At 34.2% G+C, this 72089-nt stretch overlaps 2 protein-coding genes across 2 annotated transcripts; one reads left to right on the top strand and one right to left on the bottom strand.

Annotated features, from left to right (window-relative positions):
* Positions 1 to 27924: 27924 nt before the first annotated feature.
* On the top strand, positions 27925 to 30850 carry LOC137576637 (uncharacterized). The gene is made up of 2 exons (XM_068289870.1): positions 27925 to 28064; positions 29424 to 30850. The coding sequence occupies exons 1-2, from the start codon at positions 28016 to 28018 to the stop codon at positions 30713 to 30715; spliced, it is 1341 nt and encodes a 446-aa protein (XP_068145971.1). The 5' UTR covers positions 27925 to 28015; the 3' UTR covers positions 30716 to 30850.
* A 4565-nt stretch (positions 30851 to 35415) lies between these two features.
* LOC137578213 (dynein regulatory complex protein 8) lies at positions 35416 to 36023 on the bottom strand. The gene is made up of 3 exons (XM_068291879.1): positions 36011 to 36023; positions 35711 to 35942; positions 35416 to 35653 (listed from the first exon to the last, which is right to left on the bottom strand). Exons 1-3 carry the CDS (start codon positions 36021 to 36023, stop codon positions 35416 to 35418), a joined length of 483 nt encoding a protein of 160 aa, XP_068147980.1.
* Positions 36024 to 72089: the final 36066 nt, after the last annotated feature.

Here is a 72089-nt window from a genome sequence, read left to right as displayed (position 1 = left end):
TCATCATCATCATCATTGCCCCGTTAGTATGTGTCTGTGTGGCGCATATTTAGGTATGTTGCAACATGGCATTTACAAGTGCGCCGCATTCAACATACTACAAGGTTAGGTTTCGCCGGCGGCGTGGCCGATTATGTTGTCGCTTTTGGGAGGGTGCGTCAATTTATGAGTTCATTGTGCGTTTCTACAGGAAATGTTTCTTTTTTTTTTTTTGCATTGGTTCCATGAGAGATTTTTCTTTGATAAAACGTGATATATAAAAAATTTTGTTATTAATTATCAAGACCAAAAAAACTGCAAAGATTGTTCATTCTTGGCACTGGCAATGAGGCACTTGTTGCTGCATAGTTTCTCACATCCTTCAAGGTACCTAAAATCGAAGAAAACTTTAGCACAAAACTTTTCAACTACAAGTTGTTCCCCCTACAACGTACTGGGCTAACTATGCACAGTTGCAAAAATAAAAATAACACCTTTAAAGCATAGTATAAAACTAAAAATTGAAAGATAATAAAAGTTGAATGTTTATCAATTTGATTTAAAATATTTCAGATTTCATGGATTTTGATTGAAAGAGTTAATAGATAACGATCTTACGATTTGTTTGGTCAGGATACCCTATTCTGTCCATTCTCTAAAGATTCCTTGTCGTATTCATGGAAGGCCATTCTTCGCAGTACCAAAAATAAATTTCTAACAGTTTGAAGTTAAGGCACACTCTCAAAAACTACGACAACTTGGTGGCCGGAAAAAACATAAGCTGGCAGAATTTTTATTAATTTTCGGCTCTTTATACGTCCATAATCCTTTTTTGGCATATATTAAGCCTATATTATAATAGTGCCGAAGTTCATCATCAATATGACCCTTCTCCTGTTATGGTATTTAATAAAGGAGTCATAGAAATCTATATAATTAGGCTTCGATGACGTAATTAGGCATCAAATGCTGCCCGATTTTAATGTTCCTAAACGAAATTTCAACGTCTGGATACTTTAATGACTGTGTGTACAGTTTTTCAATACTCAAAGTAGGCTTAAATAGTATCTAGACTTGCTTCAAGATTTTTCTTATAAGAAATGTATCCTACTTACCTAAACTTGTTGGGCAAGGTCACATTCATGTCGAGTTGAACTTTCTGGAACCTGAAGTTTTTCGAGTTTTTCGATTAATCGATGATCTTTTAAACACTTTTTTTTTAATGAGATTAGATTTAGCTATTTTTTGTTTTTACTTTAAACGATTAAAATGTTAAATTAGAAAATTCAACCCGAGTGGTGGTATTTTAATTTTCGCAACTGTTTGAAACTACTAGTTTTAGTTTGTGCATCTTTATTCATCATTATTTGAACTTGATGGCCGAAAGTTAAAATAGTTGTGTGTGGCTGGTAGAACTCTATAAAAGATTTGATAATTTCATTCGCTCCGTTCTTTGTTTTTGTGGATGTAACTCTAGTGGCAGCTTTCAGTTAAACTTGTTCTATTTGAGTTTATATGCCAAGGGGCAAATGCAACAGCTGCTTACTGGCTGACTCTTCTTCAAATATAATGTATATGTACATATGTGTGTGTATATGTATCTCTGATGTTTGACTTACGACTTTGTGGTTGGCCAGAAAACGTTTCGACAGTGTTATGATTTTCAACTTTATTACAAACTCTCCTCCCATGAGCATCGAACTTTCCATTGTGGTTAAAAAGTGCTTACATCCTTATGTGAGTGTATAACTGTGTGAGTGTGTGTGTTTCTTAGACCCATCATCCAAGAGGGCAAATGCCACATTGTTGTTGTGGCAGCGGCAAGAACTTGACAAAAAAACATTTCAACAGCAAACGCGATGCGACGCCCGCATGCCAATGCAACTCGATGTTGTTGTTGCCTAATGTTGTTGTTGTTGGTGGTGGCAAGTTTTAGGCTCAGACAACACCCCACACTAAACGAACAACAGCAACAACAATGCGATGCCGCCATGGCAAAGACTTTCCACGATTAATGATGGAAATATTTTTTGAAAGCGCGAAAAATTGTGCATAAATTTACCATGACCATGGACAACAACCCAAAAAAAAAAAAAAAAAAACGAAACAACAACAACATTAGTGGCAGCAGCAACAAGCTGTAACAACAAATATTTTGCTTGTACATACATACATACGTGTTGTAGTAGTTGTTGTTGCGGCAACATTACACTTACAAATGAGTACATGAATATTATCATCAAATTCAAGTCAATGAATGAATAGCCTTCTTTAGGATCTAAGAAACAGTATATTATCAACGAATGTAGGGAAAATTAGGGAGTATATTCAATCGCTCTAATACACTTTTTATTTGTATTCATTACACAGTGTTACTAATTAATAAATACAAATTAGAATATAAAACATCATTCAAAATCTTGTAAATATTTTGTTAAAAGTTTGGTAGAATTTTACAAAATGCACTTTTTGAAGATATAATATTGCAATTCTTTTATGTAAATAATTAATAAGTTCTTGTCCGTGGGCTAGTCTCTGGCACTAGGTCATCTAAATTATAAATATTCTAATTTTATAAGTGAAAGACATTTGTTGCTTTCATTTATTGATTTATTTGATAGTCGATCTTCATAATAATTTTTCGGATTTAAAAATTGGAAAATTTTCTCTGGATAATGGTTCCGTGAATGCTCATCACATTATATTTTATACTTATTATTAAATTGTCTTGTCTTCAATTAAATGGAAAAAAATTAGTTCTCCTTTTGAATTTACTACATAAAGATAATGAAAATCTATAATCAACTAGGAGATAATTTTAATGATTAATTCTACACATATGTTGATAACAGGCCCAATTTGTACAATTGCAATTAAAGAAAAATATTTTAACTTAAAAGAGAGAAGTGAAATTTTTTAGTATTATTTTTGTTCGAATGTTCTTATATAGAAGTTTTTATTAATATTTTAATTATTGCTCAATAAAATTACATTATACTACAATTATTTAAATTATTTTTATGTTATGTTTTCCAAACGTTTTCTTTAAATTTATGATCAGAAAGTTAAGATTTTTAGAAAATTTTTTAGATTGTTTAGGCAAAACAAATGAATATGCCTATTCTTTATATAAAACCACACAGAAAATCGATCATAAAGGGTAAGAGTATTAAAAATTCCACTTATTGAAACTATCAACTGGCCCTCTTCCGCTCTTTGTTGTGGTTGTATTTTAGTCGTTTTCAGCTCATATGCCGGCGCGATGACACTTACCAAATGATCGCATAAGTGCACACAAAACGCACATTGCGCAGACAGGCCGGGAATGAGGCTATAGTTGTTTCACTTTGTGCCCATTGATTGGGTTGTTGCTGAAAATGTGCAGAAAGAAGAGGATCGGAATCGGGATGGGTATGGGTATTGGGGATTGAGGATGCCAGCGTAGATGAGCGGCCTTTTGTGTGGGCAAAAATTCTCAAGTGCTATCAGTGCTCAACCGGCTTATTTTGTATCACAACAAATCGGAGCTGTTTGCCGCTGGTTGAGGGTCACTAGTCGAGTGCCATATGAAATGTTTGCAAAATAAATGCGGCACTTGAATTAGGCAACATTTGTTGAGGTTTGCCCCAAAGTGTTTGTGCTGTGGCAGGTTTCCATTTCCTCTCACCATGGACCTTATTAAAGTCAATCTATTTAATCAAATTAGTAAAAGAAATAGCAATAGGACGATGATGATGGTGATGATGATGGAAGAGAAGCTGGAATCAGGGTGTAGGCGGAGGTGTGTATGTGGTTGGAGGAGTGAAGTCTCACGAGCAGTTAGCAATGTTGGTGCGTTGGCGTTAACCCGCTCCGATCCTCAAAAGTGGCGGCAACGTTGGCAATGGCATTTGGTGCCGCTACACCCACTTTTTTTGTTCATTTTGGAAATAGATGGCGAAAAAAAACCTTTGTATGCCATGAGCTTGAAGCTCTTCTGTCTCTCCTCTATCCCTATTCATAGGTTCAAATCACAGTCGCACATTAAGCCGTGCTCTTAGTCGTTGAATCTGGCTTGGCATTTGAACCTATTGCCACAGTTGGGCGCGCTTTTGTAGAACCTCGTGTGTGTGTGTGTGAAACAGAGAGAGAGAAAGGTTTAAAGAAAAACAAAAGGATCGTTTAAAAGTTACTTAAAACCGACAGTTTTATACTCTTGCAAGGGATATACAAGAGAAGAATAGAAAGTGCTTTCTCCAAAATTTACTATAACTCTATTTGCTTTTTTGTTTTTATTAGGGTAAAGGTGAGGGAAGTTAATTTTTTGTTTTCTAAGTTGGCACTAAACCAAATATCTTTCAGGTATATGGGCAAAACTTCCCGGGTCAGGAGCGTAGTCAAGGAAAACGAAAAAGGTTTCTGAATATATAGGCATAGTTTGGTATTGGCAATCATAAAAACCTAAGCTAGTCGACTCATTAAAGATCTTTATATACATGCATATAGAAATGTTAATATTTTATTATTGTAATCTCCGCCGCTGTCACTCATACAGAACGTTTTTATGGCTCAAAACAACAAGCCACAAAAGCCATGGGACTGACTCTCGGTACCTTGGGTGCCCTTTGGCACTGTTTTTTTTTTTTTTTTTTTTGTTTTGGGTTTTGTCTTCAGCTGCATTGGCACATCGTTCCTGCGGGCTCATGATGTTTTGGTGATGGTGATCCAGGCCCGAACTCTAGCTTTATCTCTAAGCTGAGAGCTTTTTTTTTGTGAATTTTTTTAGGGAGTGGGTGAAACCTTGACTTGACTGTTGAAAATCCTTTAGAGCGTTACTAATTAAAATATCAACATTTTAAGAGGCGTAGTGAATGTGTTAAATTGCCTATTTCTTTGTCATGATGTTGTTGGATTGTGTCAATGTTGTTGCTGCTTGTGAGTGGGTTGCTTGGCATCCAGCCACCAGGTTAAGATCAAATCATTTTGGGGTCGTTTGCTATCAGTTGGCAGCTCCAGCAGGCCATTAACTAATTAAGTTGCAATTAAATGTTTTATAGCTGAGTGCTTGCCGGCCCACTAACCAGTTAACCAACCAACTGATTCGCATGCCGAATAAAAACCGCGTGCGCGGAAAAAAAAGGAAATAACAAAATGCGTGGCTTCCAAATGAGAAGAGCTCCTCATTAAAACGCTTAGGGTCTGTGGGGCTATTACCCAAAATGAGAGAGAAAGAGAAGGAGCGAAAGAAAAGAAACACATACAACAAAAATAATGCAGGAAAAAGGAAAATATTTGAGAAAAAATTCATGTGGGTAAAGTTAAGTAATCTGTTTTGCTGGCAATAATCGCCAATCGAATGCTCTATAAAAAGTACTTAAAAAACTTAATCCTAATCGATTTTGTATAGAAAGGCAAGTTATCTTCATTGTAGTAGGTGTTCTAGGACTCCAAATAGGCTTCATTATATTTTAAAAATTTAGTAACTACAAAAGAATTTCAAATTTGGTAACCTAGTCGAAATGGAATAAAAATGCTCATTGCAGTTTGATGTCTTATTAGGATAGTGAATCTAAAGAATGGCTCTTGCGGGGTTTCCAACAAAAAAATTCCAAATATAATATAACCAAAAAATGCAATTACATTAGTCCTAAATTAAGTCAAATACTAGGACTTATTCAAAGACCGACCCAATGCTGCGAAATTTGGAAACTTTGCCCCTGAAGTATCGGACACTGTTCCAATTCAAAATTAATCTATAGGTTTAAGAACTAATCGGCTTTTAATACTTGTTGAGTGCTGGTACACATCCTTTGACTTGCTTTTACAAAAAATTGATATAACTCCATTAAGGAAAATGTATTTATGTATTCCTTTTAAAATTACTAGCATATTTAAAGAAAAACTAACGTACAAGTTAACAAAGCTAATAAAACTATTAGAGTGGAACTCGTGCCAAGGTTAGGCGTAAAGTACGACCCTTTTCCTTAAATTATCCTATCTGAGCACTACTACCACAGAAACGATAACCGATTATAAGTCCCTTTTATATCTATCAGTACCTCACTACAGGTTCCAAAAATTATTTTATTTTAGTACCTAGTGACTTAAGTAAGCACCTGAAAGTTTATTCCTTTTTGTTTTAAGTAAAGTTAGCTCCTAATTTCAATTTTAACTAAGATACAAATTTTCCATAGAACATTTTTTTGTAATTTAGTTGTTAAACACTTTTACGTAGAAATCGTAGAATTCCTTTTTGTTTCACAAAGCTAAATTAAGTTAAGTTTATATAACGTGTTCATAATAGTAAAATGTTTGTAACATTTTGTACATATGTACATACATACATATATACCTTGCTGTAAGGGTATGGTCGAAATGCATTTTGTTACCTACCTTCCGCTTTCATATATTTTTTTCGTGCCATCCTCGAGACGTCAAGTTGCATGGGCTGCGCATGCGCAGAACACATGCCGCGGGCTTTTGTTGTTGTTGTTGGCTGCTTTTGCTTACCACTGCTGCAATAAACGTCAAAATGCGGCCCATTGCTGTCCATTTCATCAACGTGTGAAATAAATCACTCAAAGTGCTGCAGATCCATTAAGGGCAGCGGCAGCAGCAATGCCAGCCAGAGAGCCAGCTCACTCGACTTCGTCGTCGTCGCCGACTTTGCGTTGCTTTTGTGGTAAATACATTTTTAGCATTTTGTCTGCTGATACCTTTGGGTGTTGTACATGGCAGCGACGACAATGACGAGGATGACGACGATGGCAATGGCAATGAGTTTGGCTGCTACTTTTGCTGCAACAATAAAGACGCAAGCAGGGTGCATGCCACTGGCCACGCTCTTTTTACTTTTGACCATGTCCACATACACACAACTTCTCTACTTGATTCCCCGGTCCCCCCGCCTGCTTACATCTTTCGACAGACATTCGTTGGGCCATTCATTGCATGCTGTTCACCTTTTTCTTTTGTTTTTGCAATTTTATTTTTTATGTTTCTGTTTTTGGTTTCCATTGGGCTTCTCTCTCTTTTCGGGGCTGTGCTTTTCATGATGATATTTCGGCGTGCTACGCTTGGGCACATGCAAAAATCCAAATTACATTTCATTGCTTAAATTCAATTAACGGTAAGGCAAGAAGAAAACTTACGAAATGAATGCTCACTCGGGGTACAAAAATCAAAATTATGAGGGTTTCCTTGCCTGCGCTTTCATTCTCGACACGCAGACCCAGGCTCAGACTGAGAAAAATGTGGGGAAGTGGAAGTGATGCAGCTTGCAATTGATTGCTCCAAGAGCAAAGAAAAAAAAGAAGCAGAGATGCCATTAAGTCAAGGCAAGCAATCAAAACAAGTAGCTTGCATTGGGCCTGAAGTTGCAACTTGGAATCGGTAAACAGAAAGTTGATTGAAAGTTTCGGCAAGTGCAGCTGGCAAATAGTTTCGATCAATAGGACGCGGGGAACAAAAGGAAAAACAGCATAAACGCTAGTAGGCGAGAAAAGGAGAATATTTAGACAGCTTAAATAGCGGTTATATATTTTACTTTTAAACATGTTGAGCTAATCTTAATCATATACAGCTGAAACTAAAACTTTAGTTAAGTAACACTTCTATATATAATACTTAAACTCTATGAATACACTTAAACCAAATTACTTTGTTGGGTACTTTTATTTTAGTGTCTCTGTGTAGGAAGGAGGCAAAAAAAAAAAAAATTTAAATTTTATTGCATGTTTATATTGTTCTTCTTCTTAAAGTTTTGGAATTTCGAAAATATTTCTTCTGGTAAATTAATTAAGTTTAGCCCTTTACATTGATTTTTCCAAAAAAATCTTACACAGTACATTTTGTTTGTCAGATAGTTTTCACAAACTGAAATCAGTTTTCTGTGAAGTAAATCTAATTACAATAATAACCAACACAAATTTGTTTGTGATTCTAATACATAACTTGTCGATTTTAACATCAATCTACATATATCGGTATCGATTTGATTCATGCTTTTTTTCTGTCGTAAACTTTCTAACGACAGAAGATTTTGCAACAAAATATATTAGAACTGTTAGTGCTGTAATTTTGCTAGGAACTGCGCTGAAGTCGATACTCTGAACATACTTACATCCGACATAATGGCACCGGATTCCTAACAGCTGGAAATGATTCAGCTTCAGTTTTCAACCCTTGAGCCTTCAGCCTATAAGCCTGGACAAGAATGTACAGAAAAACCACTGGAAAAACCACTTTTAGAAGATAAAGTGATAAGTTTTAAAATGCGGGAATATCTTCAAAAATTTTTGTAGCAATTTCCTGTGATTGGAAAATTAACACGCTGAAAAACAATGATCGTTTATTTTGTTCCATGTACTCTTCATCATCTATAATAAGAGAACCACCATATGGGTTGGGAATTTTTTTACCCTGACTTGCTCCGCCCATTGTTGTATCATCCGGGCCAATATCGGGTTGACCGCTTCTCTTCCTGCGGTTATCAGTTTCCCATCTGTTGGGGCGAATCGGATACATGGTCACACCTAGCTCACAACGGAATCTCCTGATATCTTCTCCATTTTCTATGACTAATTCACTGTTAAAGAGCAAATTATAAGCAATTTCAGCATCGGAGTCATAAATTTTGTTAAAGGTGCATTCGGGAACTCTGCTAAAGTATTTAAATAAAATATGTTCTTTAAACTCAGAGCGACTATCAAACAGTTTGTAAACATATCCATAATCATCTTTAGGTTTGTGCCATTTCGTCTTCACACTCACTTCAGTATTGTTTAGTGTTATAACAACGCTACGCCAGGAGATGGCGCGACTACTCGTTGACCGAACATCTTTTAACATCAAAATGTTGTTTAGTCCTATTGTTGATATTTCGAGTGTTAATTGATTTTCAACAAATTCGTCGGTTTGCATCCCAGTGAAAGTGACTGATTTTATGGAGGTGTCAACGTAGAGCAATTTTTGAATTTTAGACACTCGAACCGTATAAGCATAATCAAATATGGGTAAACGTTTTTCCAAGTTATCCGATGCAACCAATTGAGAACCCACCTTAGGAGTAATCGGCACATGCTCAAGCTTCACATGTTTGTCTCTAGCAAGCCAATTAGGTGCCAAGTCGCCTTTGGTATTCGGAAAGAATGGCTTATCGGGTAGATTTAACTTAATCTTCAAATTGGGACAGTCGTTTGGTTTCATTATCCAAAATCGCAATTTACTTAAAGGGATAGCCATGTTCATGTTTTTTACACTGATCGTTCACAATGCAAACATTAATTGAAGATTCTTCACTTTGAATAATAACCACATTACACTTTCTTTTATTAACCAATGTAAATTCTTCACTTGGTTGTGCAAGGAGACGGTCCTGGTATATGAATGAGTCGTGTACGGTTATTTTCAGACTTTCACGCGCTTCTGCATATGTTACCTTTTCAGAATCGAAAATCTTAGATAAATTTTGGTTATTTATTGTGAAACAAATCACTGTAGACGCGGCAGTATTGTCAAAAAATGTACTGACAACGAATGCTAATAGCACGAAGGATAGTAAGGACATCTTGTACTTCATCGCAAACAACTAAAGTGTGACTTGATTGGATGATTTGAAAATTGAAACTGCCAACATGATCAAAGTGCTGTATGTATTAATTCAAAGAAACCGATTTGTTTTAATGCCATACGAATTTTCAGAAATTCGCAAAATGTTTACTGCGCATGCCTTGATAAGAAGAACATTTTTTTATAATTGTGAACCGTTTTAACACTTGCTTGCATGTCATCTATATATGTACATGATATTTGAATTATGCATTGTTAATTTAGTAGTTAAGTAACCAACATAACTTTTTAACCAGTCGTTCGTATTATCATTTAGTAGTCTGATCCGAATGGGCGACGATGTAACACAAATTATATTACAACTTTAAAACATTTGCTATTTAATTAATTGTTGTCGAATACCTTGAATTGATAACAAATGTCTCAAAAGTACTTACCAATCACAGATTTCTTGGAATTCACATTTCTTGAGAGATTATAGAAACAGTATTGCCCATGAAATCTTATACCAATAGGATTCAATGGCCGAAAATTCAAGGATTATACTATGTTGATGTCTCCGATACTCAAAAAACAGCTTTCACTGGATCACGTACCAAAGAATTTCAAGAAAATAATTTAATGGTTGCAATAGCACCATATGTTACGTAAAAAACCGTTTGGTTTTGATGTTAAAAGAAAACATAGTTATAATAACAACGAAATTTGGGGTTTTTATAAGTAATTTTTGAGATCGTTTGGTTTGACGCCGTTTTACGATACCAAGCTAAGCTAAAGTCCTTTTTTCTTGATCAACCTAAAGTAAATTAAATTTTCCGTTAAATGATACTTGTTTTATAAAAATCCGACAACAATTAGATATGATTCAACGCCCATCAGAAAGGTACTTATCTAAAAGAGATTGGAGATTTTAGCTCTATTTCTGCCCTTTAAAAAATCTATATACTATTTATTAGGCCTTTGAATATCATATATATATAATATCATATATGAATTATATTTAATTTACAACTTAGCCAACGTGATGGTTCATTTAAAGATTTGAAATATTTGTTATCTTTGGTTCGCAAATTAAAAATATTTAATATTAAAATTATACATATACATATTTCTGATGAAACAATCAAAAGTTTCTGGGAATTTACTTTTCCTAAGAAATAATTATATATAAATATATATTTAGAGCAATATCGAACACAGTGACGTTATCCATAATTTCAGAATTTTCTAATCGATTGTCCAAAAGTAATTTTTATTAATTTGAAATACTTTTTAATGACTTTATCATATTACATCAAGATCTTATGACTATATCAAAAAGCTCTCATATGAACGGTTGAAAAACTTCTGGCTTCTATTGCGACTATCAGCAAAATGTGCCACACAATAATCTGTCAAATTTTATCAAAATAGGATGATTATCTTATAAATATATAAAATGGCAGTTTGTATTTATTATTTATAACATTTTTTCGCTGGTTGATTTTAAAAACAGAGACACATGAAATGGTATTAAAACTTACACACTGCCAAAGATTCCTTAGAAATTATTAAAATGAATCGTTATCAGCTCCATTTATGTTGTCAATTTTTGCTATCTTTGTTCTACTAATTAACTTTGTTGTTATTAAATATAGGAACTTTAAAAATACAAAGCTTATAAATAGAATGTTCTTTGACAAGCACAGCTCATAATCTTTTTGTCAGCCGAATTGAATTGTTTCGACTTATTTTTAAACAACTGCAGCAAAAGAAAAGTTTTATTTAAAATGGTGATGGTGAAATTTTCCATTATAATTGTGGTACTCTTACTATTACGTACGTAATTTAAATGTGTTTTATTTCGATTTTTATTAATCTGACATACAGTTTCGAAATACTTTTGCAAAATACTTTATCAATTTAGAATATCCAAAGTTTATTGTGTCTGAGAGCTAACTTTATATGTGCCATAGGAAAAAATAGATCAAGTTTAATGTGCTGTCCAATCAGACTACTTTAACATGCATATATTACTATGCCAGGTTTATTTATATTGTGATCTACCCTTCCCAAGGACGAGTTCTTTGCCTAACGAAACAGAGTGGACTTTGGAAAGAACCTTAATTGGTGTATGCGATTTCAGGAACACAGAAGATAGATATTTAAAAGTTGTCATCAAAGGTCCAAAACAAATGATTAAGGATTAATTTGTTCAATCAATCTAAACTAGAATTATTGCAAATACATCAACGACAACGAGCAAGCAATACATACAAATATACATAAACTTTAATTCAATTTATAATTTTCGTTATAGATAAAAGTGGGTCTGAAACTCCAGGATCGTGTTCGATCATTAAGTCGCAGCATTTCAGGCTTTCCATTTATGATTTAGAAGACAAGCAAATCAAAAAGACGCTAATATTAAATATCACTGATATTGAGAATAAAAATGTTGGTGAATTTCTGGACTATTTAGTGAATGTGGAAAAAGTGTCTATAAGTTCCCATGTCGTATCTGTCAAGTCATTGAATCCACCTACAGGTGTCTCCCCCTACAGCACAATATCACCATTGACAGCATTGTGTGAAGCAATTGATGTATCGTCTGAAGTACCAACTGCTAGTCCCCAATACACATTATTTGTAGGAGCGGAATTAACAGCTAGACAAAAGTTAGTGAAACGATTCCTAAAAGGTCTTCAACGGGACAATCACATGGATTTCTTTAAATCGGGCAATTTATCGCCAATTATTTTTGACAAGACATATGAACCAGTTGAAACACCTCCAACACCAAGCATAGTGCTCGAAAAGCGCACGATCCATACGACTCGTTCCACGGACTCTACTTCATCCAGTAAGAGTGACGTTTCTGCCGATATTTCAGCATACATTGTGACAGTGAGTGCAAAATATTCGACAGAGGAAAAATCACCATCGAAGCGTTCGAATTCCACAAAAAACGCTGTCGTCTCATTACTGAACAGGAAAACAGATTTGTATGTAGATGAAAGAAGAATGGATTTGGACCCATCAATAGTACAAGAACTGTACGATATCGTAAACAATTTTGATGTAGATGAGTTCACTCGTACGATAAATGTTGTCAAGTTATTAAACAAGTATGGATGGTATGTACCTAATTCCTTTGTCCTTGGTGGACGTTTGGATGTTGTGAAATCAGAAATCGAATCCAGTGGATCGGATGAGAAGACAGAACTGCAAAAGTTGGAAACAAAGCTGTCGGCTGCGTACGGTGCATATAAAGCAGATGTGGTCGCTTCCTCTGAACATGGTTCAGGATCTGTGAACAAAACATCATTCTTTTCCGCTGATGAGCGTGTCACATAAACAGTAGATGGGGCAATGGATATAGAAACATTCATGAAAAACGTTGAGATCGAAAATAATTGGAGGATCATTGAATTGACGAATATTGTGCCAACTTGTAAATTCTTATTGAGAAATGATAGTGGTTTGCTCGCTACAATTCGAAGACTGGTAATACACCACTCACATTATCCAAAAATACGCAAATTGCAACCTAATATTGATATGATACAATATGTTAATGATCTGTGGAGCGAGTACGAGCATTCTTTTTAGACCATTGAGATGGTTTAAAAAATCTACATCAAAATATATGATTTTTCTTATTCTACATTAAAGCAGGTTTAACATATTGTTTATATTATCAGCTCAAAAAGTTTTTCAATTAAACAAAATTGTTAGAGCTATGAAATTGTAATAAAAACGCATACTATTTTTAAAATTGTCTATACTTTCTTCTTTAGCAGTGTTCATAGATAAGAAAACCTGGCTCAGGCAATAGCCAGTGCAGTTATTTTTTATAAGGCCAGTATGGAATGTGTAAGATGTATCACAATGATCTTGAGATTTTGGCCATTCGAATTCAAAGAATTGATGGACAATCCTTGGAATAGTGTGGTGTAAATGTAGAAAATCATGGCTGATGATCATTTATTCTTGTTCCTTTCTCTTTGGAATCAAACTTTTAAGGAGACTCGAACATCTTATTGTTAGCTATATTTTGGTTCTTAAAAATATAAGACAAAAGAGCTAACTTCATCTATGCCAAAGTTTAGATACCCTTGCACTAATTGGCAATAATGTTTTACATGTTCCAAAGTCTTCTTGTTGAACTTAATTCATCAAAGCTCAGACAAAAGCTTTATGGTATCACTCTGTTCCTTTTTCTTTGCTATACCCACAATTTTTACTTCTTATTGACCTTTGCAAACCATTTGTATGTGTAGATGCATATCTTTAGAGTTAAAAACAAATCTTAATAAAAAAGTTAAATAGGACTATTACATGGTTGAAAACTGGTGAGTTGTTAATAAACTCTATTGGTTGATCCTCGTAATCAGACTTTTTAAAAAATATATTATATTATTTGTAATTTAAAGTTACAAACATATGACGATTCAATTTATATTTCGGATGAAACATCTTTATAAACAAAAGAAATGAGAACTGTTATCAATTCGTTTTAGTCTATAATTTTGATTATTTCTCAAGAAAAGTGAATTCCAAGAAATCTGTGATTGGTAAGTACTTTTGAGACAAATGTTATCAATGCACATTATTTTCGTTTTATAAAATATTTCTTAAGAAATATATAATTATTTAGTAAGTAATAAACACATATGTACACAATGGCAACTTTAATAAAAATTGTGTATAGTATCGTTTAAATGATTTATTTCAAAGGGAAATGTAAGCTTTCCTATAGTTTTCACAGATAAAAGCAGATCTTCGATAGAGTTTGGCTTCCTGCTCAGCATTAAACCGATAGACGAATCTTCGTCAGGAGTGAAAGTTTAATGTCCAAGCAGCATGAGCAGCTTCTGATTGCCACTTACGCAAACGACACTGCTTTTGTTTTGTTCCACTTCAGACCTTTCGGTGGTATCGGAATCATCTAGGATAAACTTAACCTTTTGGAATTATGGCTGTGCTGATAGAATGTCTCACGCAACATTGATAAGTCGCTGCATATATGTAACTTTTGCTGCTCGCTGTCAGTCTTAATGGGAAAAAATGAAGCAAGTAAGTCGACTCGTCGACTCGGGTATACCATACACCAGGTGAAACAAATTTTTTTAAATTTCGAAAACCAAATGTACATATGTATGTCTATTAAATTGTTTTTACATGTTTCATACTATGTGCTATCTCGCTCACTCTACGAACACACGAGCACTCTAGCGCCGCTACTAGCCAACGGCCAATTCTGGCCTTGTGGACCGCGTAGCAAAATACGTTCATACGCATATTTTGCATGTTTCTAGTCCGATTTCAATAAAATTTGGTAGTTTTGTAGAAATAGATAAGATTAATTAGTCTGCCAAATTTGAATGCGATAGTCAAAAAACTACAGGAGAAAATCGGTTTTTTCTTAATTATGGAGGCGGAAGTGGGCGTGGCAAAATATGAAAATATATATACTCTGCGCGAATACTAAGCCAGTATACATACTAAATTTGGTGACTTTAGCTTTGTTTGTTTTTGATAAAATCAGTTTTGTTTGATTTGCGGGGCCGGAAGTGGGCGTGGCAAAATTTTTAAATAACCAGTTTCTGCGCGTCTATTAAACTGGTCTGCATACCAAATTTGATGTCGGTAGCTGTCACAGTTTTTAAGAAAATCAGTTTTATGTAAATTCCGGGGGCGGAAGGGGGCGTGGCAAAAAGTTTAAACAATTTGTTTCTGCGCGCCAACTAAACGAGTATATAAACCAAATTTGATGTCTCTAGCTGTTATACTTTTTAAGAAAAACAGTTTTATGTGATTCCTGGGGGCGTAAGGGGGCGTGGCCGAAATTCCAATTAACTCTGAACATGTGCATACTACACGAGTATACATACCAAATTTGGTGGCTCTAGCTCTTATAGTCTCCGAGATCTGCGTGTTCATACGGACGGACGGACGGACGGACGGACGGACGGACGGACGGACAGACGGACATGGCTAGATCGACTCGGCTATTCATCCTGATCAAGAATATATGTATATACTTTATAGGGTCGGAGAAGCTTCCTTCTGCCTGTTACATACATTTTGGCGACTTTAATATACCATTTCACCCTATGGGTGTATGGTATAAAAAGCTCATTTGAACTGAAAACGTAAAACTGTCAAAGATGCAGTGATTACTCAGCAAGAGATCAGAGCTCAGCACCTTCCACAAATTGCTGTTGTATTGGCTTTTGATGTACAATTTTGGGGTGCAGCGGAAATTCAGCACCAATTCCAGGAGCGGAACTGTTGACTTGTTGTTGGTACATCTCCAAGCTTTCTAGACGATGATAATGCACTGGCCCTTAAACAGCATGCAGATTAGACGTCTGAAAAAAGTCACCAACTTGGTGTACATTTATTGTACATTAAGGATAGATTGCAAATAAAATAAATATACATAAATAAAAAAATGTATTTCTTTTGTGACCCAGCATTAATTCGGTCGTGAAATCGTTAACTACGACGTCGCTGTTCACAAATACATACACTGCGCGTCATCAGGTTAGCGCCCCCCTTACACTCACAGTAAATGTTAAATATTATTATTAGTATATACAAAATGTTCTTCTTATCAAGGCATGAGCAGTACACATTTGGCAAATTTCTAAAAACATCTACCACGTATGGCATTAAAACAAATCGGTTTCTTTGAATTAACACATAAAGCACTTTGATCATGTTGGCAGTTTCAATTTTCAAATCATCCAGTCAAGTCACACTTTAGTTGTTTGCGATGAAGTACAAGATGTCCTTACTATCCTTCGTGCTATTAGCATTCGTTGTTAGTACATTTTTTGACAATACTGCAGCGTCTACAGTGATTTGCTTCACAATAAACAACCAAAATGTATCTAAGACTTTCGATTCTGAAAAGGTAACATATGCAGAGGCGCGTGAAAGTCTGAAACTAACCACAGGCGAGTCATTTATGTACCATGACCACCTCATTGAACTATCATACGAAAAATATTGGTTAGTACAAAACGATGAGTGTAATGTGGTTCTTAATCAAAGTGCAAGGTCTACAGTTGATGTCTGCATTGTGAACGATCAGTGTAAAAAAATCAGCATTAAGAACAACGCAAAAGTTAGTGATATGCGTAACGAGTTACTCGCTTCTTTGCCAGGATATTACCGTAACAAGAATTGTGCCGATATTGTTTTCCTTGATGACAGAGGACGAGCAATTTTGCGTCCAGAAGAAGTAAATACGCTATTTCATAATATCGTAGAAAACGGTAAAATTACAGCACACAATACTTTCATCGACAACACAACCGTATTGGATATCACGTGGCGTTTGACAAGTTATCGAGTGCGGGTGAACATGATGATGCCTTTAAGTATTTTGCGACATGGGATAATGAAACCAAACGATTGTCCAAATTTGAAAGATAAATTGAATCTACCCATTGAGCCATTGTTTCCAAATACTAAAGGGGAATTGGCACCAAATTGGCTTGCGAGAAACAGATATACGGAACTCGATAAAGTACCGAGTTTTGGTACTGTGACCAGCCAATTAGTAGCACCGTTCGACAAGGAACATTTATTGCCCGTATCGTCTTACATTTATAAGACAGAATCATCGGAAACTCGAAGACTGTACTATGTAGATATCTCCGAAACACAAAAAGCAGCTTTCACTGGATCACGAACCGAAGAATTTAAAGAAAATAATTTAAGGGTCGCCATATCACCATATTGGAATTCAAGAGACATTACGCTTTTGATGTTGAAAGATGTTCGTTCAACGAATAGGCGTGCCATATCCTGGACCAACGTAGTTATAGCAACAAACAATACTCAAGTCGCTGTGAAGGTGAATTGGGACAATCATAAACATGGTTATGCATATTTGTGTGAATTATTTGATTACCGTGCGGGTCATACGAAGCATAGATTATATAGTTATGTATCCGAAAACGGCAAATGCAACTTAGCCAAAATTTATGATGCAGTATTGAAAACCGGATACGATTTGATCTTCAACCAAGAAAAGCTAATTGAAAATGGAGAAGATCTCTCCAAATATCGTTACGAGTTAGGCGTGGCAATGTATCCCCATCGCCCTGGTTCATGGTCATCAAATAACCGTAGAAAAAGAGACACAAATGTCGATGTCCATCAAGATGAAATAACTATGGGTGGAGCTCAAAAAGGATCTGAAACAGGATACCCATATGGAGGATCAATATCGCTAGACGACAAGGAATACGCCGAAAATAATAAACGATCCTTGTATTTCAACGTTTTCATTTTCAAATCCCAGGAAATTGCTGAAAAAATTATTGAAGATATTCCAGCATTTTAAAAAATTAATCAAGAACTCTTTTGTCTTTCTTCCTTTCATTAAACAAAATAAAAAACCTGAATCTGATTTAGTAATGTTAAATTTATGTTGTTTTTGAACTTCATGGTATTGTATATGATATTTTTTGCATTTCAGTGTAATTCGAAAATGTTGAAATTTGAAAAAGAAACAAAACTATTCAACTTCTATGTCGGAATTGATTTAGCCCACAAATATCCGTGGACCCAATAACTATGTATATATAGCAATCCACTCAATGCTAGCTTCCACCCGATCGCCAAAGTGCGGCCAAACTTGAAGCTGCTAATCTACAAGGTCATTATAAAGCCGGACCAATATTTTAGTTATACAAACAGTGCAACATAAGGTGCAGAAAAAAAATTCTACCGTCCTCCCATTTCACTCCAACAAATTTATGGCATAAATATTTATGCTCAGCTTGGAATCCCAACGGGTCAAAGATGAAATACATAGATTGCTTGGGAATTCAATCCTTTGACAATTAACTTGTTGGAGAACAGCACAGAAATCTGAAGTTCTCGAACGTTCCTGCCACTGAGAAGTGCTACCACTTAACTGATTGCTGTGTTTACCACAATCAATCTTTATCAATCTTAATTATACCATAGGGGTGCAAGGAAGGAAGTTTGTATATGCGACCCCACAAAGTTTAGGTATTCTTGATCAGTATCAACAGCCAAGTCCATCTAGCCTCGTAGGCTCGTGTATTGTGCAAAGTTATCCCTTATTTAAGATTTTTGCCATTCTCCTTTCTTTTTCGTGATATTTTTATGTTTTCTATGTATCCGATCTTGCAAACGTATCTCTTTATTTAGTAAAGATACTCTCACTCCTCCAACGATTTTTTGAATATTTATTAATGATATACTGGTGGGATCCGGACGCATACGCATCTTGGGGCGGACCGACGGGCATACGGACATGGCCATATCTACATAGCCTCTCATGCTGATCAAGAATATACATATGTACTTAAACGATTAATTAATTCCAGTAAAAAGGGTTTATTAATATGATACAACACAGAAAGTTATCTTAACAACACATTCGACTGGATGCGGTCTAGAAATACTTTCTTTCACTCATAACTTACATTTTGGTGGCTTTTATATATACATATATTATAAATCAAAGGAAAAAAGCAATTTACAATTTAAAGGTCAAACTATAAATGTTACATTTTATTAATATTTTTAAAGTAGGAACCGATTAAAGTGGCTATTAGTTTTGCTTTATAAAAAGTTTTGTAAGAAGGGTATTTAATATTTTTTTTTTTTAAAATGCGGGAATATCGTTAAAAATTTTTTCAGCAATCTGTTGGGACTTAAAAATAAAGACGTTAAAACGTGATGATCGTTTATTTTTTTCGCTATTTCGCACATCGTTCATCTTAATGCAACCTTTATATGGGTAGCCATCTTCATCAACCTTTCCCGCTCCGACCATCGTTGTATCTCCATTTGGTCCAGGTTGGTCGACAATGGTATCGGCGGCATCGCTTCTCTTCCTGCGGGCGCAATTGTTTATCGCATTCCGGGGATATGGATATATAGTCACACCTAGTTCGTAACGGAATTTCGAGTGATCTTTTCCAACGAGTTCCTCTCTGTTCAGTAGCAAATCATGTGTGTTCTGAGATTCTTTATCATAAATTTTGTCAAAGAAGCATTCGGGCTCTCTACTCATGTAATCGTATAAAATATGCTCTTCATAGTCTGAACGGAAACTATATAGTGTGCAAAAATATGCATAACCAGGTTCATGATTGTGCCATTTCGCCCTCACAGTCACTCGAGTATTGTTTGATGATAAAACAACGTTATGCCAGGAAACGGCTCGGCGACTAGTTGACCGAATATCTTTTAACATCATAAGTGTATTTGCACTCTCCCGGTCATATGGTGATATGGTGAGGGATAATTGATTTTCATTAAATTCCTCAGTATGCAATCCAGTGAAAGCTATCACATCTACGGAGGTATCCACGTAAAGTAATCTTTGAATTTTAGACTCTCCAACGTTGTAAGCATGCGATTGTATGGGTAAAAACGATTCATTGTCATAGGATGCAACCAGTTGCGTTCCCCTTAATGACGAACTCGGTACTTCATTTAGTCTAACGCGTTTGTCTCTGGCAAGCCAATTTGGTGCCAAATCGCCTTTAGTATTTGGAAAGAATGGCTCAAAGGGTAAAATTAATTTATCTTTCAAATTGGGACAATCGTTCGGTTTCATTATCCAATATCTCAGATTACTTAACGGGATAGCCAGGTTTACTTGGACAACATGACTTTTGAAAGTAGACGTTATATTCAATTCGGTCGTGTTGTAAATGAATCTATTGTATGCTGTTATTTTGCCATTTCTCTCGATATTGTAATATGGAATATTTATCTCATCTGAACGCTGGATCGCTCGTCTTCTGTCATCGAGGAAAACAATATCTGCACAATACTCGCTTCTGTAATGTTCTGGTAACAAAGCGAATAACTTATCGCGCAAATCATTAACGGTTGCATTGTGATCAATGATGATTGTCTTGCACTGATCATTTACAATGCAAACATCAACTGAAGATCCTTCACTTTGATTCATAACCACATTACACTCATCCTTTTGCACTAACCATTTCTTTTCGTACGATCGGGGAACGGAATGTTCAATGTATTTAAATGAATAGCTTCCGATTAGTTTCAGACTTTCACGCGCCTCTGCATATGTTACCTTTTCAAAATCGAAAGTCTTAGATACACTTTGGTTGTTTATTGTGAAACAAATCACTGTAGACGCTGCAGTATTGTCAAAAAATGTACTGACAACGAATGCTAATAGCACGAAGGATAGTAAGGACATCTTGTACTTCATCGCAGACAACTTAAGTGTGACTTGACTGAGTGAATTGGAAATTGAAACTGCTAACTTGATCAGAGGGCTTTTAATATTAATTACAAGCACGCGATTTTCTTTAATGTCATATGTGGTAGGTGTTCTTAGAAATTAATACTTGGTTTACTCAGAAAGCCTTAATAATTGATAAGAAAAATAATACATAATATAATTATATTTTCATATTAATATTTCATTTCTTTTTATACCCTTGCAAAAAGAATATTTTAATTTTGGTCAGAAGTGTGCAACGCATTCTTAATCAGTACATCAAGATCAGGGTTGTATATGCTGCACAGTTTGTATATCTCCGACTGTGTTAATTCTGATTAAGATCGGGTGAGTATATCGTTTATCATGGGAACGATCGGTTGAAAACGGTGACTTTGATCAATAACTTCGATAAATCCTATGCTAAGATTGTACGCCGTTCTGTCACAAACATTAAACTTTTTAAATAAAATGTTTTTTTAAAGTTTTTAAATTAAATGTTTTTTTAAAGTGTAACAAAAAACTAGCAAGGGTATACAAACTTTGACGCCGGAGAAATGCTGCTCCAGATGAATCTTAAAAATTCAGGCCATTTTAGCATTCCCGACAATTCAGAAATAAGGACAAATGATGTATATGTATATATGTTCGGAGATATTTTATTCTGAGCGTTGCGCACTGAATATAACCCTAATAGGAAGTGTATGTAAATAAACAAAAATGATTAGAGCTGATAACAATTGACATAGACTAGTAAAAAAAATCAGCAATATGCAAAACGCATTGGAATATATTTCTAATGAAAAAGCTTTTACACATGAAAATAATGTAAACTGATAAGCGATGACATTGAATCAGTCGAAAGAAATATTACATCACATGAATCATATTTTATTTTTACAATTTCTTATGAAAAGTTAGGTCTGGTAATTGGTCGGGCTTGGTTATACCCCTTAAATTTTAGACGGCTTGTCCAAATGTGCAACTGAACATCTCACTCCATTCAGAAACAAAACTTTTTCAAAATAATATCCATTTTATTAATTACGATTTCGAACTTAATTGAGCGTTTAAGAAATGACCATTGCAATTCTACAGTTCTTTTGTGCTGCTTTTCAAATAGTTTTCTTCAGACTGAATGAGTGGACCACATAGACAACTCAGATACCGGTAGATACCGGGGACTGAATATACATATTTATGTGAATTGTAAATTTTTTCAATAAATTCGAAACATCACTTTTTAAAATGTACAAACTATTTTATTATTATTAAAAAATAAACTTGTATGTAGAAAATAAACGTATGTTTCAATCGTATCGTGACTTAGAATCGATAACGAGCATAGGAAAAATCATTCGCAGTCGGAAATGAGAAAAGCCCTGAATATTTTTTGCTTATCAATTCTCAGTCAACACTGTGCTAATTTCTAAGAACACCTACCACATTTAGCATTAAGGAGAATCGTGTGCTTGTAATTAATATATAAAGCCCTCTGATTATGTTGGCAGTATCAATTTTCAAATCATCCAGTCAAGTCACACTTTAGTTGTTTGCGATGAAGTACAAGATGTCCTTACTATCCTTCGTGCTATTAGCATTCGTTGTTAGTACATTTTTTGACAATACTGCAGCGTCTACAGTGATTTGCTTCACAATAAATAACCAAAATGTATCTAAGACTTTCGATTCTGAAAAGGTAACATATGCAGAAGCGCGTGAAAGTCTGAAACTAACCACAGGCGAGTCATTTAAATACCATGACCACCTCATTGAACTATCATACGAAAAATATTGGTTAGTACAAACCGATGAGTGTAATGTGGTTCTTAATCAAAGTGAAGGGTCTACAGTTGATGTTTGCATTGTGAACGATCAGTGTAAAAAAATCAGCATTAAGAACAACGCAAAAGTTAGTGATTTGCGTAACGAGTTACTCGCTTCTTTGCCAGGATATTACCGTAACGAGAATTGTGCCGATATTGTTTTCCTTGATGACAGAGGACGAGCAATTCTGCGTCCAGAAGAAGTAAATACGCTATTTCATAATATCGTAGAAAACGGTAAAATTACAGCACACAATACTTTCATCGACAACACAACCGTATTGGATATCACGTGGCGTTTGACAAGTTATCGAGTGCGGGTGAACATGATGATGCCTTTAAGTATTTTGCGACATGGGATAATGAAACCAAACGATTGTCCAAATTTGAAAGATAAATTGAATCTACCCATTGAGCCATTGTTTCCAAATAGTAAAGGCGAATTGGCTCCAAATTGGCTTGCGAGAAACAGATATACGGAACTCGATAAAGTACCGAGTTTTGGCACTGTGACCAGCCAATTAGTAGCACCTTTCGACAAGGAACATTTATTGCCCATATCGTCTTACATTTATAAGACAGAATCATCGGAAACTCGAAGACTGTACTATGTAGATATCTCCGAAACACAAAAAGCAGCTTTCACTGGATCACGAACCGAAGAATTTAAAGAAAATAATTTAAGGGTCGCCATATCACCATATTGGAATTCAAGAGACATTACGCTTTTGATGTTGAAAGATGTTCGTTCAACGAATCAGCGTGCCATATCCTGGACCAACGTAGTTGTAGCAACAAACAATACTCAAGTCGCTGTGAAGGTGAATTGGGACAATCATCAACATGGTTATGCATATTTGTGTGAATTATTTGATTACCGTGCAGGTCATACTAAGCATACACTATTCAGATATGTATCCGTAAACGGTGAATGCCGCTTGGACAAAATTTATGATTCAGTATTGAAAACCGGATACGATTTGATCTTCAATCAAGAAAAGCTAATTGAAAATGGAGAAGACCTCTCCAAATATCGTTACGAGTTAGGCGTGGCAATGTATCCCCATCGCCCTGGTTCATGGTCATCAAATAACCGTAGAAAAAGAGACACAAATGTCGATGTCCATCAAGATGAAATAACTATGGGTGGAGCTCAAAAAGGATCTGAAACAGGATACCCATATGGAGGATCAATATCGCTAGACGACAATGAATACGCCGAAAATAATAAACGATCCTTGTATTTCAACGTTTTCATTTTCAAATCCCAGGAAATTGCTCAAAAAATTATTGAAGATATTCCAGCATTTTAAAAAATTAATCAAGAACTCTTTTGTCTTTCCTTTCATTAAGCAAAATAAATAACCTGAATCTAATCCTGAATTTGTATATTTTAAAATACCAATAAAATGTAACTTGTTGAATTTATGTTGTTTATGTTTATTCTGTAACTGAGTTTTTGAACTTCATGGTATTGTATATGATACTTTTTTTGCCTTTCAGTGTGAAAGTTAAAGTTATCCACTTGTTCAGTCTTGACGAGACATGACAATGGTGATGCAAAGGTAGACCAGTCAACTCCATGCCAGTTTGGTTGCATTTTTCCAACAGATAGAACAGAAATGACGTCTTCAAAAAACACTGAGACATCCTCCAAGCAAGAGGCTTTCAACAAAAAGAAAAGCTCCGACTTGCAGCATATAATATATGTATATGTATATATATAATTTTGAAATAAATTGGAGATATAATTTGGGGATCGTTCACAACTTGCTAAAATGTATCAGAAAATTGAACATTAGTTAAATTTTACACAGGAAAATAAGCTGAATGAATTCTGGATATATCTATATCTATACATTTTATGAATTACGTATATTTTAACTAATACAGTTCTTATATGTTATTCTTAATTTAAAAACTATAACTTACTTTGCCTTGCACTGATTGCTGCGATCTGTGGTTAATCTATATTAATTATGGTAGGGTGTCTATAATACTTTTACTTTTCTTAGACTTAGTTTTTATAATATGCACACATAGCTTAAGCCACCAAATTTGGTATACATACTAGTGTAGGATAGAAAATGATCAAGTTTCCACAATTTTTTTCTGATAACCAAGTTACCCATATTAACGTATTTCCAAAATGCCGCAGTTGGCCGCTGGCTGGTGGCGGTGCTAGGGTGCTCCTAACAGCTTATATGAATGGATTTCTAAAAGCCGTGTTTCAAGCGAATTGATATATGTATTCAGTTCCGAAAGGAGCCAAGCCATCGCTCTTTTAAAGGTTCGGAACAAAACCCGAATCCTACAAGGACCTCTCTCCCTTATGCATTAAGTTTTTCTTGTTTGCAGGCATTAATATATTTCTATATCCCATGGAATTTAGACTAACATTTTTATACCCTTGCAAAAAGGGAATATTAATTTTGGTCAGAAGTGTGCAACCCATCGAAGGAAGCATCTCCGACTATATAAAGTATGTATATTCTTGATCAGCACGACGAGATGAGTTCAAATAGCCATGTCCGTCATTCTGTCCGCAACTCTGAATCAGCGCAAACTGAAGAGTCTAGGAAGCTAGACCGTAAGAGCTACAGAGCTGCAAGTGTTGTATATTTCGGACCATGTACAGAGGCGGACACGAATTTAAGACTTTTATATTTTTTTTTTTTCGTTTTTGATTTTTTTGGCTCCTAACAAACTTAATAGAATAATTTTTTCTGTATTTTCTGTATTATTGTGTTCAGATAATGGACCGTAAGAATGGTCTTCATAGTTTAATCCGTTTTTTCACAGGTGCATTTGAACAAAGAGAAGTCCGTTTTTTGGGGGGCATTTATTTAAGACGTTTTTTCCAAAATCTTAAATATTTAAGATAGACGTTTGAAATCTTTGTAGAAGTTATAGATCTAGCAAAACTAATATAAACTGCATACAAAAATTATTGAATTTAGCCCCAACTTTCGATTTGGAGCCAATTGAAAATCTGAATTTTGTATGAAAATTTTTGTTCCTTTGGGCGAGTCCATTTTACGACACTAATTCATACTAAAGTACTTTTTTCCTTGAACTATGAAAGAAAGCGAATTGAATTTCCCGTAGAATGACGAAAAGAAAGAGATGGAGAATAGAAGGGCAGTTTGAATTCGTTTCCGCCACTGTATATCATATAGCTCCCAATTTACTTTTCTTAATAACTTTCTTTTTTCTGAGCTATTGTCGTGACATTAAATATTGATGGGTTTATTACATCTACAAACGATTGTGCCAAAGTTGATAAAGACCGTGTGCCTATATCACATAGCTGCCATAGAAACGATCGATCGAAAACAGTGACTTATGTCAATAACTTCGTTAATGAATAAGGAAAATACTATAGACGTTCAAATGCCGGTGGAATGCGGTTTCATTAGTTTCCAACGTTTTATAAGCAGAAAGGTGGATATTAGGTACAATGAGACTCCGACTGACTATTCTAGAGACTAGAGCTTGACTTCTGTAATCCTTTCGGATTTTTGAAATAAATGATCTATGCGGATCTCCTATTTTTTAAAGGAAAACGAAAACGGAAACGATAACGAAAACGAAAACGGATATATGTATAATGAATAAGGAAAATGCTTAATCAATCGGTTGTTTTAACGTGACTTTAGAGCTTCATTTAAAATTGTAATTCAAAGATCGAACGTCGCCAAGTCTTGTTACTAATGTAAACAATTGGACCCTAGTAATTGGTGACAATCGGTCGGGGTTATATTTGATTGTATGGAATAAGGAAAATAAACAAAGAACGTTTTAAAAAGTTCCTAATGTGCTATTGGAATGTGGACACAATAGAGGTAAATTAAAACGTTAAAATAGTTAAATAGGGAAGAAAAAAATATTTAAAAAGAGAAAAATAATTGATCCTATCCCGATGATTTTCAGAAAAAGAATGAGCTCTGGTTCTCTATGAGCCTCTATTTATACTGTTTCTCATAGTTACATAAATGTCAGAGGTAACTAGATGAAAGTTACCAAAATTTAATTGTCAGTGTGGTATTTTTATCGATTATTTAGGATTAAAATAATACCAACCGATGAATCGATTAGAAGTTTATCAATTATCGGTTGCTAGCACTCTTTTTTTAGCTCGAAACAGTTTCTTTTAGCTATAGTCCCGCTAAATAATCAAATATTCTTTTGTCAATTGACCAAGGTGACCCGAGGATGTGCTGAAATTTTTCCTTTTCGCTGTATAATTATTTACACTCTATTTTTATACCCTTGCAAAATGGGGATATTAATTTTAATTTAGTGCAACGCATAGAAGGAAGCATCTCCGGATGTATAAAGTATGTATATTCTTGATTAGCACGACGAGACGAGTTTTAATAGCTATGCCCGTCCTTCTGTACGTCCGTCCGTCTGTCCGTCCGTCCGTCTGGACTTTTAAGATAAAACGTTTTCCACCTAGACGTCTATAGGTAAGGAAAGATTAACAAAATAAACATGCAGTGGTATACAAACTTGGTGGTCGAAGTTAGCCCCTGCCCGCTGGTTTATACAATTTTCACTATAAAATACAGATTATTTTTGCAATTTCTTGTGAAAAGTGAACATCTTATTTCTTGTGAAATCTTAATTGCTAGAAGGGAAACAAATGATTTTATTTTGTATATTTTTATTAATTTCTTACAATTCATTCTATGTCATTCCTTATCAGCTTACATTATTTTCCTGTGTAATAGATTTTTCATTAGAAATGTATGATAATGCATTATGCATTATATTTTTGATTTTTAAATATTACTAGTAATTTGTTTACTGCAATTGTTATCAGCTCTAACATACACTTACTAAAAAGGTATAATCATTTGGATGAGAAAGGTGTAACGCATAAAAAGCAACATTTTCGGTTCATATGGTTTAATAGTTATGGTTTCACTATGCGAATAGAAAAATGCGATGTTGAGATCGGGCAAATGTATTGTATAAATCTCTAATGTAAAAAATCGAGTTATCATGCAATAAAGATCTGATAAACCTAAGCAGTGGCATATGTACCTATATTCCACATTTCATCCTAGTTTTGTATGATTCATTAACATAGAAACTCATTTTTTTTAGAGAGAATGAGAGGCATGCATCTTTTGATAAACAAAGTATATGATAATCGCCCAAAAAATATAAAATATCATTTATATATTAAAGAAGTTTTTTACATAGTGAAGCGTGTAGCAAAATCGGATGAAAGACTTACCTTATCTAAGTACGAATATCGCTTTGTTGTTATTTCATAAATACGAATCAGAATATTTTCAATCCTATAAATAAGAAAACGTTTCGCTAGCACAGCGCATAATCAGTTGTCCGGCGAATTGTCTTGTCTCGATTTATTTGCTTGTGGAGAAGAAAAAAGCGTTCATTCAAAATGGTGATGGTGAAATTTTCCATTATAATCGTGGTACTCTTTCTATTACGTACGTAATTCAAATGTGTTTTATTTCGATTTTTATTAATTTGTGTTTAAGGAAAGCAAAACACTTTATTAATTTATTGCATCAAAAATTTAAGTGGTGTGAAAGTTGCGATTGATATTAAAGATAGTTTTTATACCATACACCCATAGGGTGAAATGGTATATTAAAGTCGCCAAAATGTATGTAACAGGCAGAAGGAAGCTTCTCCGACCCTATAAAGTATATATATTCTTGATCAGGATGAATAGCCGAGTCGATCTAGCCATGTCCGTCTGTCCGTCCGTCCGTCCGTCCGTCCGTCCGTCCGTCCGTCCGTCCGTCCGTCCGTCCGTATGAACACGCAGATCTCGGAGACTATAAGAGCTACAGCCACCAAATTTGGTATGTATACTCGTGTAGTATGCACATGTTCAGAGTTAATTGGAATTTCGGCCACGCCCCCTTACGCCCCCAGGAATCACATAAAACTGTTTTTCTTAAAAAGTATAACAGCTAGAGACATCAAATTTGGTTTATACACTCGTTTAGTTGGCGCGCAGAAAATAATTGTTTAAACTTTTTGCCACGCCCCCTTCCGCCCCCGGAATTTACATAAAACTGATTTTTTTAAAAACTATGACAGCTACCGACATCAAATTTTGTATGCAGACTAGTTTAATAGACGCGCAGAAACTGGTTATTTAAACATTTTGCCACGCCCACTTCCGCCCCCGAAAATTAAACAAAACTGATTTTCTCAAAAACTAACAAAGCTAAAGTCACCAAATTTAGTATGTATACTGGCTTAGTATGCACGCAGAGTATATATATTTTCATATTTTGCCACGCCCACTTCCGCCTCCATAATTAAGAAAAAACCGATTTCCTCCTGTAGTTTTTTGACTATCGCATTCAAATTCGGCAGACTAATTATTCTTATCTATTTCTACAAAACTACCAAATTTTATTGAAATCGGACTAGAAACATGCAAAATATGCGTATGAAAGTATTTTACTAAGCGGTCCACAAGGGCAGAATTGGCCGTTGGCTAGTGGCGGCGCTAGAGTGCTCGTGTGTTTGTAGAGTCAGCGAGATAGCACATAGTATGAAGCATGTAAAAACAATTTAATAGACATACATATGTACATTTGGTTTTCGAAATTTAAAAAAATTTGTTTCACCTGGTGTATGGTATACCCGAGTCGACGAGTCGACTTACTTGCTTCATTCAATTATAGCATTAAAAATACAAACAACCTTTTAATGAATTATCCGGTCAATATCAGCTAACACCTTAGTCTGTTAAATTCTTCAAGCCTGTAGATGAGGATCATTTTTGAATAGATATTTATTAATTCAGTTTATAATTTTCGTTATAGATAAAAGTGGGTCTGAAACTCCAGGATCTTGTTCGATCATTAAGTCGCAGCATTTCAGGCTCTCCATTTATGATTTAGAAGACAAGCAAATCAAAAAGACGCTAATATTAAATATCACTGATATTGAGAATAAAAATGTTGGTGAATTTCTGGACTATTTAGTAAATGTGGAAAAAGTGTCTATAAGTTCCCATGTCGTATCTGTCAAGTCATTGAATCCACCTACAGGTGTCTCCCCCTACAGCACAATATCACCATTGACAGCATTGTGTGAAGCAATTGATGTATCGTCTGAAGTGCCAACTGCTAGTCCCCAATACACATTATTTGTAGGAGCGGAATTAACAGCTAGACAAAAGTTAGTGAAACGATTCCTAAAAGGTCTTCAACGGGACAATCACATGGATTTCTTTAAGTCGGGCAATTTATCGCCAATTATTTTTGACAAGACATATGAACCAGTTGAAACACCTCCAACACCAAGCATAGTGCTCGAAAAGCGCACGATCCATACGACTCGTTCCACAGACTCTACTTCATCCAGTAAGAGTGACGTTTCTGCCGATATTTCAGCATACATTGTGACAGTGAGTGCAAAATATTCGACAGAGGAAAAATCAACATCGAAGCGTTCGAATTCCACAAAAATCGCTGTCGTCTCATTACTGAACAGGAAAACAGATTTGTATGTAGATGAAAGAAGAATGGATTTGGACCCATCAATAGTACAAGAACTGTACGATATCGTAAACAATTTTGATGTAGATGAGTTCACTCGTACGATAAATGTTGTCAAGTTATTAAACAAGTATGGATGGTATGTACCTAATTCCTTTGTCCTTGGTGGACGTTTGGATGTTGTGAAATCAGAAATCGAATCCAGTGGATCGGATGAGAAGACAGAACTGCAAAAGTTGGAAACAAAGCTGTCGGCTGCATACGGTGCATATAAAGCAGATGTGGGCGCTTCCTCTGAACATGGTTCAGGCTCTGTGAACAAAACATCATTCTTTTCCTCTGACGAGCGTGTCACATCAACAGTAGATGGGGCAATGGATATAGAAACATTCATGAAAAACGTTGAGATCGAAAACAATTGGAGGATCATTGAATTAAACAATATTATACCGACATGTAAATTCTTATTGAGAAATGATAGTGGTTTGTTTGCTACAATCAGAAGACTGGTAATATACCACTCACATTATCCAAAAATCCGCGAGTTGCAACGTAATATTGATATGATACAATATGTTAATGATCTGTGGAGCGAATACGATCAGCCTTTCTAAGCTAACGAAATGTGCAACAAAAATATGTGGTTATTCTGATTTGACATACTCATAGGTTAAATAAGGAAATCCCATTTTTAAATTAATTTTTAATGAAGGATAAATAAAATTATGTTACTTTCTTCTTTAGCAAAATATACAATATTTTCTCTGTGTTTTTGTACACTAAGGACTAGTCAAACGGACTAGATATACACATGGACGGGTTATCACATCTTCATATTAAATTGAACAACAAAAATGTCTGATGTGTTTTGTTTGTTGCAAGTAATTGAATGCAAATTATCTTATCCCTTAAAATCCCTTTAATTAAATAGAGTTAAATAGAAATCGTGACAAAAAAAATTTGAAAGTAATGCTGGAGTTTAAGAAAGGAATCGCTATTAGTTCCGATTAACTTATAGTTATAAGTCTACCTAAGTACATAAATGCAGGGTATTTTAAAAATGTTAGATTCGATTTGGGGCTCTTTATACAAATGCATCTTTTCCCCTTCTAACCATAAATATTTATAGCAATTAGAAATTTTTCACTCCCCTTTGGCCCAATCCTCCATCTAAGAAGTAAGAAGAAGTAAGTAATTAAATTGAAACCACTCGGGAAACATACATATGTAAATACACACACATACATATGTCATACTTATATACATACATAGATAAATGCCACCCACGCATTATGAAAAATCGCTAAGGGAATTAAACATAGATTCTTGCAATTGTTGTATTCAATAATTTGTAATTTCTAAGCACAGAGTCATTAAGTCTAAATAATTGCTTTAATTTAACGCACACATACACGCACACAAGTATTCATGTATGTCTGTGTAAGCATAAACATATATGTATATATATATATAAAATCTGATGGGCAACTCTTTCTACTTAATTAGTTTTAATGTCGCACAAACAAAAGAGCATAACTAACAATTAAGTCAATGTTACTCATACGCCACCATGTACAAAACAATAGAGAGTATATAAATATGAATATATATAAGTATATATGTAAATACTTGCAAGTGAGTATGTCGCATAAATCTTAATTACGGTTCGTTGAGCGTAAATCATCATCAGCCACAGAGGCGCAGGCCAAATCGATTCATGCAAGGCAATTCTTAAGAAACTCTCGAAGAAGCAAGCATCATCATCATCATCGTCATCAGTTGAGCGTCTTGGTCGTGGACAGTTTTGCATTATGATTTTATGACCCGCTCAGACTTTCTGACGACTTGCAAAGTTATTTGTCTCTTTGACTATAATTAACCCATTGAGTGCTTATTTGCGGTTAACAAAACCAAGCAATCAATCTGTTATACACATATGCATATTCTAACCAAAGAGTTTGCGGTTTGAGGAACAGAATACTTCAGTCAAAAGTATGAATGAATGATTTGCTTTCTCCAATTAATATATATGTAAGTTCTTTTCAATTACTATACATGAAGGTTTTTATAAGTAGGTTGTAATTTGTGACTACATTTGAATTATTAACTAATGCAATTTCAATAGTTTGAATTAATTCTTTTCTTTCTGATCTTCTTTGTTTTTTTGCTGCCATCAAAATATTCGAATTTCGATTTTCCAGTTGATTAAACTTACTTATTAAACTTAAACTTACTTGCTTGTAATTTTTCAATTTTCTTCTGCTGAAACCAAAATCAGCCTTTGTCAATATTTTAAAGCATCTATTATGGGAGAGAAATATTTTTGTTGTACCCAAGAAGACATTTTGTATCAAAAAATAATTACTAAAACTCAATTAAATAATTACCAACTACATTTTTTTACTTCTTAGTTAATTTCAGCAAGTTATTTTTTGACTCTTTTTTAACAAATTATTATTTACAAATAGAACGAGATATTAGAATTATGTTTTTTTACAACAAATTAATGCTAAAACAAGTTTCCCTTGGAAAAGTTTTCTGCCTCCAAAGTTAACCCGCAAAAGGGATGCGGCTTACTTCGAGGATCACTCAACGCAGAGCACTCGATGTATGTAATTCTGATTCTAACGAATTATAGAATTTTAAAAATTTTGACGATTTTGTTTAATGTTTAGTAAATATTTACTAAAAGATGACTTTTGTTAGAACCACAATAGTGGTCAATCTTATATACATATCATATGTCATATCTAATTTTTTTTTTAATTTCATAAATTTTCTTTTAAAAAATGTAAATTTCAACCAAGTATATTCTCTTAAGTTCTTCTTATATTAAATTTGTAAGCCTAAAGAGAATACTTTTAAATTCTTTGAAATCGATCTGATTAATAAATTAAGTTCAATTGAAACTTTTATAACTTTTTTTACAACCACAACCAAAAAAATTCACTTGTAATTAAATATGATTACAGATTGAATAATTTCTTGACTTCATCATACGATTTTTGAATTTTGCGGGATAAGAATTATACAGCAAACCATCCAGGAAAAATTCTGATAAAATTTAAAAAAAGAATTATATTATTCAATGGCAAAAAGAAAAGTGAGTCGATTAAGTTTGCGTTCAAACAAATTGCAAGCAATATATGTACATACACATGTATGTAAAAAAATGTGTGAAATAGCCTCGATGAGTATAAATTTAAGTGTTAGCAATATATTTGAATATTTGCACATTCTCCGGCGGTAACCATTATATGATCCATAATGGGTTAAGAGACTGTTTTTTAATGTACGAACAGAAATTGAGATTTGTTCGCTGCATTTCTTTTTATGACTCTGACAATTTTAGCAATCAACTTTGGTCGGCGTAATTCAAAAAGAAAAAAAAATAAAGAAAGAAAGAAATTTTTTTTACAAGTTGTAAAGATTAAAAGTCCATTAGAGGCCCTCCGCTGCATTCGCAGATGAAGGCTCACGTAGAACTTGTTTAGAGACACAGTAAGAGGGGTGGGCGATTCGAACATTGCAGCATCCATTTAAATGCGCGCAATCACTCAAATTGGCCAAAGCGCCGGAACGTGCAGATGGCAGCCGCACGAATATACGCGAATGTGAATGATAGAGGAGAAAATTACCTGAAATATTTTAATCCATAAGATGCAGTTAAGTGCATCCATCAGCGTGTATTTAGAATTTAATAAATACGGAAGCGAGAACACGACTCGCTCGCTCTTTCTCTCTCATATTAGACAACATTGTACGAAACGGGAAAAAATCGCATTGTGGAACTCTCCTTCTCTTGTTGAGGTATTTTAATTTATTTAAATTTTGCAACCTCTCATATAACGCAACCAACTGCCGCTCCTGCTGCCAATGCAATTGGGGAACCAAGATGGGAGACTGGACTGGAGCTAGTAAAGAAAAGTGAACATCCATTAGTTGTGCTAATGATGCGCAACCCAGTTCACCATGTTCCGCCCCATGCAGAACGAACCAACGAACGTACCAACGATGGATGTTGACTGCTTGGCACAAGGCACTAGCCACCCGGCACCAAGCACCAGTCACCAGGCCATAAGCAGCAGCTTGGCATTGGCTTTGCTGTGTTGCTGCAATGTCCTTAGTTGTGTTTGCTATATACACCAGAGCGTGTGGATTTAGTTTGCTACTTTGAAACGCATTAGGCTAGTTTGGTTAGTTAGTCTTAGCAGTAAATGTGACTGAGATGAAGGCTGGGAGTTAGAAAGGGGATAGAGAGAGTGCAGCTAATGCAAAGCCAAAGTGGCCAAAGAGACTTTCATAAAAGGGAATATAAAGTTAAATAGATATATGCTCAGGTTAAATAAGAAGATTTGTCAACACATTTTCTAAAATAGAATTCAAAGCATATTAAAATCAATGCAGAGGTTATAAGAAAATTGCTCAATAAAGAAGAGTCATTGTATTGAAATACAATAATTTAGATAAGATCAGATAATATTATTTGCTTTTATATGTTTTTCTTTGCGGAGTTATGGATTATTTTCATCTTTCTACCAAATTTCGGATTTAAGCTGAAATAAACTGCGCCGGTTTTGTGGGCAAGAAAATTTTGAATACTATATTCTCATGGGAATCATATTTTAGTGGAAACTTTCTCGATTGAAAGAAATCTGTCGAGACGGGGCAAGGTCTGATCTAAAAAGCAGGTGAACCAAAACGTCCCATCAGATGGATTATTTTCATCTTTCTACCAAATTTCGGATTCAAACTCAAAGAAACTGCGCCGGTTTTGTGGGCAAGAAAATTTTGAATACTATATTCTCATGGGAATCATATTTTAGTGGAAACTTTCTCGATTGAAAGAAATCTGTCGAGACGGGGCAAGGTCTGATCTAAAAAGCAGGTGAACCAAAACGTCCCATCAGATGATTCCCATTTAATGCTAAACCTCTTTTGCGTGATGAAAAATTTGACAAAAAATCTATAATTTTTTTAATCGGATTTGTTTCTCACAAAATCCTTTTTCTACTACAAAGCTGGCTGAAACCTCTGAAAATCTTTCTGGACTAGAAATCTGTAGCTAATTCTGGGGAAACCAAAGTCAATTATAACTATAGGAATATCAGTTTCGTGATCAGTTTTTAAGGTTTTAAGGTTTTAAATGCAAGTTATATGAATGACATTTATTTTACTGGCATCTTAGTGTAAAAATTAAAAACATTATTTGACATAATGGTTATACTGCTGCAAGAGTCGAATTTGTTTCTTGATATCTCCAGTTAAAGATAAACCTGTAAAAAGTTCAAAATGAACTCAAAATGAAAAACTTTTAAAACAAATGGTAAACAATAATTACCATCAATTGATTTAAATATAGTTCGTAAGGCAAATGTCCACTAATGGGATCTATGGCAACTGGCCACATTTCGTCCATTTCCTCTTGAGTGAATGGTTCACCCTCTTCCATCATCAATTTGCCAAAAGTCTCTTTCGTCAAGTAACCTTTATTTTCAGGATCAAGGATTTTGAACGCCTGTAGAATTTTTTCAGGCGGTGCAGGTTCCATTCTAAATTTGATTTATTTAAGAATGTTGAGAAGATTTAAGCCAAACACTTAAACTCACTTTCGTTCCATTAGCAATTGCGTGACATGTGGCAAAAATTTTGTAAGATGCACTTCACCACTGGTTTCCTCTGATTCTGTGGCCGAGATGACCTCATTCACTTCCTGCTCAGTGGGCACACAACCCAAGAGTCTCAAAACGGTTCCCACTTCGCGCACATCAATAAACTTATCTCCATGATGATCGAAAACGCAAAAGGCATCCGAGATGCGCTTCTCCATATCATTGTTAACTAAAATGGATTATTAAGGAATCAATTAAATTGTTTAATTATCAAATATTTTTCATTTTAATATTTACGATCCAAATCCATTTTCGTCTTTTACGTACTAAATTTTTAGTTTATTTATGTCTTATAAACAGTTTTCACGTTGCTAGGTAATAAATGGCTTAAATTAAAGCTTTTCCTGAACTCCGAAAAGCACTCAGCACGAATAGAACTTTGTTAGTGAAAGTTTTCAACAGCTCAGAAAGAGAAAGTCAAAGAACCTGCAAGAAATGACATCCTTACATGTACATAAGAAGCCGTGTATGTTGTGGGCTAAGTATATCCTGGTATTTTCTATCAAAATTCCTTAGAAGTCAGTGTTTTGTGAAATCCTAGCTTCTTGTACTCGGCCTATTGTGCTCCTTTGACGATCTACTACTACATGGAAGACTTTATTGGAGCTGCATTACCATTTTTCACAATCGTCTTTAGAATATGGACACACGGAAGTTTTTTTTATTTTGTTTGTTGCCTTTAAGCAGACATTACCCTACAAGGGGAGCAACAAGTGCATTTTGGAGCTGCTGCCCATTTTAATGGAAATTACTGTAAAGTTTGCCATTAATTTCCCCCAACTCCCCCTCGCAGTTTTGTACACTTATCTGGCCATCATCATCATCATCTGCCAGTCAGAGATGCAAGAAAAGGTGTGTACAGAGGGGTGGGCGGTAAGAACACGCATTGGATTCGATTAAAAAATGGCAAAACCAAGTACAAGACCAGGAACAACAAGAAGAACCACAGCAACTACTTCATTCACGCTAATGCGTGTCGTGTACAACACACTTGCCACTTGAGCCTAGCTGTTGGCCGGGCTATTGGCTGGGCGGTTGGTTGCTTGGCTGGTTGGGCAATGCCGTCGTATCGCATCTTATTCTACTCAGAATGTCTGAAAGTTCTCTCAACGCCATCAACATCATCAAAGCCACGTACACACTTACCTATCTGCCGCAATCTTTTGGTCAGTCCTGCCCTGTTGGCAAACCTAGGCTCTCTCAATCTCTCTCTCTCTCTTTCCCTCTCTCGGCCCCATATCTTCTTGGGCTACTGCCATAAACACTAAAAGTGTTCGTCATTTGCTGTTCCAGATCCAATTAACCATTTTGATGCATTTGCCTCCATTAACTTTTTTTTTCTTGCACTCTTTTTTTTAGGCCCTTGCCTTTTGCAATTTTGCTGCTGCTGACTTACAACGTGATCGGAAGTTTGTCTTAGCCCATCTTCCTAGAGCTGACGACGTGTCCGTGACTCTCAGTCTCTTAGTCTTAGCCCCTTGTAAGCGCGTGTGTGTGTGTGTGTGTGTTGCTGGCCAAGTACTTTGTAAATGTTGGCATGATTTAAGTCGGCTCTTAGTCTCTTTATTCTGACATTTACTCCAAGTTTGTCTATTAGGCATGCGATTAAAATTTAAATTGAAGTCCCGCACCCAGCAGTTCCTTTTAGCTCTTGCTCGTGTATTGAATTTCATCCATTGAAATTCTTCTTTACTTCTATATACAAAGTGGAATAGTTTTGCATGCAATTCCGTTTACATGTTCCGGTTTCGCTTTAGATCGTGTGGTTATAAAATAAATGATCATTTTGTTTATCCGTTTCTTTTCGACACCTTTCAGCCGACAAAATTGACAGGCAAAAGGCATTTTACTTCCTGTCTGCCTCAAGAGTCTTAAAGGCAAAGGATGACTGACCTCTTACAAATGAATGATAGTCAAGAGGATAAAACGGGCTGCCAGCTTTAATTGTTTTATAATTGGCATTGCTGAAATAGTTTGTTTTTACGAAAAGTAAAAAAAAGGAAAGTAAATGCTTTAAAAAGGCAATGTTGGTTAAATTTATTGGTTATTATATGCATATATAAATATTTAATGAAAAGTCCTTTAAATTAACATTAAATATGAAAGTAAATTTTTTAACTAAAATTTCCCTGTCATAAATTTTCTAAATAGGTATACAATAAGAATTTAATAAGTTTAAATTAACTGGAATCAAATGTTGACATTACACATCCTTTTTACCTTGAAATACCAGCAGGGAATATTGAAACCACATTGCCGCATTGTACACAAATGAAATAAAGCAACCTTCCACAATACATTCAGCACATTGAAGTTTGATTAATTTAATTCCATTGACTTGCCACATAGATATTTAGTTCCTTTTGTTATTAGAAATCAAACCAATCACCAAAACAACAGGTAATAATATTTTGAGGTCAGTTCCTTTCAAATAACTTGCCCTTTTTCCAAAAAAAATAATAAAAAATTTTTTTTCCCATCAATAAACAATTATTATTATGATTTGTATACCCTTGCCAAGACGGGGCATATTTATTTTCTTACCATTTATACACTATATCTATGTATATCAGCTTTACGCGATAAAATCATGGATATGTCTTTTCATCTGTTCATTTGTCTGGATCAATGCAAAATCGTAACACAAATTTGGAAATGTATACAAACTTCATTACGGCTGAATATAGTCCAACCTCCTGGTTTTTCCCCTTATTTTTTTGACATTAGTGCACAATTTGAATTGCTTTAAAAGTCGTGTGTGTATATGGTGTAGATTGGGGTAATTAAATGGAATTTAATAAACATAAACATCCGAATAATGAATGCTGTATGCTGCTACCTTTCACAGTCAGACAGGAAAACTCTGAACAATGAACGGCCCAGAAACTTTTGTTAAATTAATTAGAGTAAAACGATGGCCAGACGGCAGCAACAGCAGCCACATAGTCTTTTTTATCTCGTTTTTTTTTTCATTTATTTATTTTGTTTTTTTTTTTTTTGTAAAACGATTCGTAAAAAAAAAGAATTCAATTCAAACGAAATGATATGAAAGAATTGATTAATAATCATAGCGAAAACCGCAAAAGAGCTGAACATGAATGGTAGCCAAAATGAACATGGACGTGGTTGGGGTATTCCATTAAGGGGGATATCATAACATTTTAATAATTTGTTTATCGTTTATATTATAGGGAATTTTTATATCGGTAATAGGAGTTACCATTCTTACGCTATTGTCTTTAAAGAAAATCTTCCTCAAAGCAGTTTATAGAAACATGAATAGAAAATAGATGTGAAGCGGGTTTAATAGATATGCTACCTGCGAATAACTACCAAGTCTGGACATTCGCATAAAAAGTATTAAAAAGATTGTGACAAAATGAATAATTTTGCATACTTACTAATTGGGTCATTAGGACTTTTATAGGTTGCAGATAACCAATAGAACAAAATGATGACAATATATTCTTTTAATGGGATAGGCCTTCAAAAAATTTCTGAATATGATTAAAAATAAATATTGGTCAGTTTTTGTATGACTGGGATAAGGTCATGGTTGATCAAGGTCTATCAGAAAATCATACTAATTTTGAGTTTTCTTTTCATTTTTGTTTGGCCTTTTGCGAACTGAAGTCAATTTACCCCTAAGACTTGCCGACAAAGTCTAACTAACTTTTTAAGCACATATGTATACTTTTTGACCCTCTCACTTACGCTACGCCCATGGTACGCAGTGCTTTGACTCTACCATTGTAGGCTACTACATACTGCCCACTGCTACCAACTGCCCAAAAGCCGACCACAAAATCGCTGACGCCACGGTCCATTCCGGTCTGGTACAGAATTCTACAGCTGAGCTGAGCTCAGCTCTCAACTCTCGCATTGTTGTGGCGCACATCAAGGCCAATTGGGTTGGCTCCAAGTCATACTGGCTGAAATTGTGGCTGGTTTTGTGCCTGGGCCCTGTTGCTGGTGGTGCTGCTGCTGTGCTCCACATTCGGGATGCTGGCCAGTCATGCCCAGTTGTCGGGGGGAACTGGGTTCGACTTGACTTTGATTCAATTTCCATATGAAAACATCGATTTGCGTTTGTGCGCCCGCGCCGTTGTAATCAAAGTGTTGTTTATGGAACACGTCCGGCGTGTTTTAACTCTTTTTTTTGTGTTGTTTCTTTGTATTTTGTTGTTACTCCCCTTGTTGTTGTTGCAGTGCTTTTGCCTCGTTTGCTTGGAATAAAAATTGCTCACGGCAACAATTGCGAGCGTCGGCTGAAAAATATGTAGCAACGATTACATTTGCCTATTGCATGGACAACAGACCGACAGACGAAGAGCGAAAGAGACAAACCGACAGACAGATGGTCAGACAGGACAGACACACACACAGACGGACAGACAGACGGACCAAGTGGCAGATAGTCCATAGTAGTACCTGGGTACCCACCCGAGTTATGATTGAGTTCTAATGAGTTGAGAAAAATGTATCAAAGAAAACCAGTTCCCGGAATCGCAATTAGATAAGTGGGTTTCATGCCTCAAACGTGAACTTCATGAAAGCGCTCAACAAGCGAAACCAACAATTGTCCAACATTTGCCCAAGATTGCTCCTCCTTCTTCGTTTTCAACTTAGCTAGGAGCTCTCTCTCTCTCTCTCTACTCTGGCTCTGGCCTCCTGTCAGGAAATGGAAATTGTTTTCCATGGACCGGAGCCACTGGCCACTGGCCATTGACCACTGACTGGCTAACAAATGTGTACCACATTTTATATAATAAGGCGTTAAAAATATTTTGCAATTTAATTTATTTGGTGGGCAGAGAGCCAAGGCAAAGCAAAAAATTACCATACCATGAGGAGAAAAACTAGTTTAACTGGCAATATTACATATACATACATGTATATAAAATATTTTGTTATACATCTAGCTAAAATCGAGTTCAACAACAGGTGTAGAATTTTTCTTTCCCCACAAATTGAATCGTAACATTTTGTGAACCGATATTTTAACAGTGTGCTAATTCAAATAGTCGTTGTAATAAACTTAATTTTCTAGCACAACTTGTCTTTAAAAGTAATATCAAATAATAAAATCTGTTATTTTATACGTTACGGTTAATCCGGGTGCTAATTATATGAGGCTTATTCAAACGATGTGAAAAATCGAAAAGAACATTCATAAGTTAAAGGGATTCGTTTTCGCGCCATTATAGGCACAGTTTCTATTAATTGATTTCTACTCTGAACTTTCTTAACATTCACTTAACGTTTTTTAAGTGTGCAAAAGGTCTTTATTTTGATTGAAAATTGAGCAAAAAATTGTTTTAAAAAAAATTATAATTGATATGATAGTGGAAAGTCTGTATTCCACTCCCGTATGCCTCTTCATGGGAAAGACATTCACCTGTATTCTTAATCATTTTTCCCAGTAGAAAACATTAATAAGAAAACCTTTCAAGTTTCAGTCAATTTCTGCACTAGTTTATTTTCGATTTATAGGCGTGAAATATTAATGCGATATACACGCCTGGTAGCCAAAAGGGAAAGGTCTTAGCTCGCCTCTTAATTGCTAACCTCACCCCCACTCCAACCCTCTACACGGCTTTTGTAACCTCCATCATTTAAGTTGACTTACAGGCCATTTCATATCTACTACTACTACTTTACTTTCTAGCCATAGAAATTGACTACGCCCCAAAATGCGTGCGTGCCTTTCCAATTACCAATTCATTCAAAGGCCAGCCCATCATTAGCATCGTTTACTAATGATTTTTAGCGGACCTAGACCAGAATATATGTGTGTATGTATGGCCTGGTCGGTCATGGGAACCCAAAAGAAAGAATCAGAATAAGAACGAGAACAAAAATGAGAATGAGATTAGAGTTGAGTCCTAACATTTTCGCATGCATGTGATAATGGATTTTGGCGGCGCTTTGATACTCTCACGAATGGGGGACAGCCAACAAGACAATAAATCAATAATTGTTGCAAAATAATGTTTGACTGGAACTGCAGCTCCACTTTGTTCCCCCTCCACAAGACAACAACAACAACAAAAAAGATAAATTACAATGCTGGAGCAGGCGTATGACTTAATTTGCCAATTTGAACGCCAAAAGGCAGCAACACGGGCAGCAGCCACAGAGTGTACTTAGTTGGCCAAAAAAGGCAGCAAGCAGACAGCTGGCCGGTCTCCAGATCGCTTTAAACGTCAATTTCCGTGCCAAAAGCAACCGAGCTTGCCCCGTTTGCTTATTAAGACTCAAACGCGTGCGCGGCCCAATATCGACTAAGAAGGCCACAAAACTTTATAAGAATTCTATTATACTTATTTTCATGCCACACAATGTGATTAACTTGTTGACCCTGTATCCAGAGAGAGGGAGAGATACATACAATAAAGTTTATTCTTACAAAACCCAAAACAAAATAATAAAACAAAAATTTAGAACGGATTTTCCCTCAGACATCAGACCAACAAGCCAGTTAACCCAGTGAGCCAAACTAACCTGTACTTATGATTCGCTTTCGGCCAAATGGCAGCTAACCGCATGCACTTCCGTGCGCTGTGGTAAAAATCATTTTTATGCAAACACTGAATAAAACTGGCATTTGTTAGGCGTTGCTAATAATTGAAAAGACCCCGAAATCGGGCCCAAAACGCAGAGACCGCAGAGAAGCGAACAAGAATGTAGCTGATCACCATTGAGCAAATTGCCCACCTGCGTATGCAGCAAATGGGGTTGAGGTGTGTACATTGAAATCTGATATAATTGATACATATATCAGATATCAAAGGATTTAAATGTTTTTGGAACTCAGAAATCACTTGTCAATCAGGAAGTGAAGTTTAGTTCTTAGTTGTTATAATGGAAAGCTTCAGCCCATATTCTTAAACTTTTTCTTGCGTAATCTCATGTAATTATCCATTAAACAGTTTTTTATCAAATCACAATAGTAAATATCCAAGTCTATCAACAAGCTAGTAATCATTATTGTTAATCACTATTATTATTTAATTAAAATTAAAATTTGGTTTTGGTTTTTTATAAATTATTCCTCATTTAAATTTGAAAATATCGTTTAATTCTGAAACGAGAGAAAACTAGTTTTTTTGTCTTACTAATTAATATTTATGTGTTTTATATAATTTATTATAAGTGAATAATTTAAGTAGCAGATAAGCTTTATTTTAATTCAAGCATATTTTTCAATAAATATGTGCTGTTTTCTGAGGTTAAATGGAATGCTACATTTGAGATGACTCAGTGTTAATGGTTGTAAAACGCAGAGACTCTTTCTTATGACGGTAGAGGGATCCTTGAAGTGTTAACTGGTCAAGTAGATGGCGAACAGTCTGTTGATTCTATTAGGCGCACACACTTTCAAGTGAGGAAGAATCGATAACTCTAAAATTTTAGAATCTAATTAAGTTAACCCACAAGCTGTCTTTTTAGGCGAAACAGAGGGTTAAGATTCTTAAGGATTTCCTTACTTATAATTGCTGAAAATCTAATGGTAATACTTGTTACTCTCAATAATATTATCAGCCGAAACGATAGCCACTCTAGATGCAATAACCCTAACTTCAAAAATAGAGCAGACTCTCTCTTTAATCAAATTAATCGGAAACATTAGGAACAATCACTCTTAGCCCAGAATAATCAGAGCACTGCGTACTCAAGCTGCACCTAAAAAACTTCTCTGGATTCTCACTGTGGCATCAAAAGGAACGAAATCGTCGACACGGTAGCTCAATCTACGATTTCATATGAACAACTCAAAAACACTTTGCAATTAATGCTACTAACAACTTAACACAAGTCTAAAGAACTCCATCTATTACTCAAATTAAAAGTATGTCAATATATACCACAAGTGGCGATCAAATAATGTGACTTACAACTAGACTAAGGCACACATAGCCTACACAACAAATCTATGTGGATCCTAATAACCAATTCTTATGCAAAAACGTTCTATGTAAAATAATCTCAATATTAAGCATATTCTTACAGACTGACCTGCATTCTCATACTTTAGAAAGTAAATCTTTCAAAATTGCTGCTCCTGTTCCATCCTAACAAAGGCTACTTGAGAAAATATTTTCCAACAATTCAAATTCCTTAATCTCAGGCAAATTTACCATCTTCTATACACAAAAAATTTAAGTAAAGCTTAACCAAATATGTTAATATACAAATGTTAAGTAAGAAGTTAGCAATAATTTAATTGTTTTTAAATCCAGTATAAATTAAAAATGTAAAAACATAGACTTTCTTTTATCTTACCTTTAGGTAGAAAGCAAACATAGTCCTGTTTTCTATTTGGCATTGTTATACTTTAGTATAAATGTCTACTCAATAAAGTAACCAATTTAAGTGGCTTAAAGCAAATAAATATTTACTAACTTACAAACATTTCTTTAAAATTAATTAAACTTTCCCATCTACTGTTTTCAATAAAGTACCTTTCTAACTATGTAACTAACAGGCCCCTTGGCAGTACTCGCAAAAGCCAAAGCAAACCTGTGGATATCTGTTTATGGTTTATTTAATACTAAGTTCAATAATAATAGTAATAATAGTGATTTTAGTAACGTATATAAATAAATTGTAAAAAAATTGTACGACTGCACGATTTTAATACGAGTAAGGCTCACAAATTAAGACTTTCACATAATGGTAAATTGGGGAACAAGTTTAGGGCTGAATAGTGATGTACTTGCGTGTTATTGCATTACCTAAAAAGATTGAATATCAATTAATCGATTTATCGATATATCAAATGAAATAAGTTTTAATTATGGGATTTATTTGAACTTTGATTTTTTTTAAATGTTTTACTTGATTTATGCCATTCCGAATGGTTTTGTGGTTTTGATTATTTGACAAAAATTTACTAATCCCCTAAAAATAAAGCATTTTAAATTAAGTATTTTTTACGATCTCAACACTTTTCAAGTCATTTTCGGTGACTTTCGCTTGTTGAATTTGCATTTTAACACCCATGAATGGGCAAAATCTCATAAAGATCATGTCAAGATATTTTCCTTCAGCGATCGAATAAATAATGTTTTTCAACTGAAACTTGATGGAAAAAGATGCTTGACATTGTAATTGGAAAAATTTACACTAAAATTTTCACGCACCATACTGACTAGAGAAGAGACTGAGACAGAGACCGAAAGGCGAAGGAAGGTGGAGAAAAAAACATGTTGGAAAATTGATTTTTCCCTAGCATGACAATCACTCCATGGTCCATGTTTGAGACCGAATGAAGGCTTGAAGGCTTACGCCCACCAACAAAAAAAAAAACATAGAGAGGAAAAAAATCTATAGTTAGCTACTTTAACCGTTACTCGTTTTAAGCTGAGACTTGCTACCAGCTGATTCATGACTTAATCACTGGCAATCAGTAGTAGCCTGGCAGTCTTTCGAGCTGCCTTTTTGCTGCACCCAAAAAAACGACTTTATCAGCAAATTTCGAGTGAGTGGCTTGTGCCGTGGGGCAGGAACAAACACAACCACAGACACAACCACTTGGCTTGCCTCTGAAAACCATGGCATGGCAATTGATTGTTTGCTCTATAACTGCAGGACTGTAAGATTAAGATTTTCGCTTTTCAATATTATGCATTGTGCTTTCAACCAAGCAAGCAACCAACGAAACTCCTCGACTCTATGAAATGCTTGAAATATTAGTTGTCAAATTTTCACTTTTGCTTCAACTCGATGGGGCATAAAGCAATGCAGAAACAACAGCTAACATCCGCCAAAAGTCAAGACATACATATGTGATGATGGAGAGGGGGGGAACCGCAGCTTCCACAAGCCATAAACAACTGTTTCGAAGCGATCTCTGGCAACGATCAGCTCGATTCAAGATTCAAGATCCGCACATGCGCAACGCTTGCCAAGTTATAAAAGTGTAAATAAGGTAATTAGTGCTTCCGGGCATAATCATACAAACATGACGTAGTCTTAAGTCGTCTCTGAAACGAGTCACAACGACTCGTTCTCTCTTCAAAAACTGACTAACTGACTGACTTCGACGACAATGTTACGCTCAGCGTAGAAAGAAATCACTGTCAGAGCCCAGAGTGTGCCAATGCCATGGCACTTCCATGGCAAATGCGGAGGCATAAATTGCTGATAAGTAATAAAACCAAATGGTAAATGTATGGCTATGCCGTGGTAGCTAATCAAACTTGTATTTTCCTATGTAAGAGTGATGGTTATTCTTGTTTACAACTTGACGCTATCCATTACCGCCTCTACTTTGGCTAGTTGATCGGTTAGAGTTGTTTCCTAAAAAGAAGCCCTCAACAATTGCAGATTCTATTGGCTTTTGACTAATTGCCAAAGCAGAAGTAAAAATGAAGGGAACGGCTTTTAAAAGTGATAATTTTACTTCAAGCTAACTTTAAAAAGAATTTTCTTTTTCTAAAATAATTAATTAAAAATCAATTTAAAGGTTCTTCTCGTCTTGTTAGAAACCAATCGTTAAACGGACTTGTCATTCACATACTTATAGTCGTTAGCAATATTATCTAAACCGTTATTATGGGATTCTCAAACTCTTTATGTCGATATTTTAATTATAGCCAACGTCAATCTATTCAATGTACAGTATTTCTGCTGCCTATTTTTGTGGAAAAAAAGGGTAATTTAGTTTTGTCGCCGTTCATGCAACACATATAATTAGCCCATCTAATTATAACTACATACCTCGACTACCTAAACTTATGTTTTAAATCAATAAATATATATATCAATGCAATGCAGAGACCAGAATGAAAATAGATTATTAACATGTAGGTAGGATGTGGCTGACTGAAAAGGTAACGATTATTTTAAACACGGTTAAAGTCATTTTGTGTTATTGTTCCATTTATTGAGATAAAATTGAGATATTTCACAAACACAAGTAACACATAACAAAAACCTTTAGTTTTGTAAAAATAAGCGACAACCCGTATTATAAAGCCAAAAACAAAGTCATTCAGTTGTGTACCAAAAAAGATTCACATACAATATCCAGGAACCAGAAAAAACAATTATACATATATCTTTAAAGACTAGAAAGGCAAAACTACTGTAGCAACCTCAGAAATCTTGAAACCGTCCTCTAAAACTAGTTCAGTTGAGTATATTATATCCAGAGGCTTTGAAGGCTTTCCTCTGCTTGTCCTCCAATATACTAGTAATGGCTCTAACACAAGTATTTCTATTTAAAATAAAGTCTCACTTCTTTCGCCTTCTTCATTATTGAAAGTATACATTGCAAGCCCAAATATTTTTCAAAGCAACCCTGATAAGTTGATTTCAGGAATTGAATTAATTTGCTACTACTTGGATTACAAAGAGACTGCCGCATACCTATCGATATCTTCAAATGTTAAGCGAATGTTGACGTAGTGAGGAAATGATACAAAATTAGCTTTGATTACAAAAGTTAAAAACATTTTGTTTTTCAAATTGGTTAAATAAAGACATTTAAATCGAAATCCGCAAGTTCCACAGAAAAGTGTGCCAGAACCGACACATATAAATTTCACAAAGAAATTAATTTAATTTTTATATCATAAATTAAGTTTTAATCAATCAATTTGTATATCATAAAAAGAATTTTGTTTTTAGAGTAAGCATAGTTCTGTGTCGTTATCCTTTAAGATAGATTGGCCTGCAAACATAAAATAGGTCGATCAATAAACCATATATTAATTATTTATCGTTAAGGATATAATATGAATGTCTTAAAAAGTTTAGTATACCGATGCTTAAAGCTAATGAAAACAGTTTAGGGCATAAAAACATCGACCTTTTTTTACATTTGGCTTCTGGCATTTTTGGCAGTTGAAGTTAAAGTTAAACGTGGCCGTTGTCTTGTTTGGGTGCACATTAAAGCATGTTTGAATGGTTATTTTGTGTGATTTTTTCCATCACCCCTCTCCCTTTTTTTGGCAGTTGTTTTGTTTTGAAACTTTTATTTGGAAATTAATTAACTGAAAACTACTGTTAACTGTTAATGTTGTTGTTATATTGTCGTTGTTTCGTGTGGACATAGAAAACGTGCCTGCGGTGCCGCCGTTGCCATCGTTCAAGAAAACAGAAGAAATCCCATTGTGATGTCTTAATTAGTGTTAAATTCGAAATGAAATGCAGAAGTTGGCTTTCAATTTTTGCATATACAATACCAAAATATACCTACATATATAGGTATGTAGCGTCTCTAGGGAACTCATAGTGCAAAGTGTTTTTTGCGGTTAAAATCAAAAGGCCCTAATTAATACAAAGTTGTTTAGACAAGCCGTATTTATTTTATTTTTCATTCAAAAAAAAAAAAAAACGCCCATTTAAGTGTGAAATTTAATCACTGTGCGACCATAGAGCTATTTAAATTCATTTTCGCCCAACTCAACTCAACTTCAAAACTGATGTTTATTAATTTTTATCGCAAATTTATTTACTTAATTAGCATTTTCTCATAATTTTGATAAAACAATTTGCTTCTCTCCCAAGACGATGACGATGAGGAAAAAAAAAAACACGACAGCAGGCACACATTTTTATGGCATTTCATTGACTTTGCGTAGGGTAATTTATGTTTGTCTAGGCAATCGGAACCGAATACTCCATTATGCTCTTCATCATTCAAATAAAAAGCGGAAGGTATACCAACTAGTGGGTGCCTTTCGGATATAAAACATGATATTATGTAAGATTGTGCAACACAAGTGTCACAATCTAAGTACACTGACAGCAAATAAAAGATAACATTACATGACCTTGATTCGAGAGTATTTACATTCGTACTCGACTCCTCAAAACTTTAAATATTTTGATAATGGATTATTTATATTAGAATAAAACTAATTCTTGACTTTGATAAAGCATTCAAATTAAATCCACTCACAACTTTTCTGATTGATGTTTTAATTTGATATAAAATTTTCTGACAAATATCCTAGAATGAGTTGCATGTTTTGCCACAAGAGCTTTTAATTTTAGTGGATTCTTTAATGGACATTGAAACGATATGAACATTTGGCAACAAATAAGAAATATGGCAACTTCAAATTTTATATTATGGGGCTTGTATTCGCGTTTAAGATGAAATGACAAAAGCTATGATAATTTTTGTAGTTCATATTTATGGTTTTGATGAAAATAAATATTATTTCAACTCCAGTAACTCCAAATTTAATTTTAAAATATGGACGACGTTCAACACTTATTTTTTTTACTATTGTATAAAATTTGTTGTAAATGTTAACCCTTGCTAGTCGAGATTTCAGTGTTGCGAAGTGTAAAGCGACAGAAAACCGTCCAAAAAAATATTGCTTTAGTGCATTTTTTATGGATTAAGGATTTGCTAGACGGCCTGAACAGTGTTTAAGTTGGAAACCTGTTAAGTTAAATTTAGATAGACATTATGCATATACATATATAGGAAGTATCTTCAAAAAAAAAAAAAGCGAACTTTGTACCTGAAATGTGGCAGCGTATAGCAGTGCTTTTGACTACTTTTCCATTGATTTTATCAATTTTTCTGTCCTTTATTAGTTTTATCTCAAAAATAAGAAATTTTCAAAACTCTTTACACAGTTTATATATTCTACAACAACTGAACACAATTTGTTTTCTAAAGTAGAAAAAGCATGTGTTTTCTCAGGTTTATAGTGCATTCGAAATTCGTTTTCTAACTTTATGTTTATTCTTCATCTGTTTCCTAGTTAATTGTGTGTTGGCTTTGCCATTTTGTGTCGCATTGTAGTCCTATCATAAATTTGCAGCTCTATCTCCATCGACCAGATCTCCATCTCCATCTCTGGCCCATCTTGACGACCTGGGCTAAGCATTTGTGTTGATTCTCATAATATGCTAATTAAAATTCGTGTTCATCCGTTTGTTTCTTTCGATTGAGTAGCGCGCGATGGGTTCATCTGTGTGTGTGTGTGTGTTGGGGCCGCTGTTAACTTTGAGTTTACTCAATTAAACAATATGGACATCTAGTTTTGTTTAAATTAGCATACAATTTTTGGTTACCTCTCTTCTCGATGAGGTAACAAATTACGTACAAGCATTTATCATGTTATTGCCATCGAGCTACAAATTCGTTTTTTAATAGATTAATATTCAAATATTAGCGATAATCGCGACTAAACAAAAAACTGGGTTTAGTCAATTGTGGTTTTTTGGTTTTTTCTGTCTCAAAACGACATAAATTCCGTTTGAATTTCATAAAAGTGACAGTTTCTAATGTCAAACACAAATTTGCCGCACGTTCAGTGTTTTATCTTATTGGTCAATCAATAAGTGTTGTTTTGTTTTATATTTAGTTTATTTGACAACATTTTTGTTGCTGGTATGTTATTAGACTTATTTTTTATTGGCAGTCGTCTTGCTATTGCAAATTAGCTATCTTATTTATGCACAATGTATTGAACATTAATAGCATTTCATTTCAATGTTAAACATTTTGGTTTAATTAAATTGATTTATTGTGGGTGAACATGTGATTTAGCGCCTCCGTTTTTTTTTTCCTCCTCTGTATGTCAACAATTTGCATTCGTATTCGCATTGCCGCCAATTAACTTCAACTTGTTTTAAATGCAAATCGAATTGGATTGTTGTTAAACTCAATCTATGATATGTATGTTGTTTAGATTTCCAATTTGTATTAGACAATGTGTTGATATTGAGTTACTTAAACAATTAACAGTGTTATGGTAATAAAAGTTGGCAATTTGAAGCTCTACCTCGGAATAAATGTAAATAAAATTATTTAGTATCACAATGAGTATAAAATAAATTGAATATTTACTCTAAGGCTTTTAATGTTGCCAAATCGATAGTTTTTTGCTAGTATTTAATCAATTTAACCATCTCTTATTTATCATTCATACATTGACTCCTAGAAAATGCGTTTAGAATTCTGATTTTTGATATCAGATGATAAACTCTTAATATGCATATCCATGATAACAGTGCCTTAGACGAGATATTTGATTATCTTAATACATATGCCCAAAGAGTATCGTCCTCCTTCAATACCTGTGAACCCTTTGTGATAATTTCTGGCTTTTTGTAATTTGAAGTCCAAGTGCTAGCAATTGTCTTGAGAAGATAGTAATGTGCTTTCAAAAGACTATACCTTTAGCATTAAAAAGGTTATTTTATGGCAAGTATTACTCATCAATTCGTTCACCAGATTACTTTAGACTAAAATATATTAAATAAGCTTTTGAAAGTGAAACTTTTTTCATACACAATGATACCTACATATTCTTCTACCTTCGGGATCCAGTGTATCTGTTATTGTGATGATGCTCAAGGGCTTTGTGAAATCATCTTAGAGTGTGATCATCGATTCCAGTTTATGTGTGGTGAGAATTTCGCAAAGAAAACAAATAAAACTAAGTTCACATAAATCTTTATTTCGAATGACCTTTCGTTTAAATCGTCTGAGCCACTTCTGATAAATGTAGGCAATAGATAACCGGTATTTGAAATGTTAACAATTTAGGTCCAAAACAAAAAAATAAATAACTCGATGTACAGTAAACCTTAACAATTAGAGCAGTAATAGTTTACGCTATGCGAAGCTCTGGCCAAGGTTAAAAGAAAGCAAAGTAGTTTATGATTAGACAATTAAAGATTCCACGGCTAACTTAGTGACAGTTTTAATTTACTACTTACTCAGTGGTTTATTTTTATAACCAATCTTTCTTTTACAATATTGTAATCCATAAGAAAGAGTAAAAACAAAATGCATTCTTTAATTGTACCAAAATGGATTTTAATTTATTTAAATTAGCCATAATTGCGTCGGGTTAAATGGGCTGCCAAAAAGGCAGAGCCAGACGTATGCATTTAACATACATACTTGTATAGTGAGTAAGTTAAACTCTTTCAGCTGCAATAGCCACTTGGCCAGAGAGTATATGAAAATTATTCTGCAAATCATTGAGCCGACTTCTTAAATTCCCTGTGGAAAATTGTCGTATACTTGAATTTTTGTTATATTTAATACTTTAAAAGTAATTTATATTAAGCTGGGTACTAAATTTATAAGAAAATAGTTTAATTTTTCCTAAAAGGTAGGAGGACTTTTATAATTAAGTTGGTTTTAGTAATGGAATAAAAGTGAATCTCTTTTTTATTTGAGTTGTATATTTTTGAAAATAAATCTAATTTTAGTTGGATTGCCAGACTGTCGTAACCTTATAATTTAACTTGCAGTGTTGCCAGACCAATTCCATACTTTTATAAATTGTATTATCACATCTATGACCTGTTTATTTTGTTTATATATATCTTTCTTTCAATTAAACAGCATTGAAACTTAAAATAAGTGGATCCATTAAGAATGACTGATTGCTAAGATATTTGTTTGTAGGCCAAAACTACTTGGGAATTACAACTAAATAAAGTGAAAATAAAGTTTGGTCGAACAATCTTCAAAAGATATTTCATGTTTTTAAACAGTTTTTACTACCATATTGTTTAATATTAACGAAAATACTTGAATTGAATAAGATTTAAAGTCTAATTTTGGTTTTAGTTGGTTCCAACTATATCTGAATTATAAGCGGATTTACTTTACAGGGTATTAAAACGATCATGTAAATTTCTACATATGGAATAAGCAGCTGCCCATATGAAATTGAACAAAAAAATGAAAGGAGAAGAAAACAGAATAACAACGCAAAAATTTATAACTGTGTCTGATCATAGCAATTAGTGTGAATTTGATTTTATTGCCGTCTAAAAGAAGAAGAATAAAAAAAGATGCGAGAAAAAGGAAAAAGAAAAACGGAAAGTGTTCTGAACTGACTCTGAAACTTTGACTTCCTTCAAATGGCAGCCATAAAGCTGATGCGTAGCTAAAAGCTGCCGATGATTTCTGAAATGCATTCTCAACACACAGCTGCAAGATGAAGTCGAAGCCCAACCAGTGCTAGGGCCAGGGCCAGAACCAGTAAAAGACGAGGTATTCGAGGGAAGTGTGGACCCCAAAGACTGGGACACTTAATTGGGGGGCTGTCTTGGAGTCACACGCAGCAAACCGCCGCAGTCAAAGCCAAGGCATTCATAATAAAAGCTGAGGAATGAGTAAATTAAGAATTATGGCTTTTGCATGCAAATTCGAAATTTCCGATACACAATAAATTACTTAAGCTCACAACACACATACACACCAAGAGAGAGAGACCGAGAAAAGGGGAGAACCCGAAAACTGAAATGATACCAAAATGATATGTTAACAAAAGAGCAAAAAATAAAAAAATCCATGAACCAACAAAATTAAAGCAAAACTGAAAGAAACTTTTGTAGATATGCCCGATGAGCTAAAACTTGTGAATTATTCCGAATTGTCGAACTGTCTGGGTAAACGAGACTAAAACCTTGAACTGATTGCCATCAAGGGAGTTGGAGAGTTTTCAGCGGCTTACTCCGCGGATCGCCAAAAGGTCACAAACCAACATGCACACACACACACACACATATTCGGATACATTCATGTGGGTGGCCTTAAATATGAATTTAATGAAAAGAGTTTTCGATCTTTAGCCCATCTTAAGCCCATCAAGGGCCATTAGCCTTACAAGATTTTATAACATTTTGTTATGTAAAATGTTCTACTTGTGGGCTGTCTTCAATTTTGGGAGGGTTTTTTTAAAGAAGAAAAAAAAAATTAGTAAATTTTGTCTGAACATTACCAAAGCCCCTTTAAAATAAATGGAATATATGTATGGAAAAAAATTACCAAAACTTACGTTTAACTTTAAAAACTTGAATATCAACCTTAACTTTATACAGTCAATGTTTTTTGATTTGTATGTTAATGTCATAGTTTTTCGTTTTGATTAGTCTCAGTAAACAAAAGGTCCTTAATAAAGTCCTAAATTTCAAAACTAGAATTTTTGGATAAGTATGAAAAATATTTTTTAGTCTATAAAGAATAAAATTGAATTGGTAAATATGAATTTAAGAGTTATCACAAAGTGGAAACATCACAAATTTTTCAAACTATGTATGACTACTTATTGTTAGTGTTGAAAAACCAAGAAAAAAGAAAGAAGAACATAAATTTCGGAATGCAGAGGTCTAAACAGTTAGTGATATTGTTAATTCAACAAAGAAAATAATAATAATTTAAAAATAGATTTATCTTAAATTTTTAGGTTGTTATTTAATTTGATTTTTTTTTTTTTAAGAATTTTTAATCAACCTGATTTCATTTTAAAAATGATCAGCTTTAATCATTTTAGATAATATTAAGATGTACCTTGAGGGAACATTAAGTCTTCGAGGGTTAAGATATAAATTCCTGATCGAAGTTATTATCCTTCCGTAGCATCATGAACATCTTTGGTTACATTTTACATGTTATTTAATTTAGATATGAATAAAGAAAAATCAATTCAAATTTTACCATCGCATTTGGCAGCACTCCAAAATGTTTACATATGTATAGTTGCATATGTGTATATATTCTACTTTCCACAATGATATGATAAATGAATATCAAACTGTGCGCGTAACTCGAAGACGACTGTCCATCAATAGTCCCTCTCTCTTTCTGCCTGCCTCCCCAGTTACTTGTACCACCTGGTGGACTTTAGATTCAGATTCAGGTCCACTTTCAGCTGCAGACATATGGACACATGCTGTTTCAATGCCATTGCCATTTGGTTTGCCAATTTGAAGTAGGTTTTTCTTTTTCCCGTGTCCGTCTTTGGGGCACTGCGCAGTGACTTCAACTAATGTTATCATTTATCTAGCAAAAAGTTATACTTTCGATATAAAGAATGAATGTAATAATTCAATCGAATGGAACTAGTGGATACGAGGCAATCAATGCTATAACGAGTTAATAAGAAAAATGCAATTCGAAATTATGTTAACTGGGGCGAAGTTTTTCTTTTTTGTTCAAAAATTTGCTTCATGCGCTCTTTTCTTTTAACATTTTCTGCTTGATTAAGCAAGTTTTTAGTTTGCATTTAATATATCAAGAAAGTTTTAGTACTTTCTGCATAAAAAGAGCTTCCTGTATATTACAAATCAGCAATAAAGACAATCAGAGAGATATATTCAAAGTCGGATAACATATCTTTACAAATTGATTACACACATGTTTAGATTTAAAACAAAAAATTCACAAATTTAATGTTATTTATTCAGATTTTCTCACTTTACTGAAAGTATTTTTATTCACAAAAGTTTGAAACTTTCAGTTAGAGTATATAAAAGTCGTTGTGGTACTCAACTTATCGTTATTTTTGCATTTTTTGCATAATTTGCTTTATTTTGTTGCCCATATTTGTGCTGATTTTATACCTGGCGCTAAACCAAAAGTCATTGACGAACTTAAAAAATGGATACATTCAAAAAATTACATGAATCTGCATTCGACTCTACTAAAGAATGACTAAACTCTTCTTTTAACTTTCTTTTAGCTTTTGAGTCTTGGCGCCAACTATAACCTTGTCTCTTAAATCTATATACAAGGTTTATATCCCATTAAAATAAAAACAGTTAAATAGTCTTAAAATAGTTTGCTGAGGGACAATTGAGAGGATTTTTAGACCAAGAAAATTTGCTTTGCCTTGCTCTGACCTTGCAAATTAGCTTTTGCCTTAAATTATTATGGAATTCGAGCTGAAATAAAGTTGAAAAGGGTCGTGAAATGTGACCTTACACTGAGCTACAGGAGATTTTATGCATAATTCAGGTAGCGAAGAAATAATAAAGTTAATAAATATAACTGCATTTTGTTATATACTTTGTTATTTTTTTTTTCTTTATTATATAATTATTGTATTATATAATGATAATTCTTCGGCATCGAGAATGACTTGGATTCTATGGTTATGTTTTTATACTACTTATTCAAAGGTGTTAGTTTATTAGTTGAATGTTTCTAATAGCTTTTATTTAATGTTTGCTGAAAATTTCGTCCTAGTTGTTATTCCTTTCACCCTTTATCATTTCAGTTCGCTTCGTGTGTAGAGTATGCTATATAGTTTATATTATTATTCAAATATTTTAGTTTCGTATTTTCATTTTACCTTTAGTAGACGTAAGGTGTGTTGTTTAGATATTTAAATAACTTTTTGATCGCTAGATCGCTAACTGATTATAACATTTATCTATTTATTTATTGGTTAGGTATTCAGTTCCTTAAAGAAGGTGGAAGGTGTCTGTGGTTTATCTAGTTTTAAATTCCATCTATTTTCAATGTTATTGTCATTTTGAATGGTATATGGTTTACATATATTCTTTTCACTTCATCAATATGTTACTTTTTTTTCAATTTAGTTTCACAAAGATACACTTTAAGTTGATTCTGTTTATGACTATTGCTTTTCCCTTTGACTTTGGCTTTTGGCCATTACAATTTCTATTATTGCATGCCATTATGATTCCGGCAAAAGACTTTCAACAATTTTAATTACTTTTTGGATTGCCGTTGCAGGCGTTGGTCGAAAAGATGGAATTCAAATGGAGAGTGTGTGTTTGTTGCCCAGGTAAATCACGATCTCTGGCTAAAGAACGTACTTTCATATGCTGACGATGATGATGATGATGATTATAATGATGATGATGATGCTGATGTGTTAAACGTGCAGCAGTCATTTGGTTCCAACGATTGTCGATCATGAGAGCAGCAAAAAAAATGAGAAAAAAAAACTTAAATCCTTTTGCAAAAGCAACAGCAGCAATTAAATTGCAATTGGTTTTGGTATAGGCAAAAATAATAAGTGGCCATAAAGCATTCGATCTGAAAGCGTCATGTGTTTGTGAGCTGTCTCATAAATATACTTTGCATGCTGACAGCTTTTCAGGCCGCAAGTGTCAAAATGCCTGTCAAAAGCCACCCGCAAATCAGAAGTTGCTTTTGCCGCTGCTGATCATCATCTCTTATGTGTCGAAAAGTTTTGTTGCCCAAAATTTATGAAGTTGCAGTCTCATTTTATATATCTTTACACATCTGTCTGTATGTGTGCTGGTTTTTCTTTTTTTTTTTTCGTTTCCATTTTGGGGGCCCCAGTTAATAATCGGCTAAAGAATCTATAATAAGCAGCTGTCGGCGCGGCACTTGAATTATGCACATATTTATGCGGTATATTGCAATTGCATGTCTGTCTCGAGCTTAGATTGACTATGCGTGCCAAGTTTGATTTGCCATGGATATAAAAAAAATCAGTTGATCAATTTTCATTTTCATTTTCTTTTAGCCTTTTGGCATTTTTTCAATTAGTTGCCTCGGCTCGAGCGTTCGTTTTGATGTGTCAAGGTTGCTTCTACTACAGCCATAAGATTGATTTATGCAAATTGTAGCCCCTTCTGAACTGATCAACTGTTTAAACGTTAGATTAGCAACTAACTTGAATTGGTTTTGGTTAAAAGTGTTTTAGGTCTATGCTAACTGGGTCATTGCTGCATTCGCGCAGGTGATTGAAGTTTTCGCTTTTAATTTTTTTATTTTTACTTTTATTGTCGCTCTCAGCATTAATCACTTAACAGCACAAAAAACAAAAACACTTTCCCACTTTGCATTACTCTGACTAATCCTATCAGATAAATGCACATATGTAAGTATATCTAAAATAGCTCTAAATAAAGTGAAATACTTGTGTACTTGAATGCCAGAATTGACGGCCAGTCGTTTGTTCGCACTTGACGTGGCAATAAATCACTGCTTGAATAGAAAAACAAATTTTTGTATCTCCTAAATTGGATACTTCTTCTTCATTCATGTATTTAAATGATCACGGGAATGCAATTAAAAAAAGATTAGAAATTTGTTGTTAGCAAAAGCGTGTTACCCAGTGAAATGGAAATTCGTCAATTTTCAGGTAATTCAAAAGTAATTAATAAATGCGGTACGTAAATGTAGGATAGCCACTTTCATAAATATTTGTAGTAAGGGATAATGGAATTTGAATTGAGATTATTCAAAAATATTTCGCTTTTTTTAAGGATTTTTAAGAATTATTTAAAATTTATGAGAATGTTTCTTCAAATCTTCTTCCATTGTTGTCGTTGTCGTCGTAGTTTTTGGAAAGCCAATCAAACAGAAGCTCCTTGCTTGAATGGAGCACCATCTACATCTACCGAACTTTTAAATTTTTTAAAGGACTCTAATGATCAAATTAGAAATTCTTTATTGACAATCTAAAACTGTCTCGTATTTAGAAATTAAGATGCCTGTCATTAAAAGTGTATATAACCAAATCCAGTTCGATTGACTGTTTATTGTCATTTAGACTGTTCTATTTTGAAAGCGCCTGAAAATATTATTTGGAAACCATTCAAGAAATAGGGGAGAACACATTACTTTACTCCTACCCAATGACCGCAGACAGTTTTAACTTCAATTTACACTTCTTTGAAGCAAATTGAATTTGTGCTCTTTTTGGCATCGTTCCATTCGTTTTGCATTCACCTGCTATTCCTTAGCACTATGTTACTCCTCACCTCACCTTTTTGTATATGTATGACTCATGTGCAACCGGAATTTCGTATGTGGTTTCATACCAAAGTCAACTTCGTTGAGAGAAACGGCCAAAAGGCAAAAGAAAAAACGAAAATGCAGGAAAAAGAAAGTTTTTCTAGCCGCAAAAACGCAAAATGCCAATGAGACATGCGAAAAAGCGAAAACGACGCAGGCGTTGAAAGTTTTCCCCTAGGACGGATGCATCAAAGGAATCGAAATGAGAAGAGTCTTGAACTTAATTAGGTCATCCAACCTGTAGATAATAAACAATTGACATTTAGCAGCTGTTAAAACCATCAATGACAACAGTGCGTATGATTTATATATGCAACTAAATTTGCCCAACAAAATGTGACCAAATGTCACACAATTATACAATAAACAAAAACAGAAAAACCAAAAACAAAAAAATATATGTTGCATAACTAATCCACAGCATTGTTTGCGAAGAGTGACATTTTAATTGTGCTCCCATGATATATGTATGTGGCCAAATGGACAGGCAGACAGACAGACAGAGGAGGCCGCAACACTCGTTTTGCGGTACCCGTTCCATTCCGTTCCCATCTAGTGCAACAGCAGACTAAACAGCAGCAGCAGCCATCAGGAGGAGAGACGCTGTCGATGCTGGCGATGCATGGCATGTAACTGCCATATGTTGCCGCTGCCAATTAGACGTGGCAAGTTGTTGCCACGTAAATTAATTTAATTATGTCAATGCAGCTTACCTTGGAGTCGAGTCGATTCTGTTGCCAGATACTCGACCTGACATTGGCTTAGTGTATTTGTCAGGCGGTGCAAAATGCCGTAAACAACATAGGTTAGTCGTTCAATCTACACCGGACTGTGGAGATTGGCAGCAAAAGTTTTTCAGTGATGAGAACTAATGTGATGTAATTGTGGTGCTCTAGTGACTAGTTCTGGCAAACTGTCTTTACTAGTTCAAAAGGCAAATAAGCTATAGACCCTTTCAAAATCAACTCTTCATTTCGATACTAAGTACCTTTTATATAATATTTTACTACCTAACTGTTGAATGTTTTATTTTTTAAAACTTTGTTGAAAAGTTTCCTAAATTAGCAAATAAAATGATCTCATGCTTTCTAAAATGTTTAAAATGAATGAATCAATGCAAAATATTGCCATTAAGTTGTAAAATTAGCCCAGTCAAGTAAAATGAAGCAAGTAAGTCGACTTGTCGACTCGGGTATACCATACACCAGGTGAAACAAATTTTTTTAAATTTCGAAAACCAAATGTACATATGTATGTCTATTAAATTGTTTTTACATGTTTCATAGTAAGTGCTATCTCGCTCACTCTACGAACACACGAGCACTCTAGCGCCGCTACTAGCCAACGGCCAATTCTGGCCTTGTGGACCGCGTAGTAAAATACGTTCATACGCATATTTTGCATGTTTCTAGTCCGATTTCAATAAAATTCGGTAGTTTTGTAGAAATAGATAAGATTAATTAGTCTGCCGAATTTGAATGCGATAGTCGAAAAACTACAGGAGAAAATCGGTTTTTTCTTAATTATGGAGGCGGAAGTGGGCGTGGCAAAATATGAAAATATATATACTCTGCGCGAATACTAAGCCAGTATACATACTAAATTTGGTGACTTTAGCTTTGTTTGTTTTTGATAAAATCAGTTTTGTGTGATTTGCGGGGGCGGAAGTGGGCGTGGCAAAATTTTTAAATAGCCAGTTTCTGCGCGTCTATTAAACTAGTCTGCATACCAAATTTGATGTCGGTAGCTGTCATAGTTTTTAAGAAAATCAGTTTTATGTAAATTCCGGGGGCGGAAGGGGGCGTGGCAAAAAGTTTAAACAATTAGTTTCTGCGCGCCAACTAAACGAGTATATAAACCAAATTTGATGTCTCTAGCTGTTATACTTTTTAAGAAAAACAGTTTTATGTGATTCCTGGGGGCGTAAGGGGGCGTGGCCGAAATTCCAATTAACTCTGAACATGTGCATACTACACGAGTATACATACCAAATTTGGTGGCTCTAGCTCTTATAGTCTCCGAGATCTGCGTGTTCATACGGACGGACGGACGGACGGACGGACGGACGGACGGACGGACGGACGGACAGACGGACATGGCTAGATCGACTCGGCTATTCATCCTGATCAAGAATATATATACTTTATAGGGTCGGAGAAGCTTCCTTCTGCCTGTTACATACATTTTGGCGACTTTAATATACCATTTCACCCTATGGGTGTATGGTATAAAAAAGGAGTTACTAATATTTATTTTGAGTCGTTCTTTATTCCCATTTATTTCTACATTGCTTAACAAAAATTTTACTTTTTACTTTTTTATTAGACAATTGGAATGGGATTTTAACTATCCTTCACGTTATGAGAATCTGTAGAATTGGTGAAGAAGATCCTTGCATTTTTTATTGATAAAAACTTTAACAAATTTAATTTGAACGCCTTTTTATTTCCCAAGTGGGATTTTAATCCTTTTTTTTTGTTTTCTGCAATAAGTCTGATTGGAGGTAGAGATTTTCGTAGTAAAAACCTTAAATAAGTATTCCCACGGCACACATTAAATGGTCAATTATTGCATTCTAGTAATGGAAAATAAATCCTCCACATTTACGAAACAATCTTAAATTAAGACTTTAAGCTTGTTAAATTAAACACTACAAAATCATAAATCAGTTCAGAAATATGACAGAACTTCATGAACTGAATTTATAGTTTTTCAGAATAAATATAATCTAATAAAGACAAAAACGCACGATTATTAATATTTTTCTTTGATTAAAATTGTGAATTTTCGATTAATCATATAATTCAACAATCGGTTAAAGGTTTATGTTGCCATTACTAGCAAAGAGTTACTGAAAATCTGCAAAACGGTCCGATCCTAAATTCCTAACCATAATTATGACATTTCAAAGTCATGTGAAAAAAAGCACAGTAAGCTGGTAAATTGCTCAGCTCTAGAAAGCTTGTGCGGATTAACAGCGAATGGGAAACTAAATGCAATCAATAAATTGCATCATTGTTTTCCTTTACTTTACTTTACATGCCGCCCTCGCAGAGTGAGAGCTTTTGTAATTAATCAAACCCAAGCGAATTGACAGCGCGAGTAGACACAGCAACGAACATGAAGCTTAAGAGCCAAGCCATGGAGGAGACTTCATGCCATGTGTGCACCATGTTGTTATGTCTCCGCCCCTCACCGCGTGACTCCGTGTGTGTGTGTGTGAGTCCATGTGCATTGTGTCCATGTCCTTGCCAGGACGAATCAACTTTAAACTTTAATATGAAGAAATAAGAAAAGAAATAAAAGTAAGAGAACGCCCGCAATGTCATCAATGCCAATGCCAGCGATGAGAACGATGAGAGCCGCATAAATGAATTGTATTCAAGGTGCTGTATATATGTACATAGAAGGATGCAGCAGTGCGACCCTCGGTCTTTCCCGTATGCAAGCGAGAGAGAGAAGCAAAATAAATGGTTTGACATTATCGCATTTGCCATCAAAATAAATTTTCAGCAGTACAATTGCAAATTGCAGTGATTCCTTCTCTGTTAATGCTGAGGCTGGGACTGGGACCTGGTACTGTGGCTGCGGCTGCGGCTTTTCACTCAACACAATTCCACTGACATACAATTTGCTGTTTGCTCCAGCAGTTGGAGCGAATGAGAGGCAAATTTCCTTTTCGTTTGGAGCGGTAACAAGCAGGTCGCAATTCTGTATGGGATTGTCGTTCCCGTCGCTTGGTAATTATAAAGCAATTTCCACACGTATCGAACACTGATCGCATTGAGAGAAGGCCGGACTATCCAAGCAGTAGCTCAGCAGTGTGCAGCGCCCTGAACTGAAGTGAAATTAACTTAAGCTACCAACCAACCAACCCACCAACCAAGCAAGTAAGCAACCGAATACCAACTAGTTTGTCCAGTGCACTATGGGCGATTAGTTGATTTTGGCGGCATAAAGTCCACACATAGAGCTAGGCGCTTAATTTTTTTTTTTAAGTGTTACTAATATTTTAGTTTAATTTCGGATTTTTTTTTAGTCAATTTGACCACGCCTTTATTTTCCGCCCCTTTATAACCCCGGCACCTGTACAAAAATTTAAATTTTTATTATAAAGCAAAGCATAAAAATAGAAAAAATAATATTTTACCATGTTTTAACAATATTCCAAACTCAAAAAATCAAAAAGTTAATAATCTTCTTCATCCAAAACAAAAGAATTCTCATGTTTGTCATCGCTTTCGTTGTCTGATTCGGTGTCTTCATCATTTCCAAAATTGTATGAACTCAGCTCTGATGTTGGACACTCTAAAAGGTTTATAACTTCTATTGGAAGCGGTTTCTTTTTCAAATTTTGCAGCCTCTTATTTATATAGTAGCTTGATATTAATGGATCAGATGAGTCCATGGCTCTATTAAAAACGTCAGCCATATTACTTAATCTAGAATTTTTTCTGGCATGAGAACGTCGGTCCATTTTATAATGTTTGTTACGAGCTTCTGATGCATTTTCACCCAAACATCCAACTGGAACTATACACAAATTTATAATGTCTGCTCCGTGAACTAATATTTTATGTACAGTTGGAGACATTGGGTACCACGGATATGTTTTCATATATAGATTAAAAGTGTATTTACAAAATTGTCGGTACTTTTTTGGGCTGATCGAGAATTCACACGATATTGCTATTAATATATAGTAAAAATTATTCAAAATGACCTCATCAAACAATGTTATGGATGCAAACAGTTTTGTATTTTCAAAGATTCGTCTCGCCGTGTTACCATCATTGCTGTTACCACTTCCGTTCTGTTTTGGGATGCTAATATGCAAACCCATTACCTTCCATACTGTTTGCTGAATTTCCTTCTTTCTTATCATCATTTTATTTTTATCATCGCCTTTGATATGCCAGGTCTTTATATCCATACGTTACGATATATTCAAGACGAATTCCATAAATCGAATCCATGCATGTAATGGACTTACGCCGTATTTTAAAGAGCCAGGGTGAGTTTGAAAGGTTTCAGAATTGAAATCTGTGATTTCGATAAGTTTTTTGGGATTTACGGCACAGATTGGGCAACATTGATTGGATTTTGTACCAGTTATGACGTTTAATACCTTTCCATCAATTAATGACATATATGTTTTAAAATCCACAGAAATATTTTTAGGTTGCCATTTGAACTTTTCCAATTTCGCTACTTGCATATCTAAATTTTCTTTTTCGCATAAGATTTTTGTGGAGCTCTCTTTCGCGTATTCAATTTTTAAAGGCCTGCAAAACCTTATTGACTGTGGGCTTCTATTTAACCATATTACGCGATTTAAAGAATCAATTAGACGTATTGGTATGACAGTGGATACGAACAACGATTGATCTAAGAAATCAGGTTGATCTGAATCAAATTTTTGTTTATATGAACTTTGACCCGTCGATCCATCAAACCCATAGCTAATAATAAGGGTGCAGTCCGTTACATTTTCCATTTTCTCTAAAACATCATTTTGTAAGGTCAATATTCGTTCAGCTGTGTGGTTTAGCAAATCCTGCAGAGAAACCTTTGCCACAGTTTCGGAAATACTAATTCCTGACGGTCTGCATTGCAATTTTGTAGATCTTATTAAGTCGTACCCGGGACATATATTGCAGCCGTGCGCCTTGTTGAGTTGTGTAAAACTGATATATTGCTGCTTTGTTAAATTATTCTCCAATAAAAAAGCTAATGCTTCAATATTAGAAATGCGATCTGGTCCCGCTTGATTTGTTATTTCGGGATTTACAACATTTTCCTCAGTCATTACATTTCGCAATACGCCAACCAATTTATTTTCATTACTTTTACGGGCAGACGCAGAGGCGGCATGCAAAAGTAATGCAGTAGAGCAGTCATTTTGAACGGCAACTTCTGATGCCATTTGCCTTCGTAGTCTAGGCCCGGCCTTGGCATACCCTACTTTTGGACGACCCATCTTCGATGGTGATGGCTTAGCAGTATCCTCCACTTCAATTTTTATTTCCATACATTTTGCAAACCATTCTGTATGAATTGACTTGAATCGCTCAAGATTTCGATTGTATTTGCGCAAGTATCGTTTTATATAATATTCAAAATTAGTCACTTTTGCCTTAATTTGCTGTATGTTTGATTTGTTCAAATTATCTTCATTTATTTCTTCCATTATGTACGCTACGACAGCATCAGCATTGCGATTGTTGTTGTTCCAAATATCAACAAGCGTGTTGTTGTTGAACGTAAAGGAAACTTCAAGTGCAATTTTTTTTAAAAGGAACAAAAATGAGCAAAAAAAATGATTACTACAATAAACTAGACACATCCGTTAGTAACTTGCCATTTTTAGTTGCATGTTTTGATATGCAATTTTCAAGAAATACTCCACGGAACACAATTAAAATTGTTAGATTTTCGCTAAAAATATAATCAACAATAACAATGGACATTAAAAACACCACGAACATTTATACACATTTAGCGTAAATAAAAGATTCTAAATACCTTGAGCTTTGCTATCCATATTAAACTTATTTATTTAAACGAAACCAACAATAATTTAAGCACTTTCAACAGCATGAAATTTTTCGCGCCAATTTATATAATTGCGAGCTTCAACAGATCAGGTGGTTTGAAGGGCTGCCACAAAAAAGAGAGTTGCCACCCCATAAAAAAAAAAATTGTTTTTCAGCTAACTGAAGTGTTTACTATTAATAAAAAATAACATTTTTCTTAATATTTCACCATAAATTTTATGACTTTATGCCGCCCATTATGAAAAATCGCCCATAGTGCAGTGCAAAGTCAGTTGAAATGTATCTGTAACTTTTTCGTTTGAAGTCTTGTTTGTTGCAAAAAGGAAATACACACAATTGTACGTTTGCTGCGTGGCGAGTTATTAAAAGCAACTCCCCGCCTTCCCATTCATAAGATGGCTCACATTTGATAGACGTGATGGTATCTGATTATTATCTATGCCGCGAATGCGGTTGAGATTCAAAATAAACCCAAACTAATATTCGTCTATAACCTAATCAGATCAATCGTTTTTGTTGCTCAATCATATGAAACTAAAGGTGCCGATAAGCACATGGATTGTACCCAATTAGGGATATATATATGTATCTAGCTTAAGGCCAGGACTTATGTTTTGAAATTAAAACCATTTGATGACGTAATTGTGTTTACTTTATTTAAAAATGTCAGTAATTTTACAGTTTTTTGTAAAGAAGGAACAAATGATTCGATTTGCGTTCCCAATTTGCCTTCCAAAACTTCTCTTAGTTTTAATTATCTTTAAAATTAAGTGAGTAGCTAGATACATTATTCAAATACATTATCTTTGCTTTAAAAATTTGTTTTGAAATTCTCAAAGAATAAATAATTTATTGAGAACACAAAATTGTGTAATAAGCGACCAGCGGATTTTCAGTGTAAACAAAAATTTCTCGTATTATATGCATAAAATTATGAATTTATATGTAAACAAACAACTGTTTCAAGATAGCCAAGTCTATGCAGCAATTAATAGAATCGAATTGATTTATTTTATTCTATACATCTAAAGACCGAGGACACACTGAAGACACACTAAAGACTCATTCAGATGATTTGCTTAGAGTTCACTCTAAGATCTGATTCATTATTACTAATAATGGATTTATAGCTTTATGATCTGATTGTTCTATTTGTTAAGTGGTTATTTGTCTGCAAAAAAGGAATGAAAAAAGTATTCCCATATCTAAAGCCTTTCCCAATTGTATTTGTCTTGAATTCCCATACGTTGTTCTCTTCCAATAAATTCATTTATCACAAATCCACTTGAGTCTCATAGAATGGCATATATATTTTCGTCCACTTTGGGGGCAAAACACATTTCGATGGACAACCAAATAATTCGCATAAATCACAAGTTCATGGAATGGGAATGTGGGTCACCGAACAGAAAGCCCATTTCAAAAAAAAAAGAGAAAAAACACTTGAAAATTTCCATGTAATGGAATCAAATTGCCTCAATCTCTTTACCACATCAATGAAAAGCCACACACGCACATACAAACACACACACACATACAAACAAACATACAGAGCAAAGTTCCCACAAGAAACATCTAAACAAAAACACAAGCTGAGAGCATAACGTCCAACTTGCTCAATATAATTGAAAAATTCGATGTTTTTATAGCGGTAAAAGTAAGACATTTTAAATACCCTGCACACAAAAATTAGCAGGAAGAAGAAATTATGTACCAAAAAATAATAGAGATAAATTCAGTAAGGATCTGTAAGATGAGATATAGATTTATAGACCTAATGTAGCTAAAAATATTTAAAGAATTTTTTTTTTGTAAGTATTTATTTAGTCTATAGATTTAAATTGAAAATTATTAGTGTCAGAATGACCTATAAAGATTCTTAACTGCAATATTGTGATATTAATAAATTATCTAGTTTGGTTCATAAACAAAAAAAAAAAACCATTCAAGTTCAAAATTGATAAAATATGTACTAAATGTACAGAAGATTCACCCAGACTTAAGGATAAAAAGAAAAAAGAAACTTGTTAAACCTTTTGGATCCTGCATTAAAGATTAAAGTTTAATTATTGTTGTTAACTCAAAATACAATAGAATTAGAACCGTGAAAATTATGTTTTTACCCAAGACAATAAAAAGTTCAATAAGTTCATTTAAAAATTAATGCTATTAGAAATTCAAAAAGTCAAAATTCAATGAAATTAAATGTGTTTTGACAAATAAAACTATAAAAAAATGCAAAAATCATCAGTTAACGTCATAAACTTTAACTTTAAACTAAACAATTTCGTGAATCTCTAAAAAAAAAAATTTTTGATTTTAAAATGAGCTTCACAGCTGACCATTAAAAATTGTTTTTTTTTTTATTTTGCTCTCGAATTTCACAATTATTCTTTGGTTTTGGAATTTTACATTTACATACATATATAAAATGGGCATGAAGGGCGCAGCCAGGTCTGGGCAGGGAGGCAGCCACCTCTCCCTAGACTTTATGGCCAAGAGTAGTAAATTTTATACATTTTTTAAGCATTCATTTAACTTGAGATGAATTTCCTTACATTTTTGTCCTTTCATTGAGTTGGAAAATATATTACAAAAGTTAAGCTGAAAATTAGCTGATCATTGGATAGTCAGACTGAAACCTATTATTTGCCTTTTTCTCCTTTTCATTTCAAACGATTCTTACAGAAAATGATAAAAATACAAATAAAATTTTTTTTTATTTACTTTCCTAATATTTTTTGATTTAAAACAGATCTCTTCTATAGAACAAGGTGTATGTTTTCAGGTTAAATCTTTTAGCTAGACATCCTCAAATAATTGTATTCCAATGTAATGGTTGATCCTAACCAAAAGGTTTAACATTGTTTGTTTTGCTCTAATACCAAAAAGGAATAAAAATTAAAGCCACAATCATGAAAATAATCTCTCAGATGTTTTCTACTCTCAAGCATTTGGAATAGTCTAAATGACTCATATTTGAAACATTTTGTTTTCCACTAAAATACTTTTTCCCAGAGGGCATATGTACACATAAATCCCAGATATCTGAACACACACAGACAAGCACATGAAAGGCAAACGTAAAAAGCCAACAATTACAAATTCAATTGAAATGAAAATCAAATCGATTAGTAATTCTTTTTCTTTTTTTCATATATTTGTATCTGTGTGGTACGTGCCACCGGGTCTGCAATGTTTGAATATTGTTTGCCTATGCGTTAATGAAAAAAATTTTCACTTTTTGATTTGAAAACTGCTCGATTTCTCAGAGTTTCTTTGCCAGAGCAAACAAACAACAAATCGGTTATATATACATATAGTAGACAGTGGATAGATAGAGAGGGGCCAGCAGTAAAAAGAAATCCACTTGAGCTACTTTTAACGCAGCCAAAGAGCCACCACCAGAAGGCAAGCCGACAGATACAATAATTATTACGATCAATTTAGATGCAGATTGCATGCGGCAGCAATTGAGGTGGGACCCATACGCCCACTATACACACACACACACACACACACTCTCTCTCTCTCTGTCTATGTGTTTTGGTTTACTTCGGACTTGATTACTATTGTGTTTATGTATAGTTTTGCGGCCAGCTGCGGCTATTCGATTTGGACTTCAGACTGCTGTTTTTGTTTGCATACCAAGCCAAAAACCAAATGTCTCTGACAGGCCCCTCAACCCCCCCTTGCCACAATAAGTAACGAAAAAAAAAAAAAAAACATTGTCATAATAATTATAGAAAAATATAAAAAAAGGCAGCAAATGCAAACGCCTTCATTGCTCAGTTGGGCAATATAACTTCACTTAGACAGCCAAAGGCAGCCATTAATATCACTTGAAATAAAATTTAAACTAAATTCCAAATAAAAAAAATATGTAGAAAATAGTGTTTATTTCTAGTTAACATTGATTTGCTGCCACAAGGCAAAAGTTTAGCATCTTTTTTTTATAATTTCATATTATCTATAACGTGTATAACTAAAAATTGTTAGCACTTGATTTTAAATGCAATGAATAATGGATTTCAATAAAAGTTTTAAGAACTTTTCAAAAATTTTATTAGATTGAGAGAGGGTTTATTTTAGAATGGTTATAAAAATGGACAAAATAATATCTTAGAGATACATTTGTTATACATATTCATAAAAGTATTTAATATAGAAAATTAAAGTTAAAATAAAAACACAATGCGAGGGAATTTCCATTCACTTTAACAACTAGAAAGTCAACTTGTGTTTGCTCTTAATTTAAATTAAATTCTTATGCTTAATGTACAATATTCCAATGATTTGAAAAGTTTGTTAACTTTTTCCATATCTTTAAATCAATTTAATAATTAAGAATAGTTAGAAAATAGGGATTGGAAATATACCAAAAACTATTGGAAGAGTTCGAATTTCGATTATACGTACCTAATTTGGTTTCAAACTTGATTCTCAAAGTACTCTGAAAATATTACATAGAATGATTTCGGCTGTTTTAAATTGAGCTAAGAAAAAAATATAATTTGTATAGAGCAAGCAGATGCCTCTTTTTGATACACCCTTTATAAGTTTTGAGCATGGACATTATCCATTAGCATTACATTTCTTTTTTAATGCATTCTCTGTAATTATTCATCTAGGCATTGTTTTAGTATATGTATATAGAGTTTCTTGATTCTTGAAAATACAAAGAATTCTAAATATAACTTTTTATGTTTACTTCGTTTTATCCATACACAATAGACCTTTATGTACAATCATTAAACTTTCTCATTTCTATATCTTTTCAGTTTGCTGTAAACAGTTCGAACTTTGACAACAAGCTGATTTAAACATCTTTCTATTATGGCTAAAATATTTAACTTTTTATGTAAGTACATGCTTATAATCAACATTATTTTTTTTAATTCAATTATAAACATGGACGAACAATGAGCTTTAGCTTTGAAAATGAACTGTACGGAGAAAATTGTTCCTATTGTGGTGAGGAATCGACTATAGGTGCAGCAATTTGTGCATCGATTATTTTTATTTATTCAAATTTATTATTTATCGAACTATTAATATAAAAGGATCATGATTTGATAACACCTTGTATTAATTACTTTAACTAATCTCGAAAATACAATTATCATTAATTATTTTGATCTTTGTACGTTTATACAGCTTCTTATCACCTTTAAATCTTTTTTGTATACTCTTTGATGAAAATATTTACAAATAAGTTTATTTTTTGATCGTAAATGTAGGGCTGAGTCCACTGAACTACTTGACACCACTTCTGTATCTTAAATTATCATATTTATTTATTATTTTTATTCGTCCAGCAGTTCAGGAAATTCTTTCTCCATCGATTGCTAACCTATCGATATATATTAAAAGGATATCGTTATCTGCATTCTTATTTTATAAGTGGTTCTCACGGAATTCTACATAAATGACTCTTATATTGGGAAAAAGTAGTAGCTTAGCCACGACTCTTTCTGATAAGGTGCTTACGAACTCAGTCTCTAATCCTTTTAGAGTCATTTTTTTGATTTTATGACTTTAATCATATAGAAGATTCATTAAAAGATTTATGCAATTGATTTCCTTTAAAACAAAATTCCAAATTCTGTGTGAAATGTTGTTTGGAAGGGCATTTTAAAATTAATCTCATTTTCCAAAAGCTATATTTTTAAAAAAAAATATCCACATGACACCCATTCACTTTGTCCTTTAACTTCTTTAATAATTTTCCATTTTATTGTAAATTTTTCATTTGATATTTTTAAATGTTTTACATAAATTTCAAGTAGTTTTTGTAAATTTTACAATCAATGAAATCACATAATTTAAATGATTTCCTCATTGCCTATGTGACAAGAACTCAACTGAGGCTTAATTAGTATGCTCAACTTGAGTTGAGCCTCGGTCAACTTAAATTCATCTGTAATGTGTGGAAAACTAGTTTTTCCAGCTCGTATCAGAGGAAAAACTAATTAGAAAGATTTTGAAGAGAAATGTAAGCAATGACAGTTGATTGGTATTTGTCAGGCTTCAGACAACAACTGCAATTTTCTGATAAGACATATTTAATTAGCTCTCGACTACAGAGATAAAGAGATATGACTTGAGAAGGAAAGAGAAGTAAGGGAGAATGATTGACATGCCAGCACGATCTCTGATATTTATCTACAAGATGCAGTTTACTCAATTTAAATTTAATTTTTGGCGATCAAGTCGTTGCTTTCCATTCATCTCGTTTATAAACAATTAAAATACATCCGGTTGTATTTTTTTTTCTTCTGTAAATCTTACGCCCGCATTCAAGATGCCGTTAATTGTAAACAGAAAATCTTTTATACAAAACTGAATTTTAAAGTGAAATTCTTAAGACCTTCGTATGTGTGGCATTTATGAAAATTAATGCTACAACCAAAATGCCACAAAAGCCACAAAATACCGAAATGACAAACGGAAGTGGAGGAATCGAGCCAGCCAGTAAGTCAGTCCGTCAGTCCGTCAGTCTCTGGGCTCTGGGACTCGGCGGAAACTGCAGCTTTGGCTTAACCTCAGAGATAGATACAGCTCGTACATTTTTAATTTTTCATTTTCTTTCAAATGGATTTCAAATCAATACCTTTTTTTCTTCTCTTTTGTTTTTGGGGTGATGGCTTGCCAGGTTGGCACTTTCCACTTGTCCAGCAGCGGTTGCAACCGCAGCACGTTCATCCGTCCAGTGAGTTTACCTCTCACTCTACTGATGAAGAAAAGATATATGATATATCGACGACAAGGCAGGTGGCGCTTTTTCCTGCCACTACTACCTTGTAAAAATTGAGCTATTAAATAATTTCTGTCACACAAAATTTACGTTTATTGCTTATTTCCGTTTCCCCCACACCTGTAAAGTTGGGGCTCCAACTCTTCCCAGCTAATTAGCATTATTAGTTAAGAGAAAGAGAGAGAGAAAAATAGTACTTGCCCATTAACTTGTTTCTTTTTTTCCACAGATGCACAAAAGATGTCTCATATATTGTCACTTTTTTGGTGTTTTGTCTGTTTGTCTATTTGTCAGTTTCGAGGTGAGTCATCTGGAGAGTTGTTTTGTCCGACTTTGATCTTTCGTTTTGTTTTCTTGTTGTCTTTGCAATTTATATTGCCTGGCCCTTTGAAGTCTTTTGTGGAATAATAAAATCTTGAGTTGTTGCAAAAGTTGCCGCCGCAATTTGTGTGTGGTCGTGTGTGTGTGTGTGTATGTGTG

This window comes from Drosophila tropicalis, unplaced genomic scaffold, assembly GCF_018151085.1.
Source record: "Drosophila tropicalis isolate 14030-0801.00 unplaced genomic scaffold, ASM1815108v1 contig_593, whole genome shotgun sequence".
Lineage (NCBI taxonomy): Eukaryota > Metazoa > Arthropoda > Insecta > Diptera > Drosophilidae > Drosophila > Drosophila tropicalis.
The sequence above is the reverse complement of the archived record's forward strand: the minus strand, read 5'-3'. Positions and strand labels throughout refer to the sequence as shown.

What these genes read in the sequence shown, in the direction of transcription:
- LOC137576637 (XM_068289870.1), top strand. Translation starts at nt 28,016, where the DNA reads ATGGTGATGGTGAAATTTTCCATTATAATCGTGGTACTCTTTCTATTA. An exon ending in CGTGGTACTCTTTCTATTAC is followed by an intron (nt 28,065 to 29,423) that starts GTACGTAATTCA and finishes TTTTCGTTATAG; the next exon opens with ATAAAAGTGGGTCTGAAACT.
- LOC137578213 (XM_068291879.1), bottom strand. An exon ending in CAATTGCTAATGGAACGAAA is followed by an intron (nt 35,654 to 35,710) that starts GTGAGTTTAAGT and finishes AATCAAATTTAG; the next exon opens with AATGGAACCTGCACCGCCTG.